The 65,894-nt window shown below is 41.6% G+C and overlaps 3 protein-coding genes across 3 annotated transcripts; all 3 read right to left on the bottom strand.

Moving 5' to 3' along the window:
• Positions 1 to 19,612: 19,612 nt before the first annotated feature.
• Positions 19,613 to 21,873, bottom strand: LOC139447328 (uncharacterized). The gene is made up of 2 exons (XM_071228630.1): positions 21,536 to 21,873; positions 19,613 to 19,874 (listed from the first exon to the last, which is right to left on the bottom strand). The coding sequence occupies exons 1-2, from the start codon at positions 21,871 to 21,873 to the stop codon at positions 19,613 to 19,615; spliced, it is 600 nt and encodes a 199-aa protein (XP_071084731.1).
• Positions 21,874 to 25,913: 4,040 nt separating this feature from the next.
• On the bottom strand, positions 25,914 to 45,120 carry LOC139447329 (uncharacterized). Its single transcript, XM_071228631.1, has 3 exons — positions 45,077 to 45,120; positions 43,946 to 44,301; positions 25,914 to 26,179 (listed from the first exon to the last, which is right to left on the bottom strand). Exons 1-3 carry the CDS (start codon positions 45,118 to 45,120, stop codon positions 25,914 to 25,916), a joined length of 666 nt encoding a protein of 221 aa, XP_071084732.1.
• A 5,661-nt stretch (positions 45,121 to 50,781) lies between these two features.
• Positions 50,782 to 65,599, bottom strand: LOC139448923 (uncharacterized). Its single transcript, XM_071230436.1, has 4 exons — positions 65,475 to 65,599; positions 55,548 to 55,882; positions 53,378 to 53,561; positions 50,782 to 51,001 (listed from the first exon to the last, which is right to left on the bottom strand). Exons 1-4 carry the CDS (start codon positions 65,597 to 65,599, stop codon positions 50,782 to 50,784), a joined length of 864 nt encoding a protein of 287 aa, XP_071086537.1.
• Positions 65,600 to 65,894: the final 295 nt, after the last annotated feature.

Raw genomic sequence — 65,894 nt, 5'->3', positions numbered from 1 at the left:
GTCAGCACCATACACGTGCTCCCACACCTAGCTGACACGCCGCGATATAATCGAATACTGTTAAAAGCGGCGTTATACCCAACTCACTCACGATTATCTGGTAAAAACAAAACGTGGTTAAGATAATAAATATACAATAAAAATAAGTAGAAGTGGCATGAGATTAACTGTGTACTGTGGACTGGACCATTTTCAGCCCATGTTACCCTTTTGCGAACACCTGGTGTCATCACTGATTTTCAGTGGCCCATTCATATAATTTTTACAGCTGTTTTGCCCTTTATGACCAAGGGCATCTATTTCGGTGAATAATTTAGACTCTTTCATTGGCAATCTATATAGACCTTACCCACAATATTATGGAATGGTCGTAGATAAGACTGTCCACCATTATGAGAATTCCTCTTTTATCATTCAAATATAGGAAATTTGAAATATAATTATAAAAATAATGATAAAGTTGTGTTTAAATTGACACCCCCGATTCAAACCATGTCAAGGAGAGTATCAAATATTTATCTTACGATAACCCTAAGTTATCCTCTCGGTTTGAATAACACCAGCGCAAGGCAATGCGTGGATTGCGATGGTGTAAAGAGGTGTCGGGTATTACCGAACAGCCAACGCTCTGTCCTACCTTATTTCTGCTGTGTTCTCATTACATGAACAACTAATGCATACATTGATCGTTTCAATGTGAACCAAATTGATGTCTGGTACACGTGTTACAGATATATATTTTACCAACAGTCTTCACGTTTTGTCCTTGTCCGGTTGGCGAACATCTTGCCACCCTCCCCCAGGTGTACACACGCCCTGGGACTTGGAGACATACATACACTCACATACCCATCCCCCCCCTCCCCCCTTTGCCACCCTCCCCCAGGCGTGCACACGCCCTGGGACTTGGAGACATACATATACTCACACACCCCTCCCCCGTGCCACACACGTGTACACACGCCCTGGGGCTTGGAGACATACATATATTCACATACCCCTCCCCCGTGTCACCCTCCCCCACGTGTACCCACGCCCTGGGACCACACTTCCACACATCCCCAACACACCCTTACCACCCTCCCCACGTGTATTCACGACCTAGGACTTGTTGACAGACATACACTCACACATACTACCCTTGCGACCATCACCACGTGTAAGTGCATGTCTTAACTTCTTGAGTTGTGAGAAAGCTGATTTGGTTGGATGGAAAACATGTACACATTATCTGATATCGAACGGTTGAGCTGCTCACAAATACTAAGAATTGATCCATATAAGTAGCGAACAATAGTTCCATGGCACTGTAACTCTTCTGGATATATAACCAACATTTAAAAATGTCAGCAAAGACAGACAATTGACAAATGTTGCTGTCATTATTGCTATTCAAATAGTTTCAGTATAAATACCGATGATAAAATTATTAACCAGTATGAGACAAGTAACTTGATTTCTATAATGTTTCATATCTGTACTGTTGTATAACATTGTAAGGAGAATATATTTTCTAAATCCCAATGATTTGAACAAAATATCATGTCATCCTAAGGATAAACATAAGTTCAGCTTCCTCAGTTTGGTAATTAATTGCAGAGGAGAAGATGTTTACAGATATAAAATGTAACGAGCATTTTGAGAAACATTTACTGAGTAATGGCCTTACATAGCTATTTTCAGTGTGGCTGCGGTTGAAAAAATCGGTTGGCAACCACTTGAACAAATTCAGGTGTCAGCTCTGGTGGGAACAATCAAGGGAAGATTAAGCTCCATTTATCCAATGGTTTCTGAGATGTTGGTGTTTATTGCGCGAGGAAATGCATTTTGAGAGAATTTAGGTGCATCTTTTAAAATGCAACGGTAAAGAAAGGTCTAGATTTTAAATATCCTGAAACACGGACCATATGTGCTGAGCACAAGCTCTAATTCTTCGTGCTTGGTTATGCATTTGTTTGTACCTGTTACCGCGAGTGAACAAGTGCTTCATAAATACTTATTTCTATAAAGTAGTGTGAGAACGCTTGAAGGAACTTTTGTCGTTCTTTAATACATAATGCATGAGTTGAAGAGTTGATAACTGGCATAAGTTATTATTTATGTTACGAACGAAAGGGTTCTAGTTAACGTATCTCAAGGTGAACGGGTGTAAACACCGGAGTCGCAGTCAGATGAAGAAATTAATATCCTTCACGATTCTAAACATGTTCACCTAACCAGAAATGTAACGTGATAGTTAATTTTCTTTTTGATGTTCAGTCTTAAAGACACTATTGCATATTAATCTAAGCACGTAAATGCCTCACCTTCAATAACCATAATAAACCATTGAACTGTCCGCACGGGAACATGTGGTACGTTGTGTAAAGTCTTGTGAAATGTTTGCTTTATGTCCATTCATTGACTTTGCTGATGCACGTACACTATTCTTGTCTTTTATGCCTCTATGCCGTTCAGCACTCGAAAATGTCCACACTGTCAGTAATGCACATGGCGTCTCTCACCATGTCGTATATTTAAGTCTCTAGTTGTTCTTGTATTATTTCCTCTCGTGATGATCGTGACAAACTGTCCTGGACCTCTGAAGATAGACATAGGCACAGTTTAGTGATGAACTCCCCATGGATGAAGGAATGTAGTTTCTCCTGAAGTTTGACGTGGGGAAAAGTGGTGTACACTTATTTAAGCAAATTCTTTGAGTTTTTGAATCAACATGGTATTAATTCCACTTTTCTTAAATACTTTCTGTGAATATAAAAAGAAAATATAGGCAATTTTGCGGGATGAGGTTTTTAACTGGGAGTTAGAAAACCTTTATATATTCTCTGAGTCAAGTAGGTTAAAATAATTACATATGCAACTATTAGCAGTGTTGTCAATACAAATTAGATAACACCAGCTGGGCTATTATCATCGTAGCCAGTAAGACATGGGCTGATCTGATGTCTGTAACTACACGTAAGGGAATGGTCGGTTGGCCACTGAAGCATGGCATTGTTGATGAAGTGCTGGCTACTGCAGACTGACCACAGAGATATCGTTACACAAACGCGGCAGCTTGTCAGTGATTTGGCTTGTCGTTAAGGTTAGAATGCTTTGTGTTGGTCGGGACATGACCCTCAGACAACTAGACTGACTAGCGCCTCATAGATCCCACTTGACCATTGCTGTCCATTCTGCAGCTGTGTCTGTTTTAATCACGAATAAAAGTGTTGTGGACCAAAAGATAAACTCGTGTGTTTGAAGACAAACATATGTCCGAAATGTAAATCCCGGGATGGAGATTCCAGTCTGTGGTTGTATTAAGGATGTTGGTTACCCTCTCAGACAGGAACATTGCTGTCACATTTGCCGAACCATGCAATATATCTACTAGCACGGATTTTTGTGGAGCTTTGGAATTCAGTACAAAAGTAGAATCGGCGTCTTCAGGTTTTAGAGACAGTCTAGCCAAAAGTTTATCTTGTGGTACTGATGGTCGGTTTTGGCAGATTTCTTCTCCGGTTAACATACTGGCTTTGTATGTGGTATTATTTGATGTCACCCAGTCCAATTTCTTTGATCAAACAATTGATGTAGTGTTGCTTACATATAATAGCTATGTTATTTGAAGCATTGTCAGTGGGAACAACTACGAACTTTTTCACGCAAGGGAACCAGGCTTTGAACGGCAGCTGAATGGCCAAAGGGGTTTATTGTTATGTGACAGTTGGCCGGAGTATTGCCTGTGAGTAGCAGCTACTTAAATGAGGCGCTAATATGACATGTTCTGTTGGCCTATGGCGATACTATCACGGCAGCTCGTAACATAGAATTAACTGCTGCTGTCACATATTGTGACCCATTGTATTACATGATATGATTGTAAACCTAATGCTGTGTATTTCAATATCAGTGGCTGATTCTGCATTGATCCTGTGTGGTTGATTACTGATTTCAAACTTTAGTTCTGTAAGTACCGGTGTCTGGGCTTATCTTAGCGTGTCCTGTTGGGAATTACCACATAAAATAACATCGATTCTGTTTCCTCCTTTACCGTTTGTGCATTCTTCGATGACAACATCACAGCTGTCTTGAAATGTTGGAAAAAAATTCAACAGGTAACATGTTATAGATTTACGACTGTCGCAGCGCTACCATCGCTTTGTAGAACTGGGCCCTGACCACAAAAGCTGCATGGGACCTGCTCTGAAAAGCTGAATTGTCTGAACCTGACAATCCATAGGGTGATCTTGTGAGCCTTTAAAGTAAGGAGTTGCGCAAACTCAGTGTAAAGGTCATTTTACATACTGTGAATAACGCATTCAAGAATGTACAAAATACAAAATGGACCTGTTAATAAGTAAAAATAAATTGTCAATGTAAGAGAATATGCAGCCTAGATCTTCTGTTAAAACATTTTCCACTTGGCGTAAAGGGCAAATAGCTGTGGAAATTATACGAATGGACCACTTAAAATCAGTGATGACACCAGGTGTTCGCGTAGTCTTGTCCTGCCCTACCGGTAGCACCCGCCATTCATACAATTTGCATAAAAAATAGTATTTATTGTATTATAAGTGCATTAAAATAAAAGGCAGTTTACAATAAATGCTGTAACAACAACATTGTGACAGACGTCTCAATACCCGATAAAATATAAACCGACATGTGTTTGTTTGTTGAGTTGCATACGGTGCTATGCATTCACAAGTTAAACGTAGTCTTTGTAGTTGGTAGCTCGCTAATAACGAGACGTGAAACACAGTTTATACATATGAACCAGTCAAGGAGGAAGCAGGACATCGCCTTTAGCGAGAGAATAGCTTCGACTGATACATACGGGCGACACGAAGCATAGTTAATAAATCAATAATGTCAGTGGACGTTTTTCTTTGATGTGTAGGACACACCAGTAACCTTTAACTTCAGAGATTTTTTCGAAAAGAGTTTGTGTCGTTAGCCAGGACACCGGTACCCCACACTAAGGCCATTATTGTTGGCAAAGTCTTCGTACATGGACGATGTGGCTATAACCTGTGTTAACATTGGGACGATGCCTCTATGACATATGCAAACATTTGGGACGATGTCTTTGTGGCCTGTGTTAACATTGGGACGATATCTTTGTGGCCTGTGTTAACATTGGGACGATGTCTTTGGGACCCGTGTTATCATTGGGACGATGTCTTTGTGGCCCGTGTTAACATTGGGACGATGTGTTTGTGGCCCGTGTTAATTGGGACGATGTGTTTGTGGCCTGTGTTAACATTGGGACGATATCTTTGTGGCCTGTGTTAACATTGGGACGATGTCTTTGGGACCCGTGTTATCATTGGGACGATGTCTTTGTGGCCCGTGTTAACATTGGGACGATGTGTTTGTGGCCCGTGTTAACATTGGAACGATGTCTTTGTGGCCCCTGTTAACATTGGGACGATGTGTTCGTGGCCTGTGTTAACATTAGGACGATGTGTTTGTGGCCTGTGTTAACATTGGGACGATGTCTTTGTGGCCTGTGTTAACATTGGGACGATGTCTTTGTGGCCTGTGTAAACATTGGGACGATGTGTTTGTGGCCCGTGTTAATTGGGACGATGTCTTTGTGGCCTGTGTTAACATTGGGACGATGTCTTTGTTGCCTGTGTTAACATTGGGACGATGTGTTTGTGGCCTGTGTTAACATTGGGACGATGTCTTTGTAGCCTGTGTTAACATTGGGACGATGTCTTTGTGGCCTGTGTTAACATTGGGACGATATCCTTGTGGCCTGTGTTAACATTGGGACGATGTCTTTGTGGCCAGTGTTAACATTGGGACGATGTCTTTGTGGCCTGTGTTAACATTGGGACGATGTGTTTGTGGCCCGTGTTAACATTGGGACGATGTCTTTGTGGCCCCTGTTAACATTGGGACGATGTGTTCGTGGCCTGTGTTAACATTGGGACGATGTCTTTGTGGCCTGTGTTAACATTGGGACGATGTCTTTGTGGCCTGTGTTAACATTGAGACGATGTCTTTGTGGCCTGTGTAAACATTGGGACGATGTCTTTGTGGCCCGTGTTAACATTGGGACGATGTGTTTGTGGCCCGTGTTAATTGGGACGATGTGTTTGTGGCCTGTGTTAACATTGGGACGATGTGTTTGTGGCCTGTGTTAACATTGGAAGTATGTCTTTGTGGCCTGTGTTAACATTTGGACGATGTCTTTGTGCCCTGTGTTAACATTTGGGACGATGTCTTTGTGGCCCGTGTTAACATTGGGACGATGTCTTTGTGGCCCGTGTTAATTGGGGCGATGTCTTTGTAGCCTGTGTTAACATTGGGGCGATGTCTTTGTAGCCTGTGTTAACATTGGAACGATGTCTTTGGGACCCGTGTTAACATTTGAACGATGTCTTTGTGGCCTTTGTTTACATTGGTTGGGACGATGTGTTTGTGGCCTGTGTTAACATTGGGGCGATGTGTTTGTGGCCTGTGTTAACATAGGGACGATGTCTTTGTGGCCTGTGTTAACATTTGGACGATATCTTTGTGGCCTGTGTTAACATCGGGACGATATCTTTGTGGCCTGTGTTAACATTGGGACGATGTGTTTGTGGCCTGTGTTAACATTGGGACGATGTGTTTGTGGCCTTTGTTACCATTTGGACGATGTGTTTGTGGCCTGTGTTAACATTGGGAGTATGTCTTTGTGGCCCGTGTTAATATTTGGACGATGTGTTAGTGGCCTGTGTTAACATTGGGACGATGTGTTATGGCCTGTGTTAACATTTGGACGATGTCTTTGTGGCCTGTGTTAATATTGGGGCGATGTCTTTGTGGCCTGTGTTAACATTGGGACGATGTCTTTGAGGCCTGTGTTAACATTGGGATGATGTCTTTGTGGCCTGTGTTAACACTAGGACGATTTGTTCGTGGCCTGTGTTAACATTGGGACGGTGTGTTTGTGGCCTGTTTTAACATTGGGACGATGTCTTTGTGGCCTGTGTTAACATCGGGACGATGTCTTTGTGGCCTGTGTTAACATTGGGACGATGTCTTTGTGGCCAGTGTTAACACTGGGACGATGTGTTTGTGGCCTGTGTTAACACTGGGACGATGTCTTTGTGGCCTGTGTTAACATTGGGGAATGTCTTTGTGACCCGTGTTAACATTGGGGCGATGTCTTTGTGGCCTGTGTTAACATTGGGGCGATGTCTTTGTAGCCTGTGTTAACATTGGGACGATGTCTTTGTGGCCTGTGTTAACACTGGGACGATGTCTTTGTGGCCTGTGTTAACATTGGGACGATGTCTCTATAGCCTGTGTCAACATTGGGACATATTTAACCATCTCTACATGTATATCGAGTGTGAACTCAACGAAAGCTTGTGTTCACAACGGGTTGTTGCCTCTTTGCTACGCGATCTAGATTACAAACTAAAATCAATGGCAGAAAATGGTGACACGTATATTTTAATACCATTATTTGGATGAATAAATAAGTTTTCTTGAAAAAAGAAACATTTTTACTTTTCCTACGTGATATAAAGGAATGCTAGTAAGATTTCTATATTTGGTCATAAAAGGCATCTTCTGTTGCGAAAGATAGCAAATGGTCACCCGGACAGGCTACGAGTTGACACACATATCGTAGTGTGCGGGTCAAGTTATTGGGTTGTCTATACAGATTGAACCCCGTACAGGTTCCCGACATCGTACATTTAGACGCACATGATATGGGCGTGGCCACGGGGAACTCCTTCAAAACTGCACATGCACTCTTCATATTTAGATACCTTCTGTACAAGTGCCACAATATGCCATCTGAAAAACAGAGAACACTTTCTGCGATTTGGGATTTGTTAAAGATAATTATGGCGAAGTTCTGAAGATCAAACCGTCCGATTAAAGTTTAACCTGATAAAAAGTGAAGCAGAAAAAAATATATACGATACAGCTTAGCCAAGAGGTCTGGTATCTTCATACTTTTTGTAATTCACCAACATTTGGAAAATCGAAATACGTGTACTTAAGCTACTTATAGGGAGAAATTTGGTCACTGTTTGTACTGGATACTGATGGGTGTCACATATTTAACCTGTACGAAACGTTTCCGGAAAAGTCGGTGATCATAACTGATGTCAACCACAATAGGAAGGATATATCTGAGGAGGTGTACTCACATCCACGGTTTGGTGGCGCTGCAGTTCCGGTTGTTTCCGGGGATACCATACTTCCTGTACTTCCGGTTGTTCCTGTGCTCGACCCTGCAGTAGCTACACAGATGCCGTTGACGACCTCGCCCGAGGATGGATCGGGCACAGGGTTTGTTATGCATGCGGTAGGAGGGAGATTACATGTACTGCCGTCATAAACAGTACCAGGGCCACAGGTGTAGTGCCAGGTAATACCGTTATCACAGCGGTAGTAGGAGGCACTATCTGCCGTGTCACAGAAGTACTCGCCATGTGCTCTGGATACACAGAAGTCGGGATTGCAGGCCAATCTGAAATAAAGACAAGGTGAACGTATTTCAAACACGAATTGTTGATAAATGGTGCTTATCTGGATGTTCCGGATGGTGTAACCTGTCTTTATCCCTCTTCCAACCACTCTTTCTACACAGGTTCATTGATTGATACGTAGTGACCCTCACACAGAAGGAACTGGGTGATAGTGAAACCTTTTGTTGGGGACATTACATGATGTCCTATAGTGTAATCCACACCAAACAGTCTGTTGAGCAAATTGTTTCACTGTAACAAGACAGCGACCGTGACTTTGCTGGATCACAGATCCCTGCTTATTTCACCGACTTGTCACAGCAAATCATTTTGGTCAGTTGACTCAATTGTTTTGTGGATATATGTCTATGAAATCATGGAATATTGACAAGAACAGATTTCACTATTACATTATTCCTTCTGAGTTTGACTATAGTTGTTAAACTATAACATTTATTAAACAGCCTTCCTATTTCAAAGCCTCTGTTCCACTATGGCTATGACCCAATTTCAATGATTTGTTTTGAGAAGTGGAAAATTTCGATTATATATTTGCAGAAGTTCAACAGTGTTGTCTCAGGAACACAATTCGCAAAAATGTCCCTGTCTGGAGGGATGCTGAGCAACTTGTTCCTCTCCCTCTCTCGCTGAACTTGTCTCAAGGAAGTAGCATGTAACTATAAGGAAACAAATCTGGTGTCCGTAGGAGGACGGGGCTTACATTAATACATTTAGTTTTCCCTTGAGAACAAGCATAAACTACCCATTTCCACCGCCATTAGTATGTTCTATTGTATGTAAGACTCAAACCCCTGTGGTCAGCTCCACAAAATTATCGTAACGCAAAGGTGATCGTAACTCTCATACTTTAACAGATTTACGACTGTCGCAGCGCTACCATCGCTTTGTAGAACTGGGCCCTGACCACAAAAGCTGCATGGGACCTGCTCTGAAAAGCTGAATTGTCTGAACCTGACAATCCAGAGGTTGATATTGTGAGCCTTAAAAGTAAGGAGTTGCGCAAACTCAGTGTAAAGGTCATTTTACATACAGTCACTAAGGCTCTCAAGAATGAACAAAATACCAAATGGACCTGTTAATAAGTATATATGAATTGTCAATTTAAGCGAATATGCAGCCTAGATTTTCTGCCGAAACATTTTCCACTTGGCGTAAAGGGCAAATAGCTGTGGAAATTATACGAACGGACCCCTTAAAATCAGTCACTACACTATCATGACACTACAACACAGAAATCTAGTATAAGAAAAAACAACAACCGCAAAATAATTGTTATTCCAAGTTTGCTCTCACACGTGTTTGCAGTATATTGATAGGTGAGTCTAAGAATCTGTATCAAGTGAATGAGGTGACGGTCACCTCACCAACACGACAGTCTTCGAGCGCTCAGTACCAACATCAAATCACTGTCTTCGGGCAACACGTCCTTGCAAATGGCGTGATCTATACTGACGGATAAAAGTAACTACTTCTTATAAAGTGATGTAAATGTTGTGTTATTGAAAATAATAAGGGGGAGTCTGGGGAATCAGCCGGTCAGGGCAGTACAGCAATGTTATGCTGCCTCAAAATGTCTGTCTGTCACGTGACGTTCCGCCACTGACTATTGCACAAAGGGTAGCGTACGTCATTCAAGTTGCCATTCACAAAGATGAGTTGTGTTGCTTCGCGGCGAAGTGTAACCAAAATTAGGCGATTCGTTGGACGTCGGGGCCGGGTGTTGCTCTCCCTTAACCGGTTGCGTGCGGTTCTGCCACTAGCTGGTCTCAGCCCAGGAATTGCCCGAGTTGTTACTATGGCAGATATGTATCGATTCCGTAGATGCCCCAACCGAATATGGTTGTCTTGTTGGGATGATATTTTGTTTCGATTAACATTGAAGTGTGGCAACTTCATTTTGCGCCATCCCACGGCTCGTAGACGTTGATTTAGCAAGCCGTGACATTGCGCATGCGTTATTTACGGTTACGTAAACTTGGTTTTATGAGCACCTGACAGCTAAACAATCATTATGTGCTGTTCACATTCAAAAAACACATGCGTGAGTATCATGCTCCCAACAAACACGCAAACATCTAAATTGTGCGCCGAGCATTAACACATGCTGATTTGAATCACTACCATAGATACGAGGAGAGGTCTTCATGAATATATATTGAAAGATGCATTATTTAATTTCAGCATAAATTTATTTTTTGAATTTTACATGATTCACAGTTTTTCTCCGTTCATATGTTTACAAAAATGATCTTTATGGCCCTGCCACACTACAACGTATAGCAGTAACGCATGGCGACGTATGGAAATTTTTGCCAAAACGCCGGCAACGCTGAAACAGGCTATGGATAATTTAGGTGTAAGTTGTATACGTTAAACGCACGCTGGTATACGTTGTAGTACGCCGTGGCTTATAAACATGTCCCTACAACTGCCGATGAACTACGCACATCCGCTCTGGATGTGTGCAGGAGGATCCCTAAGGCCTTCACAAATCGTCTGATCCACTCAATGTACAGGAGATGTGTGGCAGTGATCAATGCTAATGGTGGTTACACCAGGTATTGACTGACATTTTGGGTATTGACCCGAAACTGTGTAAGCCCTTAACATTTGAAAAAAACAATTATGTCATCTCCCTTTTAATCCATTAAACTGTCTTCAGTCATTTTTTTGTCAATCTTGCCCTATAAGTATTTCTTGTCTTACTGTTGAAATTAAATAACATGTATACTGCATACACGACTTGCGTTTATTTTGCGTGTGAGTATATATGGCGTATTCGTCGTATGTCTGACGACAAAATATATATAACTTATTCAACGTGTTTCTAACGTTCAGCTAGCGTATTTGTACCGTAGTATCAGCGTTTTGGGTCCCTGTCAGTACCTCATCACTTCTGATGGAGCAATATAGAAGATGGAGGTGAAGGATCCTGACAGGCTGCCCACGACGTAATAGCCATTCTCCAACATCAGCATGACATCCTCAAATTGACACTTTACCAGATCTTGCTCGGCCCCTGGCAGGTTTCTTCTTGGGAGGCATCTTGATGATGTTGACAGAGCGAAGACAACTGCTTGAATTAAGTAATCTGATGAATGGCTGTACACTACTAGTTATACTACCGCGGGGCCCGTTTTAGACACTTTTCCCCTACGCTGAGCGCGCTAGTCATACGTTACTCATACACTGAGCATACGTCGAACACGCTAGACAAAAGCTGGCAATACGCCTTTATACGCTGTCATAAGTTATGCATACGCTCAGTGATACGCTCCTAATACGTTAGACATGCGTTACATATACGGTGAACTCGTTATGAAGACGCTATGTATACGTCAAACACATGTTTTTTCGATGAAAGCTCGACGTATGGCAGCGTACTAACTATCATTTACACGCTAGGTGCAAGTTACTCTGAAACGTTGTAGTGTGACAGGGCCATCACTGTATAAATTCAAACAATGCATCTTAAATCAATGTGAGAAATAAGTGCAAGCAGTATGTTTTTGACTATTGCATTTGCCTCATGAAGATATCAATCAAATTATACCAACCTGACATGTATCCAAGTTGCAATAAGCAATGATAGCAGGGTCATTTTATGTCCAAGAAACATCCAACATTTCACAAGCCATATCATCCTGTAGTTATGTACTCTACAAATGGTGTGAATACTGTCGTGTTCTTCCTAGTCTCCTGTTTGCTCGAACTGAATCTTGTATTCAATTGTATTATTTTGTCGAAACCCACACACGTCCCATATCCTGATACCCGGTGCTTTACCTTAATGATGTTCCGTTTACACACTCCACTGGATGAATGTACACCTTCCTTGTCGGTGAAACACCTAGTAGATTCCTTCTGACTATTCTCCTAGTTGCGTGGAGGTATTGATGTGGTAGACGTTGGTGTTGTCGCTTCTCCTGTGTCTTTAGACACTTCTGACGCACCAATGCCTCAAGACATAACTATAATCTATAGGACATATGTTGTTAGAACTATATAACAAACAAGTACACGCATGCGCATATATGCCCTTAACAACCTGGTCCCGTAAAGATTGATGCTCTTACAAATGTATTAGCGAGGAAAGGTAACTATGAATATGTGCTTATGTAACGTATTGGGATTTTCTTACACAAAGGCCACTTTATATTTCCTCAAAAACATAAACAATGCTAGTGTTAAGACCCACTGAAGATGGTCCACTTGAGTTTTCTCTGAAGTTTCTTTTTGAAATTGCTATTGAAATTTAATGGATCTCATGGGTGTATATGGATCCATTGTTTGATACTCTTACATTCGTCTTGCCAAATAAACAGAATAAATAGTTCTACGGCAAAAAAAATATAGTTAATTTGTAAAAAACACACCAAAAAACCACCATTGGCACATATCACCAACCCCCGTTATAATGATGAATTTTGCACTTTGATGATCATGACTGTTTTACAACATGGGAATTGTCAGGTACCATTAGAATTTCTTACCAATTCTACGAAATGGTGAACGAGTTATGTAAGAGTGAAGCGGATGGGAATACTCGAGAGATACTGGGTCCCTGTTATCCCAACAGAAGTTTGAATCGATTAGTATAAGTATAGTAGTATAATGAATTCCTTTGTCAACTGGTGGATGCTGGTGATTATGGGTCAGGTCGAGATATATTAATTCTTGCCACGAACATCTTCCCACGCATTGTGAAAATAATCTGAACGGACGTATTAACATTTACCTATCCGCTACGTAGAAAATGTGATTTTGGCAGTGCTGGTATTTTCAAATATGTTCGAAGTAATAATTTTAGTTTTTATTCACTTTGTTTTCATTCAAATTTCTATAAGTCAGATCACCCTTTTATCATGTAATGCTAAAATGTATTGAACACCCACTAATTTATTGCGCCCGAGGGTGAAACATATGTGATTTTTAGACGTCTGATTACAGGCAACAATTTGTTAAAAGAAATCGATAACTGTGGCTGGGTGATTCTATTGAGTTTATAGATAACCCTTCAGCATTTGTGTATTATATATTTTTTTCATTATTAAAGTTTTAAATCAAATATGTACAAAAACAACAGCATGTAGTGAGTTCTGACTAAAAGCCAATACAGTTAATTTTTTTAATTTTATTTCGCTGACTCAAGATGTTGGCAACTGATAATCAAACAAATGATAGAATAAAGTGAGAGCATTGGTTTCTTTGGTGATGCTCCTCGGTTGACTTTCCCGGGGTTATTGATGATGCTCCTCAGTTGACTTTTCCTGGGTTATTGATGATGCTCCTCAGTTGACTGTCCCGGGGTTAGTGGTGATGATCCTCAGTTGACTGTCCCGGGGTTATTGGTGATGCTCCTCGGTTGACTGTCCCGGGGTTATTGGTGATGCTCCTCAGTTGACTGCCCCAGGTTATTGATGATGCTCCTCAGTTGACTGTCCCAGGGTTATTGGTGATGCTCCTCACTTGACTGTCCAAGGGTTATTGGTGATGCTCCTTACTTGACTGTCCCAGGGTTATTGGCGATGCTCCTCAGTTGACTGCCCCTGGGATATTGGTGATGCTCCTCAGTTGACTGTCCCAGGGTTATTGGTGATGCTCCTCAATTGACTGCCCCAGGGTTATTGGTGATGCTCCTCACTTGACTATCCCAGGGTTATTGGCGATGCTCCTCAGTTGACTGTTCAAGGGTTATCGGTGATGCTCCTCAGTTGACTGTTCAAGGGTTATTGGTGATGTTCAGATTGATTTTTAGATATTTATGTGATTGAATCACAAACAGTCGTGATCATTATTGTGATATTGTATCATTCATTTCTGTCATTATTTGTCCGATGTTTACCTCAAATCATACATACAATAACACCAAGAACAAGAATTTATTTAGATGTCGATTTTAAGACTTACGTTAATTCAGAGTTTGTTTGTATATTTTCTTTGCCAAAATTATCATATCGATTCCAAAATCTTAAAAATATATTAATGCATATGGTGTTTCACCGCCGGAGACATATGTGCTGTGTACATTGATTTATACGTGATCAGCACGTGCTTACTGTGTTCTTCACCACACAGTTGCTGTTGTCGAGTTTTCACCTTTCTTCCCAGTTCAAATATTGATCGGTCAAATAACTCTGGTGTAGCTTTGAAGCTCTTCTTCCCAATGCCACTTCAACAATCTAGTCATGTAATGTCAAAGGGAGAATTGAGTGTCAGCTTCAAATATTTTATTGTTTTACAGACTGGTAGCCAAGACGTGAAAGGCGTCAAAATTTGCTGTGCAGAGTTGCGTCCCTTAGGCGTGTAGGATCCGATGATATCATTTTAATGATCTCAGATACGCTCTGATTATGACCAAACTTTTCCCTGCTCGTAGTATTTAAATATATGGTAACCATCTCTTCAGGCTTTCCTGTCAAAACAAACTGTACCCCGTGATGTGATCGAAATACTCTCCAAAGTGGCGTTAAACCCAACTCACTGACTCATTTATTTGCTTATTCGCCTCTATCTATATAACGGATTTTCAGTGATGACCGTGTGGGTGATTTTTGGTTGGGAAAAATAACCTGCCGTTTGAATACTCGTTTTTGTTAGGTTATGGACCTCCAGATTCGTATACATGTCAACAATCTTGCCTTCCACACGAAGCGCTGTTCCTTCCAAGAGTTTAAATAGCTCCAGTATCTGAGCGTTCCTGAATAGAAAACGATTATTCATGTCATCTAAAACAAGTGCTGTATATGCGCTTTCTTCAATATAGACCCAGTTCAACAAAGTGGAATCGGCGCTATACCAGTTGTAAGTCGAAATGTGTCATGGTTAAGTGAGGTGAAATGGAGTTTAGAGTTGGAACATGTATGGCTAAGGTATGGAGTGGATGAGTATGTAAGAATTGTTTTACGCAGGTTTGGTCAGTACTCGACACGAAGAAATCTTCCATCCCTGTACCCATGTGGGAATCGTTGGGTATTCAGCGTGACGAGCCACCGGGCCATCTCACAATCACGTTAACATCACGTCGCTATGGAACAGGCATGTAGTACCAAATTCTTCGAAAACACCTTCATCTTTACATAGTCCATGTCGAGTGAGTCGTTGTTATCAATTACATTTCTTGAGATATATGTAGGGAAATGAGGTGTCAATGCAAAAACATATTTTGTGCATATTTACTAAATATACTTATCTTTAAAAAAATCGGGATGGAGATTGGCAGTAATGAGGGCAAGAAACCTTCGAACTACGAAATATTTGGAATATTTCCCTAGAGTGAATCCGAGCCTTGGCGATGAACAACAATTTGAATGTGTAGCGAGGATTACTAAAATTATTTTCACAGATATCAGATCCATATTAGCTGATAACTCTGTAAAGATATGTTATACATATCAAGAATGTAGCAGGGACTTTGCAAATGTCCTTATAGAACATTGACGGTTTCGTCTAGATGATTGCAATGATGCAAACAGAGCGGAAATATAAACTTTGTTACATAAACAGATATAAAGGTAGTTATCAACCCTGACAGTGCCATGCAGGGGAACAAGGTAATCGTTATGGTTTTTTGTGTACGTTATGTCGTGTTATCTTGTTGTTGATTGTCCGTAACGGTTGGCTTATAAATATAAAATACGCTGTCAATTGTCTCATGTGTAGAAAGTGTGTGTCTGTTACTTTAAGGATGTACCAAGGTTCGAAATGGGTATTATATGGCTATTATATGGGTATTATATGGGAGTATCACTGCTTTTACGTTAGTGCACACATAGTTTAGTTTGTTGACAACAAATGAGACTCTTCTACCTAAAGGAAGTACAAAAACTAATGTCTAACGTTTTAATGCACCAACACCATAAGTGACACCACTTTGTACATGCATCTTCCTCAACGCGAACCAACAGAAGATTCAAATATTCTTTTAACTATATGCCGTCTCGATGAGATAAATACAGCAACATATTTTCGCCCTGTGGTGTCCCAGCCTTGAGTAAATGGTTTCCTGACGAGCAAAACGTTCGTCAAGGTATGAACGGGACACATTCATCCATGCCTGTGGGATTACTACTGCACAATTGTGGTTTAATGTTATCAGAGTCGAGCTACTTAACAGTAAATAAAAGCGACAAAACCTTTCTCTTATATTAAGAAATCTCTGCTGAAAGCATATTTATTATATATATATATATATATATATATATATATATGTATATATATATATATATATACCATAATACTTCCTTTATGAATCAATCTCAAATAGGGATGATGCCAGGTGTTCTCGAAAATGGGAACGTGTCCTGCTCCATTCGTGGCATCCGTCACTAACACACGCAAAGGCAATTAAATTGTCCTCCTGAAAAACAAACAAACATAGGAACATAGAGAATTGCATTGGACATCATTGTGGTTACTGATGCGTCAAATTTAGAAATGTCCTCAACACGTCTGCCATAAAACTATGAGTATTAGAAACTGCAATCAAATATGAAATGTCATCTTAAAGGTTTACCGGCATGAGGGAAAATGTCACGTACACTTGATGACGTACATGTTCACCATGGGGCGGTTCTACATGTTAAAGACAAAGTAACATATAAAACCATTGTTTGCTATAAGATTGTTTCTGTCATTGTTTCAGCGTAAAGAAAGTCACTGACGGGAGATCTAGTTAATGATGACATCAAGGGGAACTTTTCTCAGTATTGTAACTGATAATCGCACATTTAAAGCTGATTACATCTTCCGAAACTGATAGACGTAATCATCGCCCAGATATTGATTACAAGCGGACATGGTAGAGTTGAAAATTGTTGATTTTCTTAACCTGCTGCCAATTAGAAATAATTGCTCTCAAAGCTATTATATCTGTTATGTTGTTCAAGTAATTGTATTTCATTTTACGATGATGTCCTTACATTGCAATTACACTTCCTGCACTCGACAGTCATTGCTAAGGCCAAAGATTACTGTGATATAACAAAGAATGTATCCTCTCTTAACACGCTTCTGTTTACCCATGCCGTTAATTATGAAGGTATTTATTTATCCCAGGACTATCCTGCTGGGTGGTTCATCCATTGAACAGTACTCTGTATGACATGTAACAGTTATGCTGTATTCGGATTGATTCGCCAGATATAGGAATGATCCGTTCGATCATGTTTACGCTGACGACAACGTCACCGGGAAGAATGTATATATTTGAAAGCTGTATTGATAGACATTTTCAAATACTGGTTTTACTTAATTAACGTTGCAAAATACATTTGACAGCAAATCGCTACATGAATCAAATTCTTCAACCTCACCTTCTTACAATCATTGACCGCCAGAAGGAGCTGTTTCAACAGGACAACGCTCCACCGCACATAGCTCGTGTCACGGTAGACTATCTGCATAATGCCAACATCAACGTCTTGCCCTGGCCGTCTAGATCTCCAGATCTCAACCCAAATGAACACCTCTGGAATGAACTCGATCGACGTGTACGTCAACGTCAGAACACGCCGCTGACACCCACACAACTGGCCAACGCGTTACAAGTAGAATGGCGCAGAATTCCGCAGGACAGAATTCGTTCACAAGTTAATGCCGAGGAGATGCAGAGCCGTGATTGCTGCCCGTGATGGTCACCTGAGAGTTCGGCTCATCCTTGTGGCCTTATGTGACAACGACAACAATCGAGCTCCAAAATTTCAAATTTGTATCTATGATATTAAATACAGAAGAGAAGATTTGAAGAGTGAATATAAATGTTTATAATACCTACATTGTACTGGTAGTAGTATTAGTTTATTCAGTAATATGACCACGTGGCCTATAGTACAGTTTTATGTGACAAATTAAGTGGTCACGGGAGAGTTCGTCATTAAAAAAATCATGTTTTATGAACGGAGTAACATATTTAAGGAGATGTACTGTTCCAGTATTTAGCAAATTGACCATTGAATGATTGCTGGTAAAGCTATAATGAGGTACAATATCTTTTTAAATACTAGAGTTCTTATGGCATATAAACATAATATGATACTCATCTTCAACAGAGGTTAAATTACTCTATGTACCTGGAGTATAGGAGTTATCTACATCTTTACATTGTCTTGATCTGTTCACCTTAAAGTTACATTGTATCTGCTCTACATGATCAAGTTTCCTAATGAAATGATTTAAGATTTTATGGCATGAGACATAGTTAATGTAATTTAACCTGCAGAAAATATTATCATCAACCGATTCCACATCGACCTTTACTGACCAACTTCTTGTGTATTCAAATATGGATTTATATGTGTTTACTTTCCTCTTCTCTGAAATAGTACTATTGGGATTGCTTGGAGTTGTTGCTGGTTGTTTCATGCGGAGGTGAAATGATTGCATGCAAACAACGGAATCAGACCCATCGTCGCCTTTTCCTGAATGCCACTGCCATTATAGAATTCACCAAATCTGGATATCGCCTCGCCCATATATTTCTATATAGATCTATCTATCAGCTCTGATATAACTAACGTGGTACAACTTTAAAACATGAATTTATCATGAATTAAGTATTCCGTGTTCATGACAAATAGGTTTCTGCTGTCCTTGACCTGGGCGGTCACTGAGAATCTTACTCGAAATATTGTGTCTTCTCCAATCACAGGTACAGTTTTGCAGAGACAGGACAGGAGGCGACTTGGTAATAGGGAGTGTATCGTAACTGATAGGAAAAACCTTTGCCTGAAATAAGCTGTTATCCTTGACATTTGAGCCTTTATTTTATAATTCAACTCTTGTCTCTTGGCCTTAAACGGAGGCCGCCCTGAAATAGATAAAACCTAATTGTAATACTGTGGTCATCGTGCTTTTCTGATGCCAACCTGATGTCAGAAAAGTAACGGGGATATATAGGAGGTACCACTTATGAAGTTTTCAACATCGGTCAAAGGCCTGTAGTTGAAAATATCAACTGTGGTCGCTGCGCTGCTCAAATTGGAGCCACACACGAAGCAGCACAAAGATTTTATTTGTTTAGAAGCACATGTATAATCAGGTCAGGGCAGCCAGGTTTACAAACACACCTATTGGGTTTTTTTACCCTAAAAAGTTACATTACAATATCAGCTGTAGCACCAAGTCTAAATTTGGTCATAATAGTGTTGTCCTGCTATGCTAGATAGCAAATGATCATTCAGACATGTGAGGAGCTCACACACATAGCGCTTGCCGCCCACCACGTTACTGGGAGATCTGTAAAGATTAAACCCAGTGCAGCCTCCTGTGATTGAACATGCAGACCCACATAGTATGGGCGTGGCCACCAGGAAGTCTTTAGACACTCCACAAGCGCTCTTCATATTTCGATGTCTTCTATACAACTGCCAGACTATTCCGAGCTCACTATCTGCAACACAGGAAATATCATATACCATATTACAGGTGACAGGAACAACTTGTGCTTCGCATGTTGATAAATCTCCCCCTTAGAAGGTATTTTATACTATCAGTTCGGGATTCTTTGAAGAAACTATTTGTGGATGAGAGGATGTTGATTAACGCTGCAGTCCGCACGAGTCCGCTGTATCTAATTGCACGGGCATAACATTATTTGAAACTGATCAAACAAAGAATGTTTGTATATTTTGGTAATTGAAGTGTTGAAATTACTAATTTGAAAACATAATTTTTATTATTATCTCTACTCAAGCCATCTCTATGCATAATTTAAACAGAATGATATTTTGATGTAAGTAAAATAGACGACGTTATTAATCTAGTTATGGTGTGGCGATTCGGTAAAAAACACAATACATCGGCTAAATCAAAGGTCACCAGCACGCACTGATGGTAAAAAACAAAACAAATATAAAATACCAATGAACAGCCCTCCAAGACGTCATATGAATGAAAGAACAATGTGCACTAAAGAACATCAGTATGCACAAAAGGATACCAAACGCTTAAGAACAACATTGTTCCGCTTTGCATATGATGAATGCTGTCATGAGTAACATGACGCCGAGGTGCACAATGCATTGCGTCATTCCTCGTGCCCTCACTGTGTTACGTCATATACATGTTGCGATTATATATCGAGCAAAATGCCATCGTCATCGGGAAGTTTTTGATAAATATTTTGTTGTTGTTTATAATAATGCTAATATAAATTTTGAGAATTTTGACAAATTTGGAAGCTTCATGCCATCTACCTATGGTTCCTTGATATAATAGAGATATTTAATTCAAATGCAAAGCCCAAAGGCTTTGAAAATTAATAACGAATAGATCTAATTGGCGTTTTGATCGTTTTGATGAGATTTCACCATGCCACGCCTTAGTGAATATGACAAATGGCGAGTCACGGGAATACATGAACCCAGTACCTGCCAGCGTGACGTTGTCCGTCAGTTAAACGTACGCAGGCACTTATGGCGACGTTATCAACATAGCAACCACGTCAGAGCCCGACCCCGTATTGGCCGCCACACCCAAAGACAACCTCTCACATGGACATATGGACATATGGAACCACGCATATTCGAAACATGTTCCAGGCAGTCCTTGTCACCCTGTGCAACGAAGGCGTATCTGCGAGGACAGTCCGACGTTGTCTTTGCACTGTGCGAGGCCCTCAAGCAGACGGCCAATCCTGATGGTGCGACGTTGCAGGCGTTTGTTACCATTGCCCAGGCGTTTATTCAACGTTTGGAGGCCTTACTGAGGTTAGGTATCAGGCCTGCATAAATGCACTAGGTTGACACACTCGCAACTGACTGTATGAACCTGCCTCTGAAACCCCTTGTGAGAAGTTGTTCTTTCCATATGATATAGGGGCAGTCGGGTAGCCTAGTGGTTAAAGCGTTTGCTCGTCACGCCGAATACCCGGATTAGATTCCCAACATGGGTACAATGTGTGAAGCCCATTTCTGGTGTCAACCAAACTCACTCACTCACTCCATTTGATATAATTCCATCCACGGCATTAATTTTGTTTGACCGACTCTCTTTGGTTTTTTTTTGTATGTCACAATAAGTATATCCTTTGAGTAAATGAGACAAACTCACCTGCAGTGCTTGACGGCAGTGTCGCTCCAGTTGCTACAGTAGTTCCGATACTTGCCGCACCTCCGGTTGTCGTTGTTGTTGCGGTGTTGCCTGACTCTGCAGTGGCTTCACAGATCCCGTTGATGACCGTGCCTGGTGATGCGTCGGGTACAGGGTTAGTTATGCATGCTTGCTGAGGAAAGTTGCATACGAAACCGTCATATAAAGTACCAGGACCACAGGTGAAGTGTCTGGCCTTGCCAAACTCACAACGGTAGTAGGAGGCACTGTCAGCAGGGTCACAGAAGTATGCACCGTTTGTCTTGTCTATACAGAAGTCTGAATCGCAGGCCATGCTAAAACATAGATCAAAGTGCGGTGCTTTCAAATTGTTTCTGCCACGATGAACTGTATCACAGCTAAGTCAGTTTTGTAAGTTCTGTCTTATCACCACTTCTATTTCGAAACAAATATGGGAAACGCCTTCAGATTGCAATGTTCTAATATGTATACCCCCTGCCAAATGCTTGTCGATTGTTTATAGAAGTTTGGTTTCGAACCACGCATCTTCGATACAGGTTCAAGGCAGCCATTTTCACAGCCCTTACCACCCTTGGCTATAGCTAAACATGTAGATGAACTTGGGGGCACTACATATAAAACTGATACACACAATTAATTACGACATTTGGAAACAATCTTTGGAAACAAGATCCCATCTTTCAGTTGACCACTCAGTGTAACCTCAATACACGACGCGTTTCGACAGGGCTGTTCAGTAGCTACAACTTTGTTTTAATAACTTTGTTTATGCTTTATGAATTCGTTAACGGATTCGGTGGGAGTTAAGTGTTCTCAAAATCTAAATTTTATTTCACGTTTGTCATATATTTAAAAAAATCCCGCTTAACAACAAATTGCGAGCGCTTGACTCGTTAAATATGGCGACCTGTTCGCAGTCAACCACCACGAAGTATACTTCATGTTCCCTATGACTTGTGTGTCCCCAAATTATTTTGTGAAGCAAGGTAGGTTAAACTGATTACTAACCAGACATATATCAAAGCAGATAGCAAAAACAATAGCAAAGACATCGTATCCGTTAGCAGTCCCCACACGCTGGTGTCTCTGTTAGTGTATATCTCACAGAAATGTGACTTCAAGCCCTACAGACAGATGTTCCTGTTGGTGTATATCTCACAGATATGTGACTCCAACCACACAGACAGATGTTCCTGGTAGTGTGTATCTCACAGATATGTGACTTACAGCCCTACAGACAGATGTTCCTGTTGGTGTATAGCTCACAGATATGTGACTTCAAGCCCTACAGACAGATGTTCCTGTTGGTGTATATCTCACAGATATGTGTCTCCAAGCCCTACAGACAGATGTTCCTGTTGGTGTATATCTCACAGATATGTGACTCCAAGCCCTACAGACAGATGTTCCTGTTGGTGTATATCTCACAGATATGTGACTCCAAGCCCTACAGACAGATGTTCCTGTTGGTGTATATCTCACAGATATGTGACTCCAAGCCCTACAAACAGATGTTCCTGTTGGTGTATATCTCACAGCTATGTGTCGCCAAGCCCTACAAACAGATGTTCCTGTTGGTGTATATCTCACAGCTATGTGTTGCCAAGCCCTACAAACAGATGTTCCTGTTGGTGTATATCTCACAGCTATGTCAGTCGATCTTTTTCTTCAATGTCCTTGACCTTTGGGGTTGATAAAGGTGCTGATCATTGATCTTTTGCATGCTCATGTGTAAAGTTTCCGTTGTTCCATTGTGTTGAACTACGTCTGTTGGAGGACCTATGTAAACAAAATCGAACACCATTCTTATGCGAATGTGTGTCCTTCCGTGCTGATTAAATCAGAGACACTCACAACCCACCTTTAATGGTATTAGCTATTTCATGCCATCTCCTGAAACACAAAAGAAACAAAACACTTGAACTGGTCAAATTGGGTCCCTGAGGGACGCCAATATCTTGTGTAAACCTCACATCGCTTGTGACTGTATTTACTGAGCAATTTGACACATTCAGTTGTTCGTGTAGCTGGGAACTCATTGTAGTTGGGTAAAAGAAATGTGTAACCCATGTACACGTAGACATAGATACGTGATTAACATTTAAACATAGAGCTTATCGACCTCCAAATAATTGGTTGGTGTGTAAAGGTTAACCCTCTGAACCTCGTATGATATAAGGTTCATTGTGTGGACGTTGTCATCAGGGTCGCCCGGCACACTGTCTTCCATGTGTTATGACGCCTTTTACATGTATACAACAAACAAAATTGTAACAGACTCTTTCAATGGCGAATGGTGTGAGTTTGCCTTAACGCAAGGGACATTATTCCAGTTATATGCCGTCTGTCTTCTTGATGTGGGAGGAAAGCCCAAAGGATGGCAGTTGATCTTCGCGTCTCTCACTTTGGTCAAACCCACAAGTTTGGTTAAGCCATTGGGAATGAAAGGTCTTTACTTCCTTACGAAACCGAACACATATCACGAGGTGTTAGATGTGGCCAGCAATGAAATGAGTTGTCAAAGGAACATGCTTGTGTTTGTCGATGTTACGTTCGGATCTTATATTCGTGCTAATCATAATCCTTGGTGTGTCAAGGGCGCTCGGGTAGCCTAGTGGTTAAAGCGTTCGCTCCTCACGCCGAAGACCCGGGTTCGATTCCCGACATGGGTACAATGTGTAAAGCCCATTTCTGGTGTCCCCCGCCGTGATATTGCTGGAATATTGCTAAAAGCGGCGTAAAACCATACTCACTCACTTGTTGTGTCAACATTATACCAATGATTGTTCGCATTGAACGTCCACGACCTAGGCTTTCTCCAGCATTAAACTACATGGGACACAGAGCGACAATTTACTTATAGCACTAGTTAGGCATCTGACACACTAAACAGGTAACGCCCCAACAAGCCGTCGTATGGATAACACCGTAGTCAATCTATTGCATCCCAGTAATACCATGTACAGATAACACCCTATTCGGGTATCTGAAAGATAACACTAAAGTCAAACAATTGAATCCCCAGTTCCTTCACTGACAACACCGCCCAGGCATCATATGAGTAACACGATAGTAACACGATCAGATCCCAGAGGCATCGTTGCCGGGTAACACTATACATACTACATCAGGATATGTTTAATAATTCCATGACAGATAAAACATCCACGTAATACCAGGATTAATTGTACGTTTGCATACGATTGGCAACTGAGACAGGTTCACTTAAATTACCAAAAACAAATTCTTGAAAACACGAAAATAGAAATCACCGTGTGCCTTTTGCCGAATTTTAGCAACAAACATTCATACTGTTTCATTATTTATTCATATTTCCATAACACATTCCTTCCATCTGATTTCCTCTTTTGTCTGACATTTCTTTACATGGTGATACATTTCTAGCAGAGCTTTAAGGTAAAAGTTAAGTGTGGCATTAACAGATTCAAAGCAGCACCAAGGGTAAATGATGTATATTTTCGATTTGCACAAGCAAATACTTCCCTCATTTTTTATATCAAAAAATCAATCGAACATAAACATTACGTACTTAGTATTCACCTATTCTTGCCTTTTTATAAATGTGCCTATCCTGTTGATATTTAATCACTATAAACTGATGTTTAGATGCACGGTAAACTACACACATAAGCTTCCTGAACGACGGTGAAATGAATTAGTGTCACTGAAGCCAAGAAAAAGCACATATAAGTAACAGAATACCAACATCAGTGTTGAAGGCCTAAGCGAGATGGTGTGATGAGAGGAAGGATTCTAGTCAATATTCAACAGGATGTGAACATTAACTAAAATACGTGGTACTGTGTGTTTAGAGGTGTGAATGCCACGTTTTTGCAAAGAAGCAAAATTAATTGATTAATTAGTGATAGTGATTAGTGAGAAAAGGTGAGTCGACTGTACACCTAATACAAAAACTCGGAAACATATTCTCCATCGTGTCTCGGTCCGATGGGTAAAACGGGGGAAGAGAATTGCTTTTATGACCAGTATTGAACGATATCAGATCATCGATACACCCAAAGCGTAGCTCAACGTCTTGGCTAAATTTCCTTGTTTTGACAAGGAAACTCAGACTCGTGTGCATAAAACAAGGATCATCAAGGAGGTGTATAATTGGTGTCCCTTGGGAAGTTTACTTTATGTCTTTATGTCCTGTTCCCAAAGTTCACATATTTGTTCAAATGTATCACATATGTTGATTTGAAATAACCATAAAATATAATCCTTTTAAGCCACCGGTACAGTCATCTTCGTGTGTCCGGTCCTCTTCCTACGCCAGCACAACACCCCAGTCACGTGGCGTATGTGTAAAGGGTAATGACGGTTAGCTTTCTACAGTTGGTCATAATAGTGGTGTCCTGCTATGCCAGATAGCATGTGATCATTCTGACATGCGAGTAGCTCGCATTCATAGCGCTTGCCGCCCACCACGTTACTGGGAGATCTGTAAAGATTAAACCCAGTGCAGCCTTCTGTGATTGAACATGCAGACCCACATGGTATGGGCCTGGCCACCAGGATCTTCTGTGTCAGTGTACATGTGCTCCTCGTGTTTGGATACCTTCTATAGATGCCCCAGAATACACCTTGTTCGCTACCTGCAACACAGAAAAGCTACAATACATTTCAGGTCATTCAATTTTACTACAGATACCACCAGAACATCCGGCAGTTGTTGAAAACTAGTTGTATTGTTATATGCGTCAAATATGTGTTTTGGTCTCGTGCATCAGCAGATAAAAACAAGGTATGACACGTATCTTGTTGACCCTCATGGCAGAATTTCATTGGAGAGAAACACATCGTAAATAGATAGCTGGATAGATAGCTCATAGATAAACATAGAGAGTTCAGCTTCTTGTACTTATATTCGCCATATGGAATTACGAAGTGAGTTGGGATTTTAACGCTGCTTTTAACAGTATTCCAGTTACATCGCAGCGTATCAGCTTAGTTTGGGATGCAGACGTTAACCACTTTCGTAAAACACATGAGCACGGATATGGTGCTGACAATCTACACACACAATCAGGGGTAATTACGAACTCGTGCATGAATTATGAATAATCGTGCTCTTGGTTTATAGCGTTTCAAGGTAAACGTAATGGGTGCATATATGTACATTACAACCTCCACCCCCTGGTGACATCTTTTAATTCTTTGTGGCTTTGAAATGGATACGATCAAAAACATCCTTTCAATTCTCTAACTGTCAGTTTAATACTTTGTTTGTATGTTTGTTGTTTAATGCCGCACTCAATAATATTCCAGTTATATGCCGGTGGTCTGTAAGCACACAAATGTTGACCAGACAATCTAATGATTGACATCATGAGCATCGATCTACGCAATTGGGATACGATGACATGCCATAGCCTAGTCAGCCAGCCTGACCAACTGATCCCGTTAGTCGCCTCTTACGACACGCAATGGTTGCTGAAGACCAAGTTTAACCCGGGTCTTCACGGGTATCTTAGCTTAACAGATCTTACTATGTCCACCATTTACAATCGCCATGTAATTCTTGGTCTCAGGTATAGTCAAGATATCAGGACATCAAAAGCATCTCAGTAGTCGAATCATTAACGCTCACCCATAGATAAAGCTATCACGTATCATCGTATTTGTTGTTCAAAGGTACTCCCGGAAAACTGAAGTGAAGACCCATGTATATTTTGGTGTAACAATTGTTGCATAGTAAGATAAACTAATGTCCAAAAGAAAGTATACCAAGAGTTGGAAAAACTATGAAAGAAAGCAAAAGCATATGTATAGATTTCATTTGCGTTCCAAACAAAAACCTTACGACTGACTGAGATACAGAGGCAAAATGATAAGTTTCACAATATCACTGTCGCAAAACCTGGCTTGAAAACATCAGAAAGCACATTCGAAACCAACTTTATACCGAGTATGTCTACCTTGTGCATTAATGCACACCTGAACTCGACGACGCACCGATGACGTCAAAGAGAGATTGTTACAGTTCGGGGTGATCTGTCGGCCAAGGACCCCATAAATGTTCAATGGGGTTCATATAATCAGAACATGCCGACCATGGTAAAACGTGAATGTTCGCGTTGTTCTGCGTGAGCCTTGCCATATGCGGTCTCGAATTGTCTTGCTGGACGACAATGCCACGTGGCTGTTGCCGAATGAATGGTCTCAAAACGTCACCCCGATATCTCTGGGCATTCAGGTTTCCCTGAATAATAACGAGCCTCGTTTTGATATCACCGCCGATACCTCCCCATACCATGACGCTACCGCCTCCAAATGGTTGACCTTGTTGAACACAATTTGGCGCTAAACGCTACTCGTCTGTATTCTCGCTGCCGACCATAAGTGTTGTACACGCTACCTACTCTCATCGGAGAACATGACTCGTCCCAAGTCTCGCACTTGCCAACGTCGAACTCGCCTGGCCCATGGCATCCTGTCTCGTCGGTGTTGGCGTGTTAGCATCACTCCGCGGTTGGGTCGACGATCTCTGATACCACGTTCCTTTAATCTCCTGTACACTGTTTATCGACTGACCCTGTGTCCCGGTGCCGTTGCTGCCGTTGAGACATTTAGACATTAGTTTTAGTTAATATCAGAAAACCATTATTCTGATGGGGTATAATCACGTCCCTAGTTTCATTGGTCACCTGTATTGATTGAGCCTATTTGCCGACCACGACTGAGCCAGAAGTATAGCCATAGTACGACTATAGCCATAAAGTTACGGCAATGAGGCCATCAAATTGACTCAGTCACATTTGCTGTCTGAAACATTTGATTGACAAACTATTCGAATCCGTAGCAGTAAATCTTTGGTTCGGAAGAACTTGTTCTTGATGTGATGTGCTTCTTGATTAGCCGAAACTGAACCTTTCTCTGAACAGAGTGAGTGAGTGAATGAGTGGTGTTTTACGCCACTTTTAACATAACATTACGACGTGTGTCGCGTGGATGGGGGTGGGGTGAATCGGGGTGGGGGTGGGGGTGAATTAGGGGTGGGGGGAAGACCCCGGGTATGATGCTGACAAACTTTAGAAATAGAATGGGAACGATACAGTATTAGCACCCCCGATCCTAAGTTTCTGGCGTGTCCCAGGCACTCACTGTACAGAAACAATGACATGATTGAACACTAACTGAATCCAATCCTCCTACTGCGTTGTATATTCAATTCCAGCAAGATTGAAGGTTTAGTCCAAGCAGTTACATGCTTCCTTCACTATTCATTGTCAAAGTGCACTGGTTTCAATCAAAATTAAGAGCTTTTCCTTGTGTGTTGATTAACTGTGTGCAACATCCTGTTCTTGTTCACCTTGTCCTATCACGGGTACGGTGTTGAAAAAACCTAAACTAATCAAGCTGAATTTGGAATTGGAACCCACGGTCGAAGGTATCTTGTCCTTCAAAGGGAAAAGGGAGGCAACTCTGATGAAAGAGATGAAGCGCCTCAGACGACGAGGCCAACCGTGCACCAAATTGTTTAGAATTGTCAGGTGTTGATCAATAATTTACACCAAAAGCAGAACAGTGCTGGCTACTGTATGGATAGCTTTGACTCCAAAGGCTAACAAGTCAAAACATACCACTGCTTTTTGTCTCGTGACCTACTTTTTCAGAACGAAATGGGAGAGTCCATGTTATGGGGGTGTCTACACAGTAAATTGAAGCTGTTCATTCTAGAAACATTTCTGGAATATCGACTCACCAATAAGCTTAATGAATATAAGACCAAATCTGTGTATGTTGTAACATGTTTATTAATGACGAATCTATAAAAAAAGTAATCGAAACATGAGTCGAGGGTACTCAAGACATCTAATATTTCCATACAGGAAATATGTTCTGCAGAGGTAAATGCAGAAACAATGGCAATATATTTGCCCCATATTAGTTTTCCAAAGCACAATTTAAACTTAGGGAGAAGAACTGTTTCAATCAAAATCATGATTGTGATTTCAACTGAGATAACCAAATTGCCCTCCGAGCGAACGTCCACTATTACACAACGGAGAAATCCCTTTACTAATAAACTAAACGTATTTCTGCATAGGACGTTGCTGGTGATGCATTAAAATGTAACTGAACTGTTTGAGAGTTGCCATGTCTATCGACCCCGACTAAGTTTTCTTTACTGACAGTCTGCAGCATAAACTAACATGGTGTATTCCTCACCAAGCCATACCCACCTGCTCTTTGGTGATGATATGTCTATAGTGAAATGTGTAAAAACTATTTTAAAAGACATGTTACTGATACCCTTAACTCCATTGGTTCAACATATTGACTAAATTATTGTTATAATGGCTTGCCGTCTCAGATCGTATCATTTATAATGTCACTACTGAAATACCATTTGTACACTTTCATATTCGCTGTCTGTGCAAACATGTTACATGTACAGAAAAGTTTAACAAAACGTCTCAAATATTCCCTGAAACAATGTCACATTCAATAGCACTAAATAAAAAACCCTTTTCATTTGAAGAGCATTGTACCCTACACAAAACGTGTTTTAACCAACGAATCATAATGGAATGTTATATGAAATGAAATGCTAGGCATAAAAAATGTGTATAACCTTCACACATATTAAAACTGCTTTGTTTCATTTGCTAATATTCTGCCGATTCTTGAACTATGTTTCAGTTCAAATTCAGTTTATCACGGTAGATTATTTATCCTATCATTAAAGTGAACACCCGGTCACCCTAAAGTTAGTATTAGCACATATGTGCACTTCATGCCAGATCTAGGTGTCCATCCGACTCAATTTCTCTATTCTTGTTGGTACATGACCGCCTATTATGACCCTGCCCTTGACACAAACTACATTTTATTTTCATAGGACTTCTCCTAAAACTCTGAGAAGAAACCATCCTGTTTTGTTTTAGCATAACCTGCTTCAATGCTTCCCTACTCCTGTGACATGTTGAGCGGAAGAACCATGATGTAACACTGTCGTTTAACTTTTCAAAGCCTTGCTGTGAAAAGCATCTCAGATTTCCATGAAGTCTTATCATATCACAGACATGGTATGCTAAGATATGCATGTAAGGCGTCACGTCTTTAGTTTGGTAAACCATCACAAGTGTCCGTACCCATTGCTTGCACCTTTCATTAAGGGAGACAACTTCACACTCCTCAAAAGAACCCTGCCCAAGAATGGAGTAGATAGATGAGAATTCACTCCACAGAAAGCTGATTTCCTTCACTTTGGGATGATTAGGAAGAAAATCTGTAATGACAATATGCTGGGAAATCCTTTTATGTTCTGGTCCGGTAAAATCACGGAAAATGAATCTTCCCGAAGCTTTACCATTCTTAAAATGAAATTCCACCCCAAGGCCCTGCACAAATCTTTCAAATCTGGAGACATTGCAACACCTATCTCTGTTGTACACACTATTACACCTTTGGACATTGTCCAAAACTCTCAACTCTGTGATAAGATGCTTTACCAATTGATCGGATATGCGCAAAAACAAGTGAAGCAGATCTGGAACTCTTCTATTGATTGGAATAAAGTCAAACAGGGGAGGATGAACACAGTTAAAGTTATGTGACTTTCTTGTGGCCATCATAGATATTTCCTGTACAGTTCTTGCTCCCTGAGAAACGTCACTAACTGACCACTGCATAGTGGTGTCATATCGGTCTTTTGATGGACATTTACACCACACACAACTGTAGTTGCAAGCACATGATGATATTCCTGAGACCATGTTCAGAAACTTAAGATCACCACCCAGAAAAAAAGTCACCTGAAATATTTGTCCAAGAACACCTACATGGTCTAATTCTCTGGCTTCATCAATGATTTCTGTAAGTGCATCTGAAACATTCTGGTACGTTTCTTTCCCTGAAAATACAGCGAGTAAGTAATTGCCATTAACAGATAGACAGTTTTCCTCCTCGAGTATGGTGAACCCGAAATTTATTAATTTTTTTGTCCTGCCAAGTTCAGTACCATCACCAGTTAGTTTAACATGCAGATGTTTACTTTCAAGAAGCTTCTCTTTAGCCCCTGTTGTCAAAATGTGTGAAACACATTTACCTAATATATCTTTCAGGGATTGCTGTACACCAAAACTAGGATCTGGAGTGTTAACTATTTTGAAAGTATCATTGTATTCTTTTATCTTTTGAGACAAAACATGTGACCTTGGTAAAAACGGCATTGTCATTGATAACTCATGATATGCTTTGTTTGAAATATTTTGCATATCTTTGACATGCAAAAGTCTATCTAAATTGGTGTCCATATTTTCCTTATGACTGGTTACATTGTTTTCAGTTAAAGAAACTAAACACTTTTGACCATCTGTCCTTTGTGCCTGTACTGATAATGGGTCTAGTTCATAAATGTTCATGAAAGTCAAGGCTTTTTTACAGTCTTCTACCAGCATGTGTTTTCGTTTGTATTGTTGTGATCTGGACAAAGTGTTTTCATTGGACGACACTTTCAGTATTCGATACTTCTTCCCATCCAAATGTGAGGGCTTTGTAGACATCTTTCGAATTCTTTTTTTAAGAGACACAGTTTTAGATTGCAGCCTTTTAGCCTTTTTGATCACTGATTTATATTTACGATAATACTCCTTTTTTAAGTTTCTCTCTTTTTCTAATTTAGAAAACATTGATGGCAAACAGTGTTCAGAAACAACAACTTTGAGATCATAGAATTCATTTTCCCAGGTTACAAGTAGGTGTTTAAATTGCTTTCCCCCCTCTCTCTTAGTCTTATCATGCTTTGATACTAGTTTCTTTAAGTAAGACTGTAGGACAGGTGATACTTTGTCAAACAAAACAAATGAGCTATCAAGATGATGTTTGTTGCAGACAAAACCAATGACCCCATTACAAATATCTTTACTGAAGCTGTTCCCTGTCGGTGTTAGCCTCTTGTATTCTTCTATTAGTGTTAGTTTTGACACTCTTAAGGTTATACTTAGTATATCCCCTTCACCCCCTAGAGCCATGAGTGGACTTTCCATTGGGCATTTGGAGTTGCTAACAAATATCAAAATGATCAAAGTATAAAATGAACAGTTCATATTTGAGCTCTGTCACATGTTCCAAGATTAGTTCCAGTTCCAGACATAGTTTGAAATATCAGGGCAGGGTCTTCAAGACAGGCAACACATACTACACTACTCCCAGTGTACACCTCAGAAGGTTGATATCCATCATGTTTCCTTTCTCCCTCACAAACTGCATAAAGAAGATAAATCCGCGATGTACCAGTTTTCGTTTCATGTCAGTGGTGTACTCTTCACGGGGTTTTCTCTCATAGAATCCAAAGCGGACAGTTTCCCTGTTGATATAGCCAAAGTCACCAGCTGGGTTTATGATCCTGTACCACCAGTCCTGTCCAAAGAGGATGTCTGGTGAGTGTACATCCAGGAAGGTGAATTCACTCCTGTACAGATGTCCAGTCTTCGATTGAAGTGTTTTTGTTGACAGTTCCAACAGAGAGCTGGCAACCTCTGGGGATGAGATAGGAAAACGGATGAACACCAAAGAATCTACACCACGTGAGCATGTGAGGTTGTCCTTGATTGAGTTCAAAAGTTGAAATATGAAAATGTCCTGTGTGCCTGTCTTCTCCAGGCTTGACCTTGTTCCAATGTTTGAGTCCTCAACCCATTGGTCATACTTGGAGGGCCAGCCAATGTAGTGAACTTTGTACTTTGTTACTGATCCTTCTTGTTTGGTGTCTATTATTCTGACATCAAAGAGCTGGGTTTTGCTCCATTTTATCTGTGGTTGTGAGGTTGCAAATGACTGGCCTTCATAGTTAGATCTGTATGAAAGTCCAGCCTTTCGTCGACGCAATGTTGGAGGCATCCTGTCTGATAAAAGACACTTCATCAGGCACAATGAAATTCAGGTCAAATGTGTTTCGTGAGAAAATGTTAGAATATTCATGTGATATATCACACAGTGACACAGCTTATCTTGTGGGGGAAAAGGTGTATTGGATCCTAAACAGTTGCTGGTATGGTACAAAACAAATTCATAAACGGAGATTGATAGTGTGCATTTCTTTATTAATCTAAAACACCTTCTATATAAAACTAGTTGTCATAGTAATCTAGATAGAAGTCAACGTTCTGTTTAACAACATAACAGCGTATTAACAATATATTGTTGTAAAAAACTGAATTACTTGATGTGGTTGTTTCAAAATAAACACAAGTGAACTCATATAAGGTAAACAAACGAGAGTTCTCTACCGTAATGAGAATTACCTCCCTTTCCTAAATTACACACCCCCATAGGGAACCAAGTGAATTCGTCCAAAATGTCCTCTACCGCTCGCATCGAACATTTCAAGTGTATTTTCTCATTAACTGCTTGTTATTAACGTGTGTTCTTGTCGTGAATATAATCCTGATTATTGTTTATTGAAATGTGTAAAGTGCATACAGGAAAATTATAACGTCTACCCACCACACAAATCCAAAACGTTCCCTCAGCGTTGACAGTGACTGAAGCGGCTTCTCCTCAGGATCGAAAACGAGGCTTTGTTATTTCAATGGGAAAATGTATCGCTTATTTTGTGTGGACGGTTTGATGTAAATAACCGTGTACGGCGCGTTTTTACAACCAATCGCAACAAGCGTTGAATATGACGTTTGTCGATTAATATAAACTGGTTTTCAAGCGTAACCACTCTCAATGCCCATGAATCAAGGATTTTATTAACGCCTCCCAACACGCACATTATCATCTTTCTTATCAGGAAGACGTAAGTCTTCGCGCTACAAAATATGCAATTACGACACGAACATTTCTTAAAATGTTCTCTCATCTTTAAATATCCTTTTGTTCGTAGAATTAGAACATATTTTCAGTGTAACCGGTACAGTTTAACTGACCGTACAGCTCAATTACTCGAGAGAGAAACTATGTTCTAATGCGACCATACCATGTTTATATATTGAAAAGAGACTTATGTTTTGGTTTGTACCCTGTAGCCATGTCTCCATAACTTAAATGTCAAATGGCCTCAATCCTCCAGGATATATATTGTGTGACTGTTGATAAGCGCAATCAGGTATGTTTGATCAGAGCAAGTATATTAATGCCAAAATGTGTCTTTCCAAAATGTATTTTCATATGTGGGCAATATACTCCAAATTGCATCTTTAGTCAAGCTAGACCTTTCAACTTATTGTGTAGGGAATCTTTGAAATGTTTCTAGGCCACGCCAGACATTTAGATACAGCTAAGGCCCAGACAAACCTGAGCTGTAGGGTTATCGAGTCACACCTTAAAGTTAGACTCGTAATTTCAAAAATCTAAACGACAAAATCTTTCATTTGTTACAAGTTATTAATGTGCAAAAATAAATGTAATGTCTAGGACTTTGTATTCAGATTAGGGATATTCCTGGGTAAGCCACCCACACACATATATATATTCAACATTTCAGAGTTTTGATGTCGGAATTAAGGATTATTGTTTTCCTTGGGCATAGCACCCACAATATATGGGTAAGCTCCGTTAAAGACACGGGAAGAGCACCCATTATACTTAAAAAGGCAATAGTACCCACAAGTAGCGTTTGGGTCGCGCGATAAGTTAGACTCCTGGTTTCAAATTTCGTTATGTGAAATAGTTGCTGAGATGTTTAATTCGTACTTTTTTATGACATTACTCATTCATTATCATAATTTGATACTGAGTCGCACCGCCAAGCCTGACTCCTCAATTCAAAGAACCTTCAGTTATATAGTTATTGAATCTGTGCAAAACGGTAATTACCTTGTAGTGAAATTGCACATTACAAAGAATACTTGGTTAATGTAACAAATGTTATATTTGGGATATCGTTGTGTGTTCAATACTTGGTTAGTTTTCAAACTGGCACTAAATCAAACTGGCTAGATGATCACTTTCATACCGTTATTGGATAGGTATATGTGTTGCACAAGTATTTCAACGATCTCCTGAACTCATCTAACTGATTATGTTCACATTATGCAATGCTGTTTCCGTCTGTGAAAAACTTCACACATATCAATTTGTACTCGTTTAAGCTTGGGGTCCAAGCTTCACGGAACGGAGGGAAGTTGTCATAGCGACTGATTTACGACTACCATTATCTGAAGAACATTTGACTCCAAAGGCTAATTACCTTGTAGCCATGACATGTATATGTCTCCATAACTTAATTGTCATTATGTTTTAGGCGCTAATCGCCGTTGCTAATCCTCACCAACATTTCATTGTATATTGACTGACAGCCAACCTGGGCTGCTATATCACTTCCCGTTAATAACTGTTATTTATAGTATGACATTTATTGCCTTAATTATTCATCCCCTGTGCTGTGTCGGTTCATCACCCCCAGAAGTCCCATGTTCAGAGTAACGTCATTGTCTTTCCACTGTTGTTCATTATTATATATGTGCTACCATTACACTGTTAGTCAAGCTTGGATTCCGAGTGCTGATGTAGGCACGACCTCGAGCAGGATGTGCCGCTCGTGGGAAACGTCCTGAGGTTGAGCTGGAGCTCCGCTCACCTCTTGTATGCCTGAGCTGGAAAGTCCGCTCATAGCTGTGTTTGTGTTGTCAGAGCAGGTATTCCGCTCATTGTGCAATTGTTGTTTATTGTTTACATGTTTACATGTTGTGCATAAAGCGTTGACACTTCGTCCTGTCTTGTGATTATCACAAGGCTCCGTTTTGTTTTGGTATTACCCTCGCTCTACGTACATATGCTATGTCTACATACAAACTAGGTATTGATCCAGAGCTTGAAAGACACCTGGTGCATATAATTACTTAATTACCGTAAGTAGCACATTCCGTGGTGACATTTGCATCACTGTATATTCACGCTTGGTGTGGCGTATAGTCATTGTATCTACGCCAAAGAAACATAGTCTCAAGGGTAGTCAGGACAGGTCTTTGCTTGTGTTGGTTTTAAAAGGCTCCTGGCTACAAAGAAAGTTGTGTCCCAAAAAACGATTAAGTTGATTAGTTATTAGGTTGTCTAGACACCATAAGTTCATGCCCTGAAAGGATGGATATCATTAGGTTCAAACATGTGCGCTCTGGATGTATCTATCTTTACAGTCATGTCATTTTCTCAGACAAGGTTCTCCATTAATCGAACTCTATCAACGCATTAACTGTTGAAAAACTGCATATGCCAATCCACGTGTCTGTACTCATTATGTGTCGTTCATGCTCAAAGGTTGCAGCTCCAAGGTCAGAAGCAGAATGTAATTTGTTGAACAAAACTATGACAACTGTATTAAACCGCGACCAACATAATTATCATCTTTCAGAGCGAGAACCACATTGGAAATCAACGTTTTGGTGACATCGCGAAATTACTGAAAACATACGACCTTTTTAAAGTCTTTGACTGTGGCTTGGAACCAGTACTAAACTCTGTGTTGAAAAGTCATTATTAACTACCAACATGGAAGTGTAGATACAAGTTATCCAGTGTACCCAGTTTATCATGTCTTTTCTTATCAAATCTTCATTCAATTATGATAAATACCTTATAATGCATCAACATCCAATTAACGGTTGATATCACCGGTTGAAATATTTGCCTGGACGTTTGGCGTTCCATCTCTCATAGAACCGGAGCGTTGTGTAGCAGCACTACTACCTCCATCCTCCCCTTTTCCGTCAGTGAAGCTTTTCTGCATTAACTGTAAAGACCACGGTCACGATTTTGAATGTAGATCTATGTTGAACTCGCGCCCAGAAGAGGCATTTTGATTGGTCGTTGATTTCATGTTTTTAGTCTGTGATAAGAAGATGAGGCTAGTAACGTCACTTCCAAAACAAGGCTAAGGTGGATCCAGGGTTATATCAGAATAGCTACTCGAAGATGGCAGTTCACACTAACATCAGAGCTTTATTAGGTTTATAAAACTATGGTGTGCTATCCCCTTCACCTTACCAATGTTTTCTGAATGAATATATAAGATAGATGCGCGATTAAGAACAATGAAGAAGAAATCGTGGTTTGTTTCGCGATAAAACGTTGTTCTATCATGACGTCATTACTCGCAACTTGATGACGTCATGTATTGGACGACGAAATTTTTTAGAGGGAATCGTCTTGTCAGTTTTTCCCCATGAATTAAGGCCGGCAACGCAGATAAACGCAGTGGCCGAACGATCGCATCGGAGTAGCTGAGATGTGATAATCGGTATTGGGAGAAAACGTACAAACAAATCGACGTGAAGATTGTGAGAATATGCGGGAAATACCAAACTTGATAAAAAAAATGGGTTTGTCCGTTAGATCGGAATGAATTCAGGGAGTTATTCACATACCGGTAAATATTTTTAAAGCTTGTACATTTGATCATCATGATGAACTAGGTTGTATGTACAGGTGAGGTGAGGTGAAATGGGGTTTAACGTCGCGTCCAAGATTATTGCAATTATATAGCGACGTGCATGCACGTGTATATATGTGTGTGTGGCTGCTTGTACTAGTCCGGACTGATGCCGATTTATAGTGCTAGCACACTGAGATACTCCACTCAGACACAGTATACTGACTCCGAGCCGACCAGTCCTTGTTTTAGCCTCTTAATGCCGAGCGCCAGACAGGGTAACAACAAGTACCATCTTTTAACGTCTTTTGGTATGACGCGGCTTGGGATCGAACCCCGGACCTTCCACTCTCCGGGCGGACGCTCTACCATTAGACCACGGAGGCGGTCCTGTATGTACATAATGTTGATATTTCATTTACCCTCATGTTGTATTCTCTCTGCACGAGTCCTTTATTTCTTAAATATTAACCTGTAATTATCATTCTTTCTGTAAAATAGTAACATGCATTAATATAACTGTCAATAACACAGGACATACAGAAGTCTGCCTGTCGTCATAGTTGTGATGTAATGACTAACACCTGACAACCCCACATGCGTTATAGAAGTATTTAATTGCATTAAGTAAATTACATCCTTTATGGAACTTGCAGTGTTTGAACACAATGAAGGGCGTGAGCAGACAGTGTAGACTCCCTGGTGTCACCCCTTTGTCCTGGCGTTGCTCCTATCAGAGGAAGAAGTGATGCTGCCTGCATCTGGTGTGCACTTACTGTTCTTGTCTACAATGAACAAGTCAAAGTTCAAGTATGTCTTTGTGCTTCCGTTCCCATAATGAATTCTTACATAGTAACAAATATCCGAGACCGACGGTGTATATGCTTTACTGAACGGACGATATAAAAATATAATGAAACTATATATGAGGGTTCTAAAGATTTTGGCTGCAGCGGAATTATATCACAAAGAAAAGAGTTTTTGCGATCGTTTATAATATCAAAGCCCTGCAAACAACGTACTTCTGAGGCTTTTCTTGCTTCAAAAATATTGTTCAATGCAATAACATTTTATTGGTAGTATACCCTCGCTTGAACAACAATGCTTGTCATCGTATCCAAGTTGCGCAGATTGATGTTCACGATGTCAATCACTGGATTGTCTTGTCCAGACTCGAATATTTACAGACAGCCGTCATATAGTTGGAGTATTGCTGAATGTGGCGTTAAACAACAAACAAACAAGTGTAAGAGGTATAATATATTTAAGATTTCCCATGACTAAAACGTGTCCAATCGCAATCCTTATTAGCAACCAGTATCTCATCAAACAAAATGTCCATTTTACAGACTATACCACATTACCCGGATTGATTTAGATTTCATTTTCCTGATATGAAGGCATCTCACCTCACCTCACTTTCAATCATGATACCGAGGCTGATATCCTGATACGATATGCATTCATTAGTTGGGATCGATTTTAACCATTAATCCAGAAGTGTCCCCATTCGGGGGAGAGAACCCTGGTGTTCGGCCTAACGAGAGAACAAACTAACCACTGGGCTACCCGACCACCCAAGGTTCACTGAGGGAGAGATTTAGTAAACTTTCCCAAATGAAAAGTTTGTTGTCAGTGGTGAAAAAATGAAATCTGTTTTTTGTGAAAATGACCCAAGTGTCAACAGTCTCGTGTTAAAAGGGAAAACGAATAGATTGTTTGATTGTGCTCAGCGAACAAAGAGTTTCTTGGATACAGCTCGGAAGAATAGATGGTTCTCTGGATAGGGAGAGTTTGAATTGTTAAAAGACCAACGGTCTGTCAAATGAAATTTTGAATAAAAACGTGAGGCAGCTGGGTAGCCTTGTGGTTAATGTGTTGCCATTGTGGTTACTGTTATGATAAATAGTGCCAGCTAGCACACGCTGTGACTTAGTTAATGACGTCATGGTGACCGCATGTACTACCGCCGTGATACCAAAATAAACCCATGATCCTTCCATGTCGTCTTGGTTACGGAGACGGAGATAGTCTCGGTGTGAGACCATGCTTGCCGTAAAAGGTGACTATGCTTGTCGTTAAAGGTGACTAACAGGATCGGGTGGTCAGGCTCGCTGACTTGGTTGATGCATGTCCTCGATCCCAATTGCGTGGATCGATGCTCTTGACATTAATTCAATGGATTGTCTGGTCGAGACTCGATTATTTACAGACCGCCGTCATATAGCTGAGTGCGGCGTTAAACAACAAACCAACCAACCAACCCGGTGTGAGAACTAGGAGGAAGGACATCACAGGTCCAATCTCCCCCAAAAATGTAGAGCTTATTGCTGAAGCCCCAGTGTGAGATCTAGGAGGAAGGACATCACAGGTCCAATCTCCTCCCAAAATGTAGAGCTTATTGCTGAAGTTCCAATGTGAGAACTAGGAGGAAGAACATCACAGGTCCAATCTCTCCGCTTTTAGCAATATTCCAGCAATATCACGGCGGGGGACACCAGAAATGGGCTTCACACATTGTACCCATGTCGGGAATCGAACCCGGGTCTTCAGCGTGACGAGCGAACGCTTCAACCACTAAGCTACCCGACCGCCCTTATATTAGAAGAAGACGGTATTTATGGATAGGGTGTTTGGGGTGCGTGCTGATATGGTGGTTTTGTGGTTGGGTTGTGTGTTTCGGTGGTGAGACTGGGTGTATGTCGAGTACAAGTACATGGGCTTGGGGCGCGTTGTAGTGTACTAGTATATGGGCTTGGGGTGGTTGTCGGGTACACGTATATGGACTTGGGGTGCGTTGTAGGGTACTAGTATATGGGCTTGGGGTGCGTTGTCGGGTACTAGTATATGGGCTTGAGGTGGCTGTCGGGAACAAGTATATGGGCTTGGGGTGAGTTATCGGGTACAAGTATATGGGCTTGGGGTGGTTGTCGGGTACAAGTATATGGGCTTGGGGTGGTTGCCGGGTACAAATATATGGGCTTGGGGTGCGTTGACAATCCTGTGATTCGTGGCGGGAAATTCACAAACAGTCAGATAGCGTACAGATTCAGCCGTTTCAAGTCGAATTCGTCCCGATTCTCCCGTTCTGAATCCGAATCTGATCCGATTTGCATCTTCCGCATGGTAAAAAACGTCCGAATCTGTCTCGACAGCGTCCCGATTCTCCCGAATGCGATCCGACAGAGATCAGACAGTGACAGGACAGTGAACCGGAAGGTTCGCATTTGGCAAGATCTGAACGCAGTCTAGACTCAATCGACAAGAAACGGCAATCAACAATTCATGTCCGTTCATCACGACAGCGTCCCGATACAAAGGACAGCGTCCAGACAACACAGGACATTGTTACGATTTTGATCCGATACAGCTGAATCTGTCACGCCATAGTCACGATTGTAATCCGACTAGATAAAATCGGCTGAGTTTCCCGAATGTTACGGGACGCACCATACTGTAAGGAGTGCTTGGTCGACCTCTGTGGACCATTCCCGACCCGAAGGACTCTGTTACGAACGTATACGAATGTGTTCAGACAATGATAGGACATTCAAGATCATTGAGGATAGTAATCCTTTTCACTTTTCGTGTCGTAGCCCTATTTGATCTCAAACGGGAGCCATAATCGGCACTGCGTAAACCTGGCCTTAGCGGGAACGGGGAGGTGACAGCCGTATTTGTTTTAATAACTGGATTTGGTTTTGGCGGACTGGGCAGGCAGTTTGATCATACCGATCGAGTTGTTGACTGCACTCCGACATAATATGTCGTTTTTACAATCTGATTTCGAAAAGATGGCAGATAGTACACTGGACTGTTTTTCTGTGTTGTGCACTTTGCAAGAGTGAGTGAGTTGGGTTTAACGCTGCTTTTAACAGTATTCCAGTTATATCACGGCGTGTCAGCTTAATGTGGTAGGAAAGCCCGAAGTGATGCAGGTCTCAGACGTTTACCACTTCCGTGAAACCCACGAGCACGGGTATGGTGCTGACAAATCTAGAAACATAATCGGGGCGAACCGGGATTCGAACCCACAATCATAGACCCGTGAAGATCCGGGGTAGGCTAGATCTTCAGCAACCCATGCTTGTCGTAAAAGGCGACTAACGGGATCGGGTGGTCAGGCTTGCTGACATGGTTGATGCATGTCATCGATCCCAATAGCGTGGATCGATGCACATGATAATAATCACTGGATTGTCTGGTCCAGACTCGATTATTTACAGACCGCCGTCATACAGCTGGAATATTGCTGAGTGCGGCGTTAAACAATAAACCAACCAACCAACCAACCACAATCATAGCTTTCAGGCATGCCCTAAGGACGCAACTCTGCACAGCGAATCGCGGCGCCTTAGACGACTGGGCCACCCGTGCCCTCACTTTGCAAGAGATTGATCCCAACAGTATTTTGGGGGGAAATTTAGTGCTTTTGAAGGTTAGGATTATGGTGGAGGTGTTGGTTTTGCGGCCTTGTGTTTTTTCTGGTGTTTATTAGAAGGTCCATAATATGGGGCTGGGTTTGGAGTTATTTTTTATTTCGTTCACGTAAGCTTGAAGGTCGTGGTCAGGAGTTTTTTTATTTCGTTCACGTAAGCTTGAAGGTCGTGGTCAGACTCCGAAGGGTTAGACTAACTGTCCCCTTTTGTTTCAACCAACAAAGAATCTACCATGACAGATTATGACAACTATTGGTGTTTCTTTTATTGCCAAAGTGAGGACACTTTTAAAGTTTAGTTTGAAGGCTCTGCCGCAGCTGTTAAAATATTTGAATTTTAAATTGGCTTGTTTTAGTATGAACCCAAATCTGTTTGTGTACTGTGAAGTGAGGGGGTGGGACCTGTATTAAATGCTAGAGGTACTAAATATTGATTGATGTTTCATTAGGCCTAGGTGGAACAAGGCCCTTTTTATTTTATCTTTGATTCGGTTTGAAGTTATTCGGGAGATTGAGAGGGCATTTACACCTCGTGGCTGTGGCTGTGGCTGTGGCTGTGGCTGTGGCTGTGGCCGTGTCTGTGGCCGTGGCTGTGGCTGTGGCTGTGGCTGTGGCCGTGGCCGTGGCTGTGGCTGTGGCTGTGGCTGTGGCCGTGGCTGTGGCTGTGGCCGTGGCCGTGGCTGCGGCAGTGGCTGTGGCCGTGGCCGTGGCTGTGGCTGTGGCCGTGGCCGTGGCCGTGGCTGTGGCTGTGGCTGTGGCTGTGGCTGTGGCCGTGGCTGTGGCCGTGGCGGCTAGAAAACTTAGTGGAGTGGATTGGGAGCTGCAGGGGGTAGCGATTGAGATCGTGCGCGAGTTTGGAGGGGATTTTTCGAAAGGAGGTGGTATGACTGGACTGCGGGCGGTCATTTCTGTCTTGGTGACGGTCGAATGATAGTGTCCGGTTGCGATTTGACGCCATGATGGATAGTTGGAGAGTTGGATTGCAGCTGAGACCGCAGGGGGATGAGATCGAATCCAATCTTGAATCCAACCATGAATCAGCTCGAATATGCTTATATACTCGAGGAGTGACAAAAGCGCAGATCTCGAAGGAGGCAACCGCCATTCGGGCAGTCTCTCATCCTAAACCACTAGCCAAGGCTACAGAGCGTGTTTCACAACAAACTTAAAACTGATATCACAGATAAGAATAAGAATAAACACCATTACTATGACTATCATGATATTGTGCAGCATTTGCACTTAGAAAGGTGTGGTGCAATGCAGTTGTCCCGATAGTATTGACCCTGGCATGTACACTGTGGAGCACAGTTCTTCCAGCTATTGTAACCACCCCATATACTTGTGGACCCACCCCAAAACGATCATGCTGTACGACATTAACGGCCATAAAACCCTCCTTAGGACGTTCCAAACTCGAAAACATGACATTAGCCCAACGTCGAGTATCCCAGTGCTGGCATTCTTTTCTTTTTTTTTGCATAGTATACAGAAGAAAGTATATTAAGCAATACAGTACAAGGGGACGGTCAAGAATCTGGATCCTTGTCACAGTAAGAAAGATCAGTTTTGAACCAAACATCGTTTTACTAAAATACCTACCTTCAGTGCTGGACGGCATTGCCGTGGTTCCGAGGCTACTTGCACTTCCGGTCGTTTCCGTAGTTTCGATTGCAAGGGTGGTTTCAATATTACCAGCACTTCCGGTTGTCCCTGTTCCCGCAATGGGTACACAGATCCCGCCTACGACCTCACCTGGCACTGGGTCTGGCACAGGGTTAGTTATGCATGCTGTGTTCGGCCAGTTACATACACTACCGTCATAAACAGTACCAGCCCCACAGGTGAAGTGAAAGGCTTTGCTGAAAACACACCGGTAGGAGGAGGCACTGTCAGCAGGGTCACAGAAAAACTCGCCATCTGCTCTACCTATGCAGAAGTCTGGATTGCAGGCCAAGCTGAAATCAAAACAACTCAAACGTATTTATTTGTAACTCGATAATGTCACCATCTAGAACTGACATATGGTATCAGGTGCATCTGATTTATTCAGTTAAATAAGAGCGACGAAACCCCTTTCCATATTCTTAAGAAATCTATCTCAAAAACAAGGTATGTACGATTCCGACTATATCATGAGTATGTGTTTATGAATCACTATCAAATTGTGATGATATCAGGTGTTCGCGAAAATGTTGAGCGTATCCTGCCCCATCGGTGGCACCCGTCACAAACACACGCAAAGGCAAGTCAAGTGAGGCCTCAAATTTGGAAAATGTTCTCCAAATGTCCACCATAAAACTTTTTTTAATTCTTTACTGATGCCTTGAATGTTGTAACGTTTATCAAACAACTTCTGAACAAGAAATGTATGACGCGCTTTGAATTCTGTGTGGAGAGTGTTTCGTCATGTCATGCATAAATCTAAATATGAAACAGATGAAGCGGTTAAACAATTGTACACGTGTGGTTTACTGTTAACACACACACTCTCTGCGTATCCCGGGTGATCTATATGACAGCTTTCAGCTCATTTTAAGATAAAATAAAAAGTCACCTTTGTGATATGCGCTTGAAAAAAACTATTTTATATAATTTGTTTATGATTTAAACATTTCGCGAAAGAGATGATTACACAACTGTGTCAAACAGCAACAAGGTCATGTTATCAAACCGCCAAAATGTGGACACTCATCTGAGTTTGAAATACACTGAAAAAGAGACACAACGAACCTGGCATATATCATTGTAGTCAGAATAACTGACCACAGGAACATGTTCAGTGAATATCGTTCACATATGATGACATCAATTTTCTCAGTCTATAGCTCCTTCCACATCCTAAGATAACATGGAGATCTCAGATCTCAGGAGCAAGTAGAATCTAACAGTGATTTCCCAACAAATCCTTGTAGTCCCGAGATTAAAGATGACCGAAAGCAGTCAAGGAATTCTTCCAGCTTGTGCCAGATACTCTATAATGTCTTCCCTACAGTAACTGTTCATGAACAAATACTGATATTGTATAGGTACTGAATCAGTGGGACGCTTCATCTTATAAACACCTGCATCGTCTTGTCTAGTTATATTGCCGCAGCTGCTGACGTAAACATTCCCTCCTCACCCAATCACTTATGTTCACGAGCTGTCTGCCTTTGTCTCAGAATGTCATTGCCGATTACCACCTTTTAACAAGCCGTTTCATCGTGGGTCGCGTGCACGGCTAGCATTATTTATTAACGATTTCTGTAACATAACTGCGACATGGGGATTCTGGTGTTTCCAGAACATCGAACCTGTCTAAGGAGCCGACGCTAGTGGGGATCGGCTGGTCACAATGCGTGACCAGGCAGTGTCATCGTACAGCGACCTCCTGGGTCGTGCTGAATTATGCTGTTATGTAATCTTCATTGACCTGTAACCATTAGATGATCGATTTCTGAATCACCAGATAGACTGCCTTTATATCAACGTAAACATGCATACGCGAAGATAGATATCATAGTTGTAAGGGTAAAAAAAGATAATAATAATAACTGAAACGGGTACCTATAAACATTTTCGAATTGTTGTAATGTGAATACGGAATTACAAATGTAAAATTTGTATTAACTCTACATTTGTAATGAATGAATGAATATTTTTCTACGCTGCATCAACAATGTTCCAGCTATTCACGGCGAGAACCAGTTAAAATTTCAAACACCTACTTATAAAGAACAACCCTAAAAGTATGATATCAAAGAGCAAATAAAATATCAGTCATATACCACAGACAAATAGAAAAGATATGACTATTTGTGTTAAACCCTATATCTTGTCATAAAGATGGATTTCTTTCAAAAATGCTATAATTGTATGGCTTTAAAAGGAAAGCATGAGTGAAATGTGAATGTCCTATACGGCATCGGCTTAAAACAACGTCATCTCCACGACAACCGACACTGATATTGTTGTGACATTTGAATGGTTGAATATTGTGCAGCTTGTTAGTGGTTTGAGTATCCCAATTTGACAGCCAACATTTATTAATATATTGCCTAATAACTGGTTTACAATCAGTATAAGGGAATTTAGTCTGTGTTACTCTTTGTTCAATAGCAGCTTTTGCTGCTGCATCAGCTTTGTTGTTACCTTTTATTCCAACATGGCTTGGAAGCCAACACAAGACAATATCATTATCGGCCACTGATAAATTCAGGTTATGTTCTAAAATTTCAGCCAAAAAAGGATGATCAGATTTCCGACCATTTATAGAATAAACTATCAGAAAAAATGATGAATTGTCTGTTCGGCGGTATCATGGGAGGTTTCATGCGAATGCCTAACAGTGGTATTGCGTTACACCTTTTGGCGTACAAACCCACATACAAAGGTTTAAATAACATTGTCAAAGGCTGGATTAGAAGGATTCGATTTAAGTTTAGTGATATATTGAAGATATATATTGAGTGATATATACGCTTTTGACGTAGAAAGAGCATGCTTGATTTTACCTCAAAAGTCTGTAAAATGTAGACACCAAAGGCTGGAGCTGCTGGAATATTCCTCTCCGAGTGGCAGCTGACTATTGGACAGTTGAAGTTATCCATCTTGTCATAAAGTCTTGTGGAAACTTTCTATCACTCTGAATCGGTTTTGCATGGATCTAATTATGAAAAAGATGAGGCGGTTTGACCTGTCTCTTTTTTTACTAGTTCAGGTAGGTAACTCAGTAGAAAAGGATTGTTTTGTTACCATTATTAGACGGTATCAAATCATTGATATGTGCCTGAAGTTAAACTACTGGGCCAAATTCCCGTGTAACCCGGCAGAGATAACTTGTATGCACAAAGGAACAGATCAGCAAGGAGGGGAGTACATCCAGTGCCCATGGGGTTGCCTACGTCTTGCCTGAATGTCCTATCCTCAAATTTTGCTTAGATGTCTCCTTCGGGGAAGTCCAGCGCTTCACATTTTCATTTCAAAATAAACTTCAGATGGCATTATTTGACAAATTGCCCTGAAAATTTAAAGATACATGATACATGTGCAGGTGTTACTACATTTACGGTGACCACGTTTTGTGACAAACAAATCCATATATCACTAGGATTGTATCATCGACCAGTCATTAGTAATCTGGTAGTTAATCTCACTACTGAACATTAGTCCTTCACAGGCATTACCAGAATGACACTAAGTAAGATTTAGCCATGATGTGTTAAACATATATTTCGATATGTTGGAATTATTATTGGATGAATCTATGTCCCGTCAACGGTTCTGTAATGACCTGATTTAATACGGATGTCAACAACCGACCATTGTTCTAGAATATGCTGGTATTGGGGTAACAGACCAATATCTGTCCAATCACTAACACACCCATCCTTCATTGAAGGTCTACAAGCAATTAAGGTTGTAAGATGTGTTTGTTACAATACAGAAACTCTACCCCAGTTTCAACGAAGTACATTCCACAGAATATCTGGCAACAAGTAAGTAAGCCCTTTGAGTGCAGCTTATCGTGTCTGAGTCGGAGTGCACACCAGGCACATAACGACCCACGCCACCACGACATGAAACCGCTGATTCATCCTCGTTAGAGAAACCTATGATTGTGGGTTCGAGTCCCGGCTCGCCCTAATTATGTTTCTAGGTTTGTCAGCACCATACCCGTGCTCGTGGGTTTCACCGAAGTGGTAAACGTCTGAGACCTGCATCACTTCGGGCTTTCCTCCCACATTAAGCTGACACGCCGCGATATAACTGGATTACTGTTAAAAGCAGCGTTAAACCAAACTCACTGACTCATCCTCGTTAGAGAACCTGACTGCGCCTTGTCGCCCTTATAAACACAAACAAAAGTTTCAAATCTGACCAAAGCGCGACATCGCGACAATGCGACTAATGTCTTGTACTAGTCCGAAATGATGACGATTTATAGTCCCCTAGCTCACTGAGATATCATGCTGCAGTTTAACATGACTACCCCACTCAGACACAGTCCCTGTTTTAGCCCCTTTATTCCGAGCGCCAGACAGGGTAACAACAAGTACCATCTTTTAACGTCTTTTTGGTATGACGCGGCCGGGGATCGAACCCCAACCTTCCGCTCTCAGGGCGGACGCTCTACCACTAGACCCCGGAGATACCATGCCGTTTAACATGAATACCCAACTCAGACGCAGTATACTGACACCGAGCCGACCAGTCCTTGCTTTATCCCCTTAATGCCGAGCACCAGACAGGATAACAACAAGTACCATCTTAAAACGTCTTTTGGTATGACGCGGCCGGGGATCGAACCCCGGACGTTCCGCTCTCCGCGCGGACGCTCCACCACCAGACCAAAGAGGCGGTCCCATCAGGTATTAATGTTTACGCCAGAGAGAAACATTATCTCTGGTAAAGCTAGAAGTACAAACTTGTCTTTTCCTGTTTGTAATATAATACTTTAATAGCACCAGCAGTAAATGGATGTGCTTCATTAAGAACACGTTTGACCTAACTGGCAACACCAATATCTTGGATGAGAAAACCTTTCTATCATGAGAATGGCTTAAATATACCAGAAATGGTATTCAAACGTAATGAGGTCATCGAAAGCAAGATGGTAGGGGTGGGGTGCACATAAAATAGAAAAACAATGCAAGCGCAACACGTTTCGTTTGTGAGACAACCATTGATCAATTAATTGTTATTTCGTATGATTTGGTTGTGTTTTTTTAAACGCCAACATGCTTAACAATCAAACAAAAAGCTTTGTCGGGTGGGGGTGATGTAAGGTGGGGTGCGCATCCCGGCGCATACACCCTCTGGATCCGCATATGATCCAGAAAACTTGTATCGTAAGTATCCTGAAGATAAATAACATCCAAAGCTCAATATCCAAACGGTCAATTCAGGAATACAAATTGTTGTACAGTTGTATTAAATGACAGTGAAGTACAAGAAATTGACACAGAAAATCACCCACATTAAGTGTAAATTACCAAATACATAAACGCATATATGTATATACTTGAATGAAACGTTATAGGTCTGTACAACCTGAACGAAACTTGAACCTAATGTCTGCTGTAACTGCCAACAATTGTGTTCTCCAAACAGTAGATACTTCTCACAGCAGGCACATATCCTGGTACTCTCCCTTTTACGTCGTTTCACACACTTTCTAAAAAATGGCATGAGAAGTTGAGCTTATTCAGCAAATACGACGATACACAGGGACATAAACTATGCAATTTCATAACAAGACAATACCTAATGAGAAGGCAAATACGTCTCGAGGTTAGCAAATGTTTGTTAACCAAATCATAGTTTGCACACGACCTGCACTCAGAATGAAGTAGTGTTGTAACCCAATTTGCGTCATGTGGGGAAGGCGTCCGACCTCCATGGTTTCAATCCTAGAACAAGGATATTTTATCGTCGCTATACATGCTGCATAAAGTAAACTACACTCTTCAAAAAAGAACGAAACGCATACTTAAAAAATAAGGATATTTATTAAGCGGATGTAAAAGTATCTACGCAGAATATGCGTGAACACAATCAAATGAAATTAGACACAGTGATCGACAAAAGCATTGTCGTCATTGTCAGCATTAATTCACAAGGGGGCGTCATGGTCAGTACTTGGTCACACCACCTCTTGTAGCCGTCACTGCTCGACACCTCCTTGGCACAGATTGCACAAGTCGTCGGATTTTTTGTGGGGAATTCTTCGCCATTCCTCCTGTAAGGCGTGGGCGAGTTGTGCCAGTGTGTAGGGACGCTGGTGACGTTGACGGACGCGTCGATCAAGTTCGTCCCACAAATGTTCAATTGGGCGATTTGGACGGCCATGGTAGGACATTGATGTTCTCATAAACAAGGAAATTAACTGTTGCACATGCTGTGTGGGTCCGAGCGTTGTCATGTTGGAACAGCTCCCTATGGCGGTCCAAAGTTGGGAGGAGGTGAGGACGCAGAATTTGGTCTATGTATCGGTTTGCTGTAAGATTGCCCTGGACAACCACTAACTGTGATCGACCCGTGTAAATATAGGATATGGCTCCCCACACCATGACACTCCCTTCACCAAATTGGTCCACCTGTCGAACGCAGTTCGGCGCAAAACGGTTATGTCGACGTCGGTATACACGTTGTCTTCCATCCCGTCGTTGAAGAAGAAAACGTGACTCATCGCTGAACCAAACGCGTCGCCAGTTCCTGAGATCCAATGCTTGTACTCTGTTGTACCACCGGATACGTCGTTGACGGTGTAGATGTCGCAAGACAGGTCCAACTTTTGGTCGTCCCCGCTCGAATTCCCACTTCCCTCAGACGATTTCTGATGGTTTGGTCGGACATTCTTCGCTTACCAGGCACTTGTCCTGCAGTGGCCGTTGCTGTAGCAAATCGATTCCGAAGGTGGTGCAACCGGATGTACCGACCCTGAGCAGGGGTGGTCACTCTTGCGATTCCACTTCTGGGATGATCTTGAGTCGAATTAGTGCAACGGCAGACTGGGACTCCTCTGTTTCCAAACGTCCAATGGCGATATTTCGGTCAGCTGCAGTTAATCTTGGCAGTTTTCGATCTCCGTTCACATCAGAAAATTCGTTACTGATGAACTGATGAATTTTGTACGGTCTTTTATTGTCAGTGTCTCTACTCTTGTTTCCAACACTTTGCACGTGCATAGGGCAGGTAAACGTTACTTAATATATTTGAAGAAATATGGACAACCGCATGGTCACTGATCAATTAGTCTGGTACTTGGGGACCGATAACATCCTGAGTGACATCCAGTGTGGTTTCCGAAAAAAACCAGAAGTACCATTTGGTGCGTTTTGAATTATTTATTAAGAATTCCATTGTCAACACAAAACATACTGTATCAATCTTTTTCGATCAAGAGAAGGCATATGATGCAACGTGGAAACATGGCATCTTAAAATATTTCCATGAATTTGGATTGAGGGGCAGATTACCTCAGTTCATATCTCAGTTTTCAGTTCATATCAACAGACAATTTCAAGTACGAGTGGGCTCTACCCTATCTGATCATTTCGATCAGGGCGTCCCTCAGGGCAACATACTATCAGTCACACTTTTCGGCATCAAAATTAATAGTCTCACTGAAGTATAAAACAATAGTGTTGATGGTTTACTTTTGTGGACGATTTCAGCATTTCTTGTCGAGGTAGAAAGACAACTGCAGTTCTGTCTAAACAAAATTAAAAATGGGCCCACGTTAGTTGGTTCAAATTTTCTGAATCCAAAACAAACTGTTTACACCCTTGTCGTAAATACAAACCGGATAAGGAGAATATGAGAACCTGTTTCGAAATCTGACCAACTTGATTTCACTGCTTGGAATCAGAATTCTACCACACATCATTGCAGCTCAAATAGATCTAAATATTATATCACCTACCCGACTTCTGTCTTCTCTTCCCTGACTGATGGTGAAGCCAGAAGTAGACCTCACTCTAACCAGCTAAAAAAGTCAGAAACTAATCCTTTGGTATATCAACAATCACATAACCAATTACGATCAAAGTATAATTCCCACAGATCCACGTTCACAGACGGGTCCAAGAGTGGTGGCAAAGTTGCAAGTGCCACCTTCATTGGATCCAGAACTGTCGCCTCAAAAGTCCCAGATAATAGTTCAATTTTTATTGCTGAGGCCAAAGCTATATCCCAACAGCTTTGACCTATATCTAACATAAAAAACCTTCAGGTACTTAAAAGTGTCTCATAATGTCACCTTATTATCCTAGACATTTTAGAACTATATAATTATCTTTCTACTGGTCACTGTGACATCATCTTTTGCTGGTTACCAAGTCTTGTAGGCATTACAGGTAACCCAAAAGCCGATGCTGCATCTAAAGCAGCTCTTGACAAACCATTATCTCCACTACTTATTCCGTACAGTGATTTCAAACAACCATCAAGAGTTATATTCGGGATCTCATGCCAAAGAGGTGGGACACCCAGTTGGAAGCAATACACTTCACGAATTAAAACCAACAATCGGTCATACCTACTTGGGTTGTAAGTCAAGACATGACGAGGTCGTTTTACGACGATGTCGTATTTGCCACAGTCTGCTTAAGACAGATGAGGACAAACCTCCTAAGTGTACCCCTTGTGATAAAAGGTTCACCGTCAAGCATATATTGCTTGACTGTGTGGACTTGAAAGTAATTGATCTGTATAATAGATTTTAAATAATTAAATGCTTATTTTTAAATTTGGTTTGATGCTATTATGAACTGACATTAATGAAGGCTCTGTCCAGGGGGTTAAAGTATCGTAAAATTATTGTCCCCCTGTGTGACACGTAATCCTTTCACAATCGATGTGACAACAACCGGTGTTTTTAAGCCAACTCAATGCTGAGTATTTTTTTTAATATTGGCTAGTATTGTGCACTACCACCAGTAGCTAAAGGTGATGACGTAAATCCTGCTGGGGTATCATGCAGGAAGCAAAGGTACTGTAAGTCCCCATGATCCCCAGCGAGGTGGCCTAGCTTTGGTTACTGGTGGCCTATAGTCCGTGTTTTAAAACTGTATGCATGATATTGTTATGCTCAAATATATTTCATGATTTTTTTAAAAATAGAACTTTGTATAAATGACTCAATTGTGAATATATTAACTTGGTCTTGTCGCTATATGGCTGAAATAATGCCGATGCGACGTTAAATTTTAACTCACTCACACTCATTCATCAGGTAGGGACAATGTCTCTATACCCTTTGCTGACAATAAATCGATGTTTCTATGTCCAGTGTTATCAGGGTACCAGTGACAGACAAGAAATTAACATTTTGCATTTCAAACGCACACCTTTATTTCATTGTGAGAACAAAACTATTCAGAGAGCACTTGAATATACGTGAATATATTTTCTGTTGATCAAAAACATCCTTTATTAAGTGACATCACGAGTGACAGATAACAACGTCATATTTGGTCATAAAAGGCACATTCTGCTGAGAGAGCAAGCAAATGATCACCCGGACAGGCTACGAGTTGACACACATACCGTAGTGTGAGGGTCAAGTTATTGGGTTGTGTGTACAGATTGAACCCCGTACAGGTTCCCGACATCGTACATTTAGACGCACATGATATGGGCGTGGCCACATGTAACTCCTTGAAAACTGCGCATGCACTCTTCATATTTAGACGTCTTTTATACCGCTGCCAAAATACTCCATGTTCCGCAGCTGCAACACAGACAAAACTTGATGCAACTTTGTTAACTGAATTTCTGCATGATACTTTGTGTTCGTAGGGCAAACACTCGAATGAAATAATGTGTGAGTGAGTGAGTATGGTTTTACGCCGCTTTTAGCAATATTCCAGCAATATCACGGCGGGGGACACCAGAAATGGGCTTCACACATTTTACCCATGTCGGGAATCGAACCCGGGTCTTCGGCGTGACGAGCTAACGCTTTAACCACTAGGCTACCCGACCGCCCCGAAATAATGACTGATACTAATTCCCAAAAGGTTCTCGCACCTTAGTATTCGATATTTCTATCACGGTTGATGGTAATAAAAAGCACATGTAAGCAGAGACGTCTTGCTTTAGAACCTAGAGTGTAACGAGAATTTGTGTAAGTGTGTATACTGAACCACAAAAGAAACGTCTCCGCAGGTAAGATTGCATGAAAAGTTGTCATTTAAATATCTGGGTATTTTTTGTCAAAGTTTCTAAAATTTAACATTACCTTGTCCGGAAAAATGAAATTTGATGATAAAAACAACAAAGCAGATGACAATTAAACCGATCGCCCAAACCCATCACGACAACGGCCATGGTAACCCGATGCACATGAGTTCCGTGCAAACTGAAATGCATATGCGTTCCCCCATTTCTTGCCCTATAAAAATCCACCCAGATCGGATAACATTCATTCGTTATTGAATTGCTACCACATGCCAAGATTGACAAGAAATCAGCGACACCAAGCCTTTGGACGATTGCACGCTGGACAAACCGCCCGGCAAGTAGCAATGCATTTCAAGTCCACGTAAGGACCATATACAGGCTCCAGAGAACGGTACCAGACCGTCAACACAACAGATGACCGATCACGTAGTGGAAGACCAAGGGTCACCACCCGACGTCAGGATCGTCAGATTGTGCGACAGCATCTTCAAGATCGCTTTGTTACTGCTGTGGAAACTGCTCGACAGACACCAGTGACACATTAGTGTGGACATCGTCACAGGCCACACCGAGGACCCATTCTGACACCACGTCATCGCCGCGAACGTCTTCAGTGTGCAACACAGCGCCAGCATTGGCGCCACCGGCAGTGGGGAAGAGTCCTCTTCTCAGACGAGAGCCGTTACTGTATCTCAACAGCAAATGGCAGAGAGAGAGAGAGAGAGAGAGAGAGAGAGTATGGCGACGCCGTGGGGAACGTTATTCGGATGCTTGTGTTGTTAAGAGAGACTCGTAGGGTGGTCCGAGCATCGTGGCATGGGGTGGAATTGGTCTTGCACAGAGAGTCGGCCCCGTGGCCTTCCAGAACATTGGTCCAGGGAGAAGTAATGGTGTCACAGCAGCTCGGTACATTGATCAAGTCTTGAGACCACACGCCATACCTCATTTGCCAAATCGCCGCATTCATGAGTTTCAGCATGATAACGCCCGTGCCCACACCGACAGAGCAAGAAGAGACTTCCTCCGGCAGAATGGCATCAGAACCATGCCGTGGCCTGCCCTCAGTCCCGACTTAAATCCCATTGAGCACCTTGAGCACATTGAGATTCAAAGACGGCTGAATGACGTCCAACCAAGGCCGACAACTGCTGCTGAACTGCGTCAGGCGTTCCTCATAGTGTGGGCTCAAGTGCCTATGGCCTTCATCAACCGCCTCATCCATTCCATGTATCGACGTTCCCCGACAGTCATCAATGCACACGGGATACTGACATGTGATGCCGTTTTCTCAGAGACCAGTGTTGTGTTTCACTTAAAGACCATTTGACACTTTAATTCAATCTTGATGATCAGTTTTGCCAAGTTTCATCTTTTTAATATGTCTCAAAGTATGTTTACAGTGTTTGGACAAATAAGGTTACTCATATATCTATTCATGGTGACGTTTCTTTTGCAGATCAGTATATAATGTTACATTTGGAGAAAAGTATCGGGTGAAATGACAATATGAAGGATATATTTGAGAAAGACTCACCATCAGTGTTCGGTAGCGGTGTAGTTCCTGTTGCAGCAGTGGTTCCGATACTACCCGCACTTCCGGTTGTCGTTGTTGTTGCGGCGTCATCTGACACTGCAGTGGCTTCACAGATCCCCTTGATGATTGTGCCTGGTGACTTATCGGGTGCAGGGTTGGTTATGCATGCTTGCTGAGGAACGTTGCACACGCGGCCGTCAAAAAAGGTACCAGGACCGCAGGTGAAGTGTCTGGGCTTGTCGTATTCACAACGGTAGTATGAAGCGCTGTCCGCAGGATCACAGAAGTATGCACCATTTGGCGCTGATGTACACAAGAAAGGGTCACAGGCCAAACTGAAATACAAACATTGTCTGTTCATCTTGTTCCAAGCTATGATAATACAGAATTTCGCCTTGAAGCTCAGTTATCCCTAATATACCTACCACCTCCTTCATCTAAAACCTCTGGCTATGCATTACATCTACATTGAGATAACAATGGGCGACTGTGTGAAAATTATACAAAAACCTCAATATAGAATTTACCATTCGCTCTGAGTTATTTTGAAATATATAGAAAATAAGTATAATTCTTTCGCATCACATTATCCTTGGTGAAAGACATTTAACGACATTGCTGTTTTGAGTAGGTGAATTACGAACCCGACATGTATACCGATGACGATTATTCATGATTGCAGACACATCGTATGATTAGGAAATGCCCCACGCCTAACAGACAGTAATATCATATATATATATCCCAAACACGTTCTCGCTCAGGTTCCTTTGAAATCATACTAGGTTTTAGTAAACCAGTTCCATGCTCGTCAGAGGGTACTTAGGAATATGTCCAGGGTATACTATCTTGGATTTAGTTATAAACATCATAGATATTGATACGTCTGTGACTTGAACATAATCCCAATGATCAACTTGTTTTTGATACTCTAGATACCTTTGGAATGCATAGATCTGCCGTTCATAGAAAGGACCCAGGAACCGAGAGTATTTGCTGGTCCTGGCACCACATCCACGTTCCTGGCACCTATGAGTAGTACCGTGACCTCCAAGTTCCTGATACCTGTGAGTAATACAGTGACCTCCAAGTTCTTGACACCTATGAGTAATACGGTGACCTCCAAGTTCCTGGCACCTATGAGTAATACCGTGACCTCCAAGTTCCTGATACCTGTGAGTAATACGGTGACCTCCAAGTTCTTGGCACCTATGAGTAGTACCGTGACCTCCAAGTTCCTGGCACCTATGAGTAGTACCGTGACCTCCAAGTTCCTGATACCTGTGAGTAATACGGTGACCTCCAAGTTCTTGGCACCTATGAGTAGTATCGTGACCTCCAAGTTCCTGGCACCTATGAGTAGTACTGTGACCTCCAAGTTCCTGATACCTGTGAGTAATACGGTGACCTCCAAGTTCTTGGCACCTATGAGTAATACGGTGACCTCCAAGTTCTTGGCACCTATGAGTAATACGGTGACCTCCAAGTTCTTGGCACCTATGAGTAGTACCGTGACCTCCAAGTTCTTGGCACCTATGAGTAATACGGTGACCTCCAAGTTCTTGGCACCTATGGGTAATACGGTGACCTCCAAGTTCTTGGCACCTATGAGTAATACGATGACCTCCAAGTTCTTGGCACCTATAAGTAATACGGTGACCTCCAAGTTCTTGGTACCTATGAGTAATACGATGACCTCCAAGTTCTTTGCACCTATGAGTAATACGGTGACCTCCAAGTTCTTGGCACCTATGGGTAATACGGTGACCTCCAAGTTCTTGGCACCTATGAGTAATACGATGACCTCCAAGTTCTTGGCACCTATAAGTAATACGGTGACCTCCAAGTTCTTGGTACCTATGAGTAATACGATGACCTCCAAGTTATTTGCACCTATGAGTAATACGGTGACCTCCAAGTTCTTGGCACCTATGAGTAATACGGTGACCTCCAAGTTCTTGGCACCTATGGGTAATACGGTGACCTCCAAGTTCTTGGCACCTATGAGTAATACGATGACCTCCAAGTTCTTGGCACCTATAAGTAATACGGTGACCTCCAAGTTCTTGGTACCTATGAGTAATACGATGACCTCCAAGTTATTTGCACCTATGAGTAATACGGTGACCTCCAAGTTCCTGGCACCTATGAGTAATACGGTGACCTCCAAGTTCTTTGCACCTATGAGTAATACAGTGACCTCCAAGTTCTTGGCACCTATGAGTAATACGGTGACCTCCAAGTTCCTTGCACCTATGAGTAATACAGTGACCTCCAAGTTCTTGGCACCAAGGGTACTGATGTGCCTTCTTAGACTTGTGTCTTTACTGGTCCTCGGTTCACCCCATGAACTGCTTCTACTGTCTATTATCCTTTTCATCTGGTGGTATTGATGTCGTGTTGTCCACATCATCTCTAACAACACGTGCTCTAAAATTTTTATATCGACCAATTGACCAGGACTCAATATCTAGACTCAATATAGAATTTTGTTGTTATTAATAGGTTAGATCATTAACCCTCATATTGTTGGTGAGGATTTCATTATTCAGTATATATCCATAATGTCTCCTGATACATCCCACACCAAGACGTCTTAATGAGCAGTCTCCTGGGTATACAAAGTTTACCTATAACAACATTCTATGTCACACTCTCCTAATTTTCATCAAGTCAATGAGCCTATAAACTGACGATTTACAATTTTTAACAAGTATAATATCCTTATTTCACCTAAGTTAAGTGGTATTTTCTTTTATGACGAATCGCTGTCGTTTGTCCCCGTGGGGTCTCAGGCTCAGAATAGGTCCCCGCCCCCCTGCTTGGGAGAGCTGACAAGTAAAGTTCGGGCGGATGCAGTGTGTAGCCTGGCTGATTGTACGTCATCGCACACCGAGGTCGTGGATCAGTGCACATACTATCAACCACGTGCACCAGAGTGCCAAACCTCCATTATTTAAAGACCATCGTGGTATTACAGGAATATTGAACGTCATATACGGTGGCGGAAAACAACCCTCACTCACTCTGCATTTAGATGATCAGTGTGATGTATTGTTTGTATTTTCTCAGCCATTTCAAAGAAATTTAATATCCGCCTTCACTTGGACTCAGTTTGTAAATGAGTTTCCCGTTTATTCGATATAATATTGATTGCGATGCTTGATCCTGCACTTACTCCTTACTGGAACATGTCCTAAATGAATAAAAGCATTTGTGTAGAAGCCCTTCCTCTTAACTATGCACAGAATCCATACTTACCTCCAAGCTATGTTTGTCACATGTCAATATTTCCTGTTGATGTTTAGTTCAAATACAAGCATCAACATATATTATACTCTTGGTGTTTTCCTGTTCGTTTCCTCACCGACTGTGACATAACTGATATTTTCAAGGAACAAAAATACAGGCAGCGGTTCACAGTTTATAATTATTTCATGAAACTATACATATTTACAATAACATCACAGCCAATAACCTATGGGATTGCTCAAATCAACACAATGTTCTAGAATGTTGCTGCGATAACTTCATCTCTTCAAAATGTCTTTCCAAAATCTGTTAAAAGAGGCAAAGCATGGAACATGCTGATATTGTATGGGGTGAAATATTAAATCAGCACAGAGCCTGTACGAAATACAGTACATGAGGAATTGATGATGAATTGGTGATGATGATATATGTGCCCCTTTTCTGAACATAAAAGAAGGTTTTATTCACAGTCGGTTGGGATATTCAAAAAGAGTTGCCTGATGAATAACGTGCAACCCCAATGTACCTTGCACCCTTGATTAGGCAACTTCTCAGATGTGATGTACACCGGCTGCAAGGACAATTCGTGTTCATATATAATGTAAAAGGCGAACATAAAAGACTGATCTTGTGTATTGTCTTGATTAACATGCGCACATACACATCTGCCTGGTTCACATCCAGTAAGGTAACGTAGCAGATTATGTGATATCAACTATGGACCCATGTTAATACAGGCAGAAACAGTGCCTAGCGTCAGAGCAGCACTCAACAGAGGACAACTGCAGCGATAACAAAGTACTTTATTATTTCCCCATTGTCTCAAGTACTGAAAAAGAAAACTAAACAGTATATCCAAAAGGTATTATTTGAGTTCATTTTAAACTTAAGCACATTACTTCAGGCACTTAATAACAGTGTGCTTTGTGCAAATATGAATCAACTGAGCGAAATTATTTCTACTACCTAAAAGATTAGCATCAGCTCCATTAAGACCGATCCAAAGTCATAAGTGACAACAGCACTTGCTAAAATTCATGCTAGAAAGATTGTGTTAAATGAAATAACTACCCACGAGGAAGAAGTATGGAAATATAAACTATCATGTAGAGCTGACCTATCTCGATATTCTAAAATTCACACATCACTCACTCCTCATGTGTTATACATCATTGTAATGTTATATCCGGAATTGAGAGAAGAAACACAGTATGTAATAAGGATTGGATCCAAAAGCAACCAACGTGTGGTAACCTTACCAACATTTCTCACTGTTGATGTTTTGAGAATATTCGGACTTATCTGGAGGAAATAAAGACATTCGGTCATTCATTCATCTTCTGTATAGCTGTGATGTGATAGTGGTCTTGATATCAGGACATGTGTTACATTCATATATCTTCTTATTAAACGGAGGACACCAGCGTAGATTCGCACCAAGTGAGTCAGATATGAAAGAGGAATACAGCATGTATCAGTGTTTCTGTTTACTGGTAATTACCAGTTTTGTACCGGCAACATTAGGCTTGGACCGGTAATTATATACCCTATATAAATCTTTGTTCGGCGATATTCAAATAAGTTTATTTTTCGTACAAGGTCAGCTTGCCTGTTACCATCAGGGTTTCCTGTTGTCTATTTTAGGTGCGAGGAAATAACATTGGAGCATAAATATATATTTGAAGCGACTTAGTCCTGAAATATTAAAAAAAGAGATAGTTGTGACTTATCTTTGTGTGAATAACGAATAGATCTAACTTAGTTACTTCAGAGACGACGTCATTGCAATCAATCTACTGACTAGACTTAGGGGGACAGGTAACTATCAGAGTTGGCAGTCCCACAGGACTGGCGGTTTTAAAAGTCTGTGGGAACACAGATATATATTCATATCCAACGTAAACATTTTTTCAGGCGAAACATATTTTTTTCATATCGTGGCACAAAGTAGCAGTCGGCACTTGGCTATTAAACGGCTGGTGCACCAAGTCAGCGATAGTTGCACCTAAGGGTGATCCGTTTATCAAATCGTTGTACATATTTTACCAAATAAGCGTTGAGTAGTTTCCGCTAACCCTGAGTCAAGTTTTATTGCCATCATTCAATCCAGAGATGGGCGGTTATATTTAATAACCAAAAACCTAATTCTCTCAACCAGTAGTTGAAAACGTATCTTTAATGAAAAGGTATGTGGCAGGTTATAGATAGTGTGTTTATACCTAGAAATGAGGCCAATATCAGTGAACGATAATCTGTTTCAATAATTTTGTTACAGTCTATAATCTGCAAATGAAGGGTGTCTGGTTTTAGGAACATTATTCAAGAATTGATCATACATGGTCAGTATCTTTACACATAAATAACTAAAAACATAACATTGTATATTGATGAATTATGTATTCATACTATACTTGAATATATGTTCTACAGATTCAGTCATTACACAATATCAGTTCAACTGAAAACACGACCAAGGCAGTTTCTAGCCTAATACGTAACATAACTCAGTATGAGGCGATTTTTGTGTGAAGAATCTGTATCTATCCATTTTATTTGGAACTCCCAGCACCAAGAAAATATTCAGTGGTACCTCATAATACTTAGGCATGGAATTTGTGTAAATGACACCCAATATGGTACAGTCGTGCCTCGTTTATACGGACACTTGCGTCATTTTACATTTTCCGTATAACTGAAACCAGCGTCTTACTGGAAGAGTTACTTCCCTTCAATTATGCAACTCATGAAATTGTATGAAATTGATGCCTATTATTTACATTACAAGGATTGGCAGATGTTCCGAGACCACGTATTTGATTAAAGAACCCTGCTTAATTTACTGACATGGTCACAGCGAACATAATTGTTCGATTGACTTACGTTTTCGTGGACACTACTCTATGATATCATTTCTACTCACTCTACTAGATTTCATTACCACTCACTTCCTTCTATGTGAGGCTGTTATCAATCAACCCTCGCATTTCTAACATAGATGGTCAAAGGAGTTGGCTCAAAGAAAACAGGAGCAGTTTCAAATGTTTATGCCTAATAGTGATTTAGAGGAAATACTATTTGGCTCATCTTGTACTCCCTACAGGTGACCGTTACCTCATCTTGTACTCCCTACAGGTGACCGTTACCTCATCTTGTACTCCCTACAGGTGACCGTTACATCATCTTGTACTCCCTACAGGTGACTGTTACCTCAACCTGTACTCCCTACAGGTGACTGTTACCTCATCCTGTACTCCCTACAGGTGACCGTTACCTCATCTTGTACTCCCTACAGGTGACCGTTACCTCATCTTGTACTTCCTACAGATGTCCGTTACCTTATCTTGTACTCCCTACAGATGACCGTTACCTCATCTTGTACTCCCTACAGGTGACCGTTACCTCATTTTGTACTCCCTACAGGTGACTGTTACCTCATCCTGTACTCCCTACAGGTGACTGTTACCTTATTTTGTACTCCCTACAGGTGACCGTTACCTCATCTTGTACTCCCTACAGGTGACCGTTACCTCATTTTGTACTCCCTACAGGTGTCCGTTACCTCATCCTGTACTCCCTACAGGTGACCGTTACCTCATCTTGTACTCCCTACAGGTGACCGTTACCTCATCTTGTACTCCCTACAGGTGACCGTTACCTCATCCTGTACTCCCTACAGGTGTCCGTTACCTTATCTTGTACTCCCTACAGGTGACCGTTACCTCATCCTGTACTCCCTACAGGTGACCGTTACCTCATCTTGTACTCCCTACAGGTGACCGTTACCTCATCCTGTACTCCCTACAGGTGTCCGTTACCTCATCTTGTACTCCCTACAGATGACCGTTACCTCATCCTGTACTCCCTACAGGTGACCGTTACCTCATCTTGTACTCCCTACAGGTGACTGTTACCTCATCCTGTACTCCCTACAGGTGACCGTTACCTCATCTTGTTCTTCCTACAGGTGACCGTTACCTCATCTTGTACTCCCTACAGGTGACCGTTACCTCATCCTGTACTCCCTACAGGTGACTGTTACCTCATCCTGTACTCCCTACAGGTGACTGTTACCTCATCATGTACTCCCTACAGGTGACCGTTACCTCATCTTGTACTCCCTACAGGTGACCGTTACCTCATCTTGTACTTCCTACAGGTGACCGTTACCTCATTTTGTACTCCCTACAGGTGACCGTTACCTCATCATGTACTCCCTACAGGTGACCGTTACCTCATCTTGTACTCCCTACAGGTGACTGTTACCTCATCCTGTACTCCCTACAGGTGTCCATTACCTCATCTTGTACTCGCTACAGGTGTCCGTTACCTCAACCTGTACCCACTACAGGTGACTGTTACCTCATTTTGTACTCCCTACAGGTGACCGTTACCTCATCATGTACTCCCTACAGGTGACCGTTACCTCATCTTGTACTCCCTACAGGTGACTGTTACCTCAACCTGTACCCACTACAGGGTGATTCGGGTATCACAGAGCCTGACCACCCGACTAATTTTAGCCTACACTCATAAGTAATGGTTATTTGGAACAGGTTCGTTACCCCGGATCCCCAACAGGAATTGAATACATGGAAAACATACCCGGGGAAGCTAGAGAACAACATAATTCAAATGGATTTCAGAATGAATACCAGTGCTTCTTGGTAAGGATAAGATATATGGAAAAACAACATCCTTATTACAATTAGGAGTGAAGTTTCGTTGTTGGTTCTGACACTGTTATCAAGCATGTGTTAGAAGCTACAAGGAAACGTCGCTCCTAATTGTAATAAGGATGTTGTTCATCCATATATCTTATCCCTACTAGACCGCCTCCGTGGTCAAATGGTGGAGCGTCCGCCCGGAGAGCGGAAGATCCGAGGTTCGATTCCCGGCCGCGTCATACCAAAAGACGTTAAAATGTGGTACTTGTTGTTACCCTGTCTGGCGCTCGGCATTAAGGGGCTAAACAAGGACAGGTCGGCTTGTATACTGTGTCTAAGTGGGGTATTCATGTTAAACTGCGGTACGGTATCTCAGTGTGCATCAAATCGGCATCAGTTCGGACTTGTACAAAAAGCCTCTCTCACACACACACACACACACACACACGCGTCGCCATATAAGTGCAATAATCTTTGACGCGACGTTAAACCCCATTTCACCTCACCTCTTATCCTTATTTCGTACTTCAACTTCTATATGCCTCTCAAAGAAACAATGCCTCTTGGTTCGGGATACATAGGATTATCTAAGAAGTAACTATACAGCTGGACAGTTACAAGTAAAACCTACTGCGAGACCAAGTGAGACCACCCGATCGAAGCCAGCTTCCACGACGGGTGCTTCGATCTTGATTAATCGAGCACCTTCAAGCCAGACCACCTCTTATGAGAGCGTCCTAGGGATCTATTTTAATCCGGGTTCCCACTGGGTTATAAAGAATTTTACCATGACATAGAAGAATGCTTGATTCTGGCCAATACCTCTTTACTGATACCTCTTTTAAATTTTCACACAAAAAACGTGCGTAAGAGGACATCAATTTATCGACAGCCTTCACATCGATGCATATAACAGTGGCGGCCGATAACCCAATAGAATATTGTATACGTTCGATATCAGAACAACAGCTTACCGAACCTGATGAAATTTATTTAAGAACACACACACAATGAAGTAAAACACACGAACCACTGTGGCAGGGTCACATCACAAACATGAGCCGTCTCTCTCGTGTCGCCGTCTGCTGCTAAAACGGCGGTAAATTCAGCCATGCTAGTAGCAGGGTCACATCACAAACATGAGACGTCTCTCTCGTGTCGCCGTCTGCTGCTAAAACGGCGGTAAATTCAGCCATGCTAGTAGCAGGGTCACGTCACAAACATGAGACGTCTCTCTCGTGTCGCCGTCTGCTGCTAAGACGGCGGTACATTCAGCCATGCTACTGGCCACGGTTGTACAAGAAGGCTCACATTCCACCAGTGCAGCATCAGGTTAATGATACATATAACTACTGATCGGGATTGCCCTCTGGCTAATGACATGTGTAAACAGCACTGTCACCGTGAACAACCATGTTGGCAGCCATGGACAGTGAAGAGTAAAGCCCCCTTTACACAGGGCTGCGACCTTTGTGCCACCTATGAGCGATCAAAAACTGGCCAGGACGCTCAATCGTCGCCTAAACCCAGAAAATCATGTTTCTATGTAACTGCTCCAGCAGCTGTTCAGCAGTAACTGCTCGAGTTGTTCAGCATCTGCAACCACAATGAAACATTGCAGGTACAAGCCCTCTATTCATATGCAGGCTGAGGTGGCACTACAGGTAGCTCAAAGGAGGCAGAAAGGAGGCAGAAGAATTGCCATGGTGTCTCAAGGGTTGCCGTGGTCGCTGAATGGAGGCACGGCGGTCGCCACAATCATCATTAAATCATCATTCATGTTGGTCGCCCCAAGGAGGCACAAGGGAGGCAGAAGCATCGCCCAGACTGACGGGGGAAAATTGCAGCAGAAGGCATCTTTTACCTGGCGACTATTGGGCGACCCCTGTGCCTTCATCCTGCAAAAACGGCAATGCTTGTGCCTCGCTTCTGCCTCCTTTGAGCCACCTTTGAGCAACCAACCTCCTCGGCGACCTTTGTGCGACTGTTTTGAATATGTTCAAAAATTCACGGCGACCATGGCGATGTCTGAACCTCCTGTGTACCACCTTGGAACGACCTAGGCAACCATTTTGCCTCCTTTGGGCCGCCAACGACGACCTGGCGAATTTTATGGGAAGGCACAAAGGTCGCCATCCTGTGTTGAGGCCCCATAAGTAGGTCAAGTTCAGCCAGGTCGACGTTCGGGGTGGAGAGACACTTGATCACTACCTGTGACCCCCTTTCGGAACGTTCTAAGATTGCTAACCTATGTACCCATCTCTAATTACGCGTTCCAAAAGACTACGTCTTGTCGTCTCGTCGTGGTGGTAGAATTTGAGCTAAAAACCTACTTTGAAGTTACATGTACACCCCCTGTAGCTTATGGTATTTCTCTTATTTTAATTTGCAAAACGACACCGCTAAAGCGCTCAGTTCCAAACAAAAATAA

The sequence above is a fragment of the Haliotis cracherodii genome, unplaced genomic scaffold (assembly GCF_022045235.1).
Source record: "Haliotis cracherodii isolate W230 unplaced genomic scaffold, xgHalCrac1.p SCAF_7, whole genome shotgun sequence".
In the NCBI taxonomy this organism is placed as follows: Eukaryota; Metazoa; Mollusca; class Gastropoda; order Lepetellida; family Haliotidae; genus Haliotis; species Haliotis cracherodii.
The sequence above is the reverse complement of the archived record's forward strand: the minus strand, read 5'-3'. Positions and strand labels throughout refer to the sequence as shown.

Excerpts from the sequence above, each read along its gene's own strand:
- LOC139447328 (XM_071228630.1), bottom strand. The coding sequence starts at position 21,873 with ATGGCCTGCGATTCAGACTTCTGTATAGACAAGACAAACGGTGCATAC. Across the intron at positions 19,875-21,535 it reads CCGTCAAGCACTGCAGGTGA|TGAGCTCGGAATAGTCTGGC; the intron begins GTTTGTCTCATT and ends TGTTGCAGATAG.
- LOC139447329 (XM_071228631.1), bottom strand. The coding sequence starts at position 45,120 with ATGTTCCTGTGGTCAGTTATTCTGACTACAATGATATATGCCAG. Across the intron at positions 44,302-45,076 it reads ACTACAATGATATATGCCAG|CTTGGCCTGCAATCCAGACT; the intron begins GTTCGTTGTGTC and ends TTTTGATTTCAG. Across the intron at positions 26,180-43,945 it reads AATGCCGTCCAGCACTGAAG|GTAGCGAACAAGGTGTATTC; the intron begins GTAGGTATTTTA and ends TCTGTGTTGCAG.
- LOC139448923 (XM_071230436.1), bottom strand. The coding sequence starts at position 65,599 with ATGGCGACCTTTGTGCCTTCCCATAAAATTCGCCAGGTCGTCGTTGGC. Across the intron at positions 55,883-65,474 it reads CAGACATCGCCATGGTCGCC|TTTGGCCTGTGACCCTTTCT; the intron begins GTGAATTTTTGA and ends TTTGTATTTCAG. Across the intron at positions 51,002-53,377 it reads AACTTGACCCTCACACTACG|TGTTGGAAACAAGAGTAGAG; the intron begins GTATGTGTGTCA and ends GCACGTGCAAAG.